Source organism: Schistocerca nitens, chromosome 5, assembly GCF_023898315.1.
Source record: "Schistocerca nitens isolate TAMUIC-IGC-003100 chromosome 5, iqSchNite1.1, whole genome shotgun sequence".
NCBI lineage: Eukaryota > Metazoa > Arthropoda > Insecta > Orthoptera > Acrididae > Schistocerca > Schistocerca nitens.
Window position 1 is genome coordinate 456501632 of NC_064618.1, and position 72089 is coordinate 456573720.

At 44.5% G+C, this 72089-nt stretch overlaps 1 protein-coding gene across 1 annotated transcript; it reads right to left on the reverse strand.

Moving 5' to 3' along the window:
• Window positions 1-4205: 4205 nt before the first annotated feature.
• On the reverse strand, window positions 4206-60438 carry LOC126259649 (uncharacterized). Its single transcript, XM_049956581.1, has 5 exons — window positions 60367-60438; window positions 17774-17876; window positions 17491-17685; window positions 7915-8120; window positions 4206-4460 (listed from the first exon to the last, which is right to left on the reverse strand). Exons 2-5 carry the CDS (start codon window positions 17865-17867, stop codon window positions 4302-4304), a joined length of 654 nt encoding a protein of 217 aa, XP_049812538.1. The 5' UTR covers window positions 17868-17876; window positions 60367-60438; the 3' UTR covers window positions 4206-4301.
• Window positions 60439-72089: the final 11651 nt, after the last annotated feature.

The following is a 72089-nucleotide window of genomic DNA, read 5'->3' on the forward strand; positions in this document are numbered from 1 at the left end:
CAAGTCTTCCCTCGACTGAAAATTTTACTTTCTTTATTTTCGCAAAGTTATGATCTGTCCGTTCGTTCATTGACGTCTCTGTTCACTGTAACACTTCAGACAGTTCACACTGTCTGTGTTTTGCGACCGCACCGCAAAACCGTGCGATTAGTAGACGAAAGGACGTGCCTCTCCATTCGGAACTGAAAACATTTGATCGCAAGGTCATAGGTCAACCGATTCCTCCACAGGAAAACACGTCTGATATATTCTATACGACACTGGTGACCGCATGTGCGTCACATGACAGGAATATGTTGTAGACCCACCTAACTTGTACACTTAGTGAATGGGTAAAAAGATTCTTCTACATTGCCCGATTTAGATTTTCTTGTGGATGTGATAATCACTCCCAAAAAAGTGATGAAGACATAAGAGTTTGTCACATAAACTGAAAAAAAAAATTATACCTCTCACTCGAGGGGAGACTCGAACCCACGACCTCTCGTTCCGAAGCTGCTCTCGCTAACCACGGGACCACGGCGCTCCCCAAGTCCCACTGTCCTTGATGTTGCCTATGTTGGCATGGACTACTCAGTTTGTATATTTTACTTATTTTTTTCATAGTTCCACACAATTTCTTCTTGTTTTCTCGATTGATCTGTGTTCAGTTTTTCAAGGCCTATCCACTGTGCCAACTTATAACTAAATCTGAGGGGGGTGCGATGAGGAGGTTCCCTTGTTAGAGCCATTTGAACCGTTTTGCTGCACTGTGTTGTCACGCTTGATAGTTCTGTTGTGTCGGCTGCACGGAATCAGGCGGAATTCCTCAGAATGAAGACCTCGAATTACAGCACGCACTTTACACTTGGCCGGAGACAGCACCGTTCTAGGCATCTTTACGTGCTCACTGTACACTCAGAAGTGCAAAGTGCGGCGTGGCGTGATCGACTGACATACTAGAGACGCTGCGCAACGTATCTGCGCAAAACTTCATCGGATTTCCACTGTGGTTTTAATTTCACGACCGACTGGACACTGAAAAAAGAAAAAAAAGAAGCTCTCTTATTACTCTGACGGCTAATTCATTTCGTACTTATTTCTGACATATTTATGCTTTCTGAATACATTTTCCTAAAAGCAGGAACGAGCTCCCACCGTTATTTTCTTTGTGTGATTTTATGTAGTCTTTTCCTCTGGAATGCTTACTTGTGGCAGCGGAATCTAGAAATGTAGATTCATGGCTTTCCCCATACTATGAATGGGCCTCGCCTTTTCTCATGTGTCTGAGATCACTGAATCGTGCGCGGCTCATGTTCGTGCCATTGCTTGACACCTTGTTTTTGCGGTACTGCCGTCCCGTTTCTTATTGGATTTACTGGCTTCACTAAGTTTCTGGCTTGCCTGCCCGTGAGTGGCAGTAGCAGCGCTTATCGATGAGAGCACTGTCGTACTATCTTTGGAGCGACCGCTAGTATTTCCGGGTCGTCTTGTGTCGGGGTTTATTGGGGGACGGAGCATCAGTGAGGTCCAGACAGCCGTGACTCCCCCGACTGTAGCCGGCACACATGACATCAGAGAGGACGACCTTTGTTGGTCATTCGGTCGGTCGTCTCATCGTGCGACGTGTATTTGGTCGCCGACCGTTTTCATGTTCTCTGTGTGCGTCGACTTCTGATTCCTCCTGCTTGTTCCACAGTGACTGGTTTAGTATTGTCTCAGTTGTTTATGGAAGTGTTTTCGCATAAACATGTGTAGCTTGTGTGGGTTTTGACTGAGCAGTTATTTCAGTGCTGTCTGCGTGCTGGATTGGGTCAGTCGTTTGGGATGGAGCAGCGAGGAAGTCTCCATGGCACGAGGCCAGGCCGGGACCGCTGGCAGCATGCACGCGCTGTCGGATCGTGAGGCGCTAGCTGCGAGAGTGACAAAGTTCGTGGCACACCGAACCTGGACGCTGGAGTTGAGTGATCAGTTAGCCTGTTATGAAACCTCAACTATTGTGACGTCTCTTTGTTCATTTCCAGGTTGTTGCTCCCTGGACCATTCGGGCTAGCAGCAACGTATGATGTGTTGGAGTCGGCGAGACCTTGCAGCCGTCTTCCTATAGTGTGATTAATTATTAAATTGACTGTTACTTGCCAGTGAAGTACACCAGCGGTATTTTCTGCCTCGTGACCGTTAACGCCCCAGTTACCAGCCCTGGTGATTAGCGTAGTTTTACGGCAGTGTGCCTTTCCTCGTCTTAGTGATGCTGTCAGGCATGGCGTGTGGTTCAACAGTCTTTTAAGTTGTTTGGTTCATATTTTGCTTAGAGTGGTTATTGTTACCTTGGCTGCCGGCCGGAGTGGCCGAGCGGGTCTAGGCGCTTCAGTCCGGAACCGTGCGACCGCTACGGTCGCAGGTTCGAATCCTGCCGTGGGCATGGATGTGTGTGATGTCCATAGGTTAGTTAGGTTTAAGTAGTTCTAAGTTCTAGGAGACTGATGACCTCAGTAGTTAAGTCCCATAGTGCTCAGAGCCATTTGCACCATTTGTTACCTTGGCTGTTTTTAGACGCCAATTTCTGAAGACGTAGTGCTGTTCGTATCCTCGCCCTTGGCCGATATTTTTCATCGTTGTGCCGTTGGTTGGACAGAAGGGAATTGGTTAAATTGTTGGTCGGTCCTTGGGCTGTCCCTAGTTTGGGTTGCCATCCGATTATTTATCTTCAACTCTTGGCTGCCTGTCTCACCTCACATCTGAGCTACGTTCTCAGGCCGACCCTTGGATCACTTCTAAGCACCATTTGTTCTGTTTGTTTTAGATTGTGATTTTCATGTTAGTTTGAATAATTTTGCGAGGCCTTCGGTCATGTGTTAATTAAGTTGTTTAAAATTTTACATAAAGGCCTTCAGCCGTGTTAAATTAAAATTTTGAAAATTGATTTTATGTAAAAAAAAAAGAAAAAATTACTTAATATTGGTTCTATCTGAAATTGTTTGTAATCCAGACCCTAAGCCGTTAGTTGTTCGATGTGTTATGTGTGGCCTTCAGCCGAGAATTTATGTGAACCCGTTTTAATAAGGCCTTCAGCCGTGTGTATTCTTTAAAGGAAAATTTTTTATAAGAAGGAAGGGATTTATTTGTCTGACTTGTTGTTCAGGCCTTCAGCCGTTGTTTCAAATTTGTTTGTGATCTTCAGCCGTGCAATAAAATGGCTCTGAGCACTATGGGACTCAACTGCTGAGGTCATTAGTCCCCTAGAACTTAGAACTACTTAAACCTAACTAACCTAAGGACATCACAAAAATCCATGCCCGAGGCAGGAGTCGAACCTGCGACCGTAGCGGTCTTGCGGTTCCAGACTGCAGCGCCTTTAACCGCACGGCCACTTCGGCCGGCAGCCGTGCAATAAGATAATATTTCTTTAATTAGGCTTTCGGCCGTTCTGTTGTAAGTTTAAAAGGAAATTTCTTGGTTAGTAAAATTGTTTATTAATGTGTTTTAATTATACTTGTCCTTCAGACGTGTAGTGTAGGCCTCCAGTCGCTAATTGTTTCAATTGCATTTCATTTTTAAAAAGTTTACCTTCTATTTTTAATTGCTTTTGATTTGTAAGCCAGGCCTTCGGCCTTTCTTGTTTTTGGTGTGGTTTTCGGTCTTCATCCCAGAAAGCATCTCAAGTTTTCTTTAACTAGGCTTTCAGCCATATTGTTAATTGTGATCCTTAAAGCAATGTGTAAATAAGTGGTTCTTAGAAAAATAGTGTGTTTGTTTGCGCAACTCACAGTAACTGTTTACGGCCCCATCCACAACCGTAACCTCATCATGTGCGCTCTCTGAGTACCTACCAACCAGGTTTCAATCACTGTACGAATTTTAGTAGCGCTACTGTTCGTCGGTAGTGTTTCCCATGTCCCTAGCACTCAAACACGCCACTGTTGAAACTCCTGCTGTAGCTTGCGAGATACGACGCTGAGCGGTCAGAGATACAGTTAGATCTTTCAGGTAAACCCTAATTTACTTCATAAAGTGCAGGAAGAAATGACAGAGTTGTAGGTAGGTGTGTGGTCATCGACAAGAATCATCGATTCTCTTTCCACATGATTGAGAGTTATCACACGAACAATGGTACCCTGCCTTTTTAATTCATTAATTTCGTCACGAGTGTGACGAAGCAAAGCCACAAGTCTCTCCAGGGCTCCCCAGACATGGAACATAGCAAGTGAGGGTTGCAAGACACTGTGTTAATATATTAAAAATAGTTTATTGTGTATTTAAATAATATAGACAAATAATACAAAAGAAGGAGGGAGAGAGAGAGAGAGAGAGCACGGATCAGATCAGAGGCGGATGCCGGGGTTGCGGGAGCGCACGAAGTTGAGCAGCTCGTCGCTGTCCTCGCAGACGAACGGCTTGACGTGGTGGCAGGCGACGTCGTGCCACTTGACGCCGTCGTTGTAGAAGTTGTTCAGGATCGACAGGCACGACTCGTCGTTGCCCTGCAACACAGCACACCCTCTCAGCTCAGCGCGCTGCCGCAGTCGGCCGGTTAGCAAGTCTCATATTCCGTAGGTGATTTTGCACGATAAATCGCTATGATGCGGAACGAGCCATTTTACAACTATACGACAAATTAATTTGTTGCTATGTTTACATGCTGAACACTGCTAACCTTTTTCCCTTTTCTTTTTCTTTATACAGGGTGAGTCACCTAACATTACCGCTGGGTATATTTCGTAAACCACATCAAATACTGACGAATCGATTCCACAGACCGAACGTGAGGAGAGGGGCTAGTGTAATTGTTTAATACAAACCATAAAAAAATGCACGGAAGTAGTTTTTTAACACAAACCTAAGTTTTTTTCAAATGGAACCCCGTTAGTTTCGTTGGCACATCTGAACATATAAACAAATACGTAATCAGTGCCGTTTGTTGCATTGTAAAATGTTAATTACATCCGGAGATGTTGTAACCCAAAGTTGACGCTTGAGTACCACTCCTCCGCTGTTCGATCGTGTGTATCGGAGAGCACCGAATTACGTAGGGATCCAAAGAGAACGGTGATGGACCTCAGGTACAGAAGAGACTGGAACAGCACGTTACGTCCACATGCTAACACTTTTTTATTGGTCTTTTTCACTGACGCACATGTACATTACCATGAGGGGTGAGGTATACGTACACACGTGGTTTCCGTTTTCAATTACGGAGTGGAATATAGTGTGTCCCGACATGTCAGGCCAATAGATGTTCAATGTGGTGGCCATCATTTGCTGCACACAATTGCAATCTCTGGCGTAATGAATGTACGCCGCAGTACATCTGGTGTAATGTCGCCGCAGGCTGCCACAATATGTTGTTTCATATCGTCTGGGATTGTAGGCACATCACGGTACACATTCTTCTTTAACGTACCCCACAGAAAGAAGTCCAGAGGTGTAATATCAGGAGAACGGGCTGGCCAATTTATGCGTCCTCCACGTCCTATGAAACGCCCGTCGAACATCCTGTCAAGGGTCAGCCTAGTGTTAATAGCGGAATGTGCAGGTGCACCATCATGCTGATACCACATACGTCAACGCGTTTCCAGTGGGACATTTTCGAGCAACGTTGGCAGATCATTCTGTAGAAACGCGATGTATGTTGCAACACGCAACTGAACGTCGGAGGTTTCAAGCTTCAACTTTAGGTTACAATATCTCCGGATGTAATTAACATTTTACAGTGCAACAAACGGCACTGATTACGTATTTGTTCATATGCTCAGATGTGCTAACAAAACTAACGTGGTTCCATTAAAAAAAACGTAGGTTTGTGTTAAAAAACATACTTCCGTGCATTTTTGTATGGTTTGTATTAAACAATTACACTAGCCCCTCTCCTCACGTTCGGTCTGTGGAATCTGTTCGTCAGTATTTGATGTGGTTTACGAAATATATCCAGCGGTAACGTTAGGTGACTCACCCTGTATATACAGCTGTAAGTAATCCCTGCCCAACACCTTTTACATATTACAATAATAGAAATTTTTCTATGGGATAAAAGGAGTTGTCAAGGATAAACTTTTTCAGTTTGTTTTCTGATTTTACTTTGCTGCCTGTCAGACATTTTACATCACTGGATAAGTGATCCAAAATTTTATTGCAGAATTGTGAGCCCCTTTTTGTGCTAAAAATAACCTTAATGTGGAGTAATGAATGTCATTTTTCTTTATGGTATTGTAATGATGAACATCATTCTTCCTTTTGAACTGTAGTGGATTATTTACAACAGATTTAAGCAACGAAAGCTTTCTTTCTTAAAGATTAGTTTTCCTAGATCATTATCCCACGCGACATTATTGAATGAAAATATGCAAAATGTCTGAACTTACTGATTTGTCTCTCCCAAAGACTTGCAATGATTCTAGGTGCAAATTTGGCTCAACAAAGTTGTTTTACGAGTTCCAAAATGTGCTTTTTCCATTTTAAATTCTCATTAATATGGACACCTAAGAAGTTTGAAGTTTCCACCATATTTACACCATGTGTTGCACTTATCATTAGTGTAGTACCGCTGGATATGCAGAACTGAATATGTCATATCTTTTTAAAATGAGGGTTAAGCCATTCGCATAAAACCGGTCAATGATACTTTTGAGAACACTGTTTGGACCTAAGATTGAGCCTGAGAGAAACCTATAAGTGATTTCTCCCAAGTCAGAATTACGTCCTTGGACTATATTGGTTAGATATGACATTACCGATTGACTGGGTATACCATCAATCTCATAAAACTTGAATTTATCTAGGACAGTAGTGTGCTCATAAAGTCAAATGTCTTACATAGTTGTGAGAAAACACTAACCGACGCTATTTTATTATTTAACACGTGTAAAATTTGGTGAGTGACTGTGAAAATGGCATTCTCAATAGAGCACGTCTTCTGAAACCCAACCTGTAATTTGCTCAGGATATTGTTGTGGCTAAGGGTGGATACTATTCTAGAATTAACCATCTCCTCTAAAATATTCGAAAATGATGACAGCAGCGAAACATGCCGGTAGTTATTGGCATCTCTCTTATCATCTTTCGTAAAGAGAGGTTTAACAGCTACACATTGACTGAAATCCTGCAAGCAAGGTGCATGTGTCGTTACTTGAATGCTGTCGGTGATGAACGCGTCGTTCCTTGACCAATTAAAATATATGTGTTTATTTATAACGACATTTCGGCTACTGCCACTACCATATCTATATCAAAGATTAAAGAAATAGAAGAATTAGAGAAAAAAGTGATCGTCTGATACGACACATCCCAAGGGATCAACGAATCCTCAATTTGGAAGTGGACGGTAGTGTCGCAGGTTAATATTTTACAGGGTGATCAAGTCTTCACTGTTGCAAGTAGGGTGAAATGGATGTAGGTTACAGTGGTTATGCAGAGATGAGGAGCTTTCCACAGGGTAGACTAACTCCGAGAGTCACATCAAACCAGTGTGCTGAATGAAGAACACTTCAACAACAAACACAACAATAACAACGGCAACATCAACAACGACAATAACAGCAACTGATACTACTACTACAAGACTGAGAACTGTTACTTTACGTGTCCAGACGACGAAAAATAAAAATTAAAAACATTGAAAAAGCTACTTGCTGAAACTTATAACGTGTAAAACAACTTTCAGTATCAGTCGGAGTGAAACCTATGCCTAAGCGGGGCGTGAACCGTCAAAGTTTACAGAAATAAAAGCCACCTCTCGGCTAGCACTTGTATTTCTCCAAACTTTTGAGAGCAGTTGGCAACACTTCTAAGTGTTGCACGAGATATGTAAACTTTTTAGTAACACTTGCGACGTTATATGAACGTAATATTCATACGTAGCGTGTCTGGTTAGATGTAAGAGGGGCCCCTGCTCTTGCCAGAATTAGTAAGTGAGAGTGAGTGACGGAGTGGGTAGCTCACCTGGGCGGCCTCGCGGTTGTCGGGCTGCGCCTGTCCGAAGCCGCCGGTGTAGCTCCAGTCGCCGGTGTTGCGCTGGTTGGTGGGGCCGATCTTGGCGCCAGAGCCGGACCAGAACCAGCCGTTGATGTTGGCCGGCTGCAGGTCGGCCCTGTCGCAGCCAGCGAAGTTGCACTTGCGGCCCGACGTCCAGATGTACCGCACGTTACCTGCCGGCAACGAAAAAACTCAGTCCAGCAGTATGGGCACGTCTCATATGCGACCTAGGGAATTGATCTGTGACATGTACAGGGTGGTCCATTGATAGTGACCGGGCCAAATATCTCACGAAATAAGCGTCAAATGAAAAAAACTACAAAGAACGAAATTCGTCTAGCTTGAAGGGAGGAACCAGATGGCGCTATGGTTAGAACACTAGATGGCGCTGCCATAGGTCAAACGGATATCAACTGCGTTTTTTTTTAAATAGGAACCTCAATTTTTTATTACATATTCGTGTATTACGTAAATAAATATGAATGCTTTAGTTGGACCACTTTTTTCTCTTTGTGATAGATGGCGCTGTAATAGTCACAAACGTATAAGTACGTGTTATCACGTAACATTCCGTCAGTGCGGACGGTATTTGCTTTGTGATACATCACCCGTGTTAAAATGGACCGTTTACCAATTACGGAAAAGGTCGATATCGTGTTGATGTATGGCTATTGTGATCAAAATGCCCAACGGGCGTGTGCTATGTATGCTGCTCGGTATCCTGGACGACATCATCCAAGTGTCCGGACCATTCGCCGGATAGTCACGTTATTTAAGAAAACAGGAAGTGTTCAGCCAAACATGTGAAACGTCAACCACCACCTGCAACAAATGATGATGCCCAAGTAGGTGTTTTAGCTGCTGTCGGGGCTAATCCGCACATCAGTAGCAGACAAAAAATGGTTCAAATGGCTCTGAGCACTATGGGACTTAACAGCTATGGTCATCAGTCCCCTAGAACTTAGAACTACTTAAACCTAACTAACCTAAGGACATCACACAACACCCAGACATCACGAGGTAGAGAAAATCCCTGACCCCGCCGGGAATCGAACCCGGGAACCCGGGCGTGGGAAGCGAGAACGCTACCGCACGACCACGAGATGCGGGCAGTAGCAGACAAATTGAGCGAGAATCGGGAATCTCAAAAACGTCGGTGTTGAGAATGCTACATCAACATCGATTGCACCCGTACCATATTTCTATGCACCAGGAATTGCATGGCGACGACTTTGAACGTCGTGTACAAATGGCTCTGAGCACTATGGGACTCAACTGCTGAGGTTATAAGTCCCCTAGAACTTAGAACTACTTAAACCTAACTAACCTAAGGACAACACACACATCCATGTCCGAGGCAGGATTCGAACCTGCGACCGTAGCGGTCGCGCGGTTCCAGACTGTAGCGCCAGAACCGCTCGGCCACCAGCGGCCGGCAACGTCGTGTACAGTTCTGCCACTGGGCACAAGAGAAATTACGGCACGGTGACAGATTTTTTGCACGCGTTCTATTTAGCGACGAAGCGTCATTCACCAACAGCGGTAACGTAAACCGGCATAATATGCACTCTTGGGCAACGGAAAATCCACGATGGCTGCGACAAGTGGAACGTCAGCGACCTTGGCTGGTTAATGTATGGTGCGGAATTATGGGAGGAAGGATAATTGGCCCCCATTTTATCGATGGCAATCTAAATGGTGCAATGTATGCTGATTTCCTACGTAATGGTCTACCGATGTTACTGCAAGATGTTTCACTGCATGACAGAATGGCGATGTACTTCCAACATGATGGATGTCCGGCACATAGCTCGCGTGCGGTTGAAGTGGTACTGAACAGCATATTTCATGTCAGGTGGATTGGTCGTCGAAGCACCATACCATGGCTCGCACGTTCACCGGATCTGGCGTCCCCGGATTTCTTTCTGTGGGGAAAGTTGAAGGATATTTGCTGTCGTGATCCACCGACAACGCCTGACAACATGCGTCAGCGCATTGTCAATGCATGGGAGAACATTACGGAAGGCGAACTACTCGCTGTTGAGAGGAATGTCGTTACTCGTATTGCCAAATGCATTGAGGTTGACGGACATTATTCTGAGCATTTATTGCATTAATGTGGTATTTACAGGTAATCACGCTGTAACAACATGTGTTCTCAGAAATGATAAGTTCAAAAAGGTACGTGTATCACATTGGAACAACCGAAATAAAATGTTGAAACATACCTACGTTCTGTATGTTAATTTAAAAAACCTACCTGTTACCAACTGTTCGTCTAAAATTGTGAGCCATATGTTTGTGACTATTGCAGCGCCATCCATCACAAAGCGAAAAACGTGTTCCAACTAAAACATTCATATTTCTTTACGTACTACACGAATATGTAATAAAAATTGGGGGTTTCTGTTTAAAAAAACGCAGTTGATATCCGTTTGACCTATGGCAGCGCCATCTATCGGGCCAACAATAGCGCCATCTGGTTTTCCCCTTCAAGCTAGACAAGTTTCGTTCTTTGTAGTATTTTAGTTTGACGCTTATTTCGTGAGATATTTGGCCCGGTCACTATCAATGGGCCACCTTGTATACACTAGTGAAATCCTACTGTCACTTCAGTCAGTCCATCTCTGAAGAATCACATATGGTAACACGTTTCAGTAGATTAACTACCTAATCTGATATGAAACAATGAGAAATCCAGGGTTGAATAATGACAATACTGTGGAAAGGATAGATTTCTCCTCACTATATACTGAGGATATTGAGTCGCGGACAGGCACAACAGAAAGATTGCTAAACTAGTGAGATTTCGGCCAAAAGGCCTTCTTCTAAAGTAAACAACACACAAACATTCAGGCAAACCAAACTCGCACACACACACACGACACCTATCTCTGGCTTCTGCGCCGTAGTCGAAACAACTTTGGCAACATGTGGCCGCCCACATAGTCGTAAACAGACGTAGAAGAGTGGGTGTAGTTCGAATGCAGTGCGTCCCAGTTCCGTTGGGACCATGAGTGTGAAATTCCAAACTTCGTTCTATCTCGTGGCGAGTTACAGCGTTATTGTCATTGAAGGTTCACAAACAGCTGTGTAGCATGTCATTGTTGCAATAGGCATCTTGGCCGCGAATGTAACAGGACGTGTCTCACACTCGTCGGAAAGTGGCTGTGGAGCAGTGAGGTGGTACAATGGTTTTTGAGTGCTCTAATGTTTCTGGTCTCGAATACGACCCGAATACCAAGAGGCAGGTTCCTGTTTGCCACTACATGACGACACCTCAGCCTTCAAAGCAAAGACTGTTAACACGTTTTTGGTCAGAAAATGGATCACAGTCCTGGACCACACACCGTATACGCCGGGTTTGACCCCAGCAGACTTCTGGCTGTTCCCCAAATTGATGATGGCAGTGAATGGACACCGTTATGACGCAAGTAGGGGCATCCAACAAAATTGAACTGCAGTGATAAGTGGAATTCCAAAAAAGAACTACAGTGATTGATTGCTTCAAAAACTTTTAAAACGATTTCATATGAGTTTCGATTCAGGGGGAACAATTGCCATGATCAATATGGGGAACAACCAGAAATCGGATGGGGCCAAATTCGGCGTTCACGGTGGGTGATCCAGGACTGAATAAGAACAGTGATTTTGTGAACATAATCTACGACTATTATTTTTCATAGCCACAGTTCTAACTGAAATGGAACCCATTGTATACGGGATTGGTGAACAGTCGCAACCCCCAAGTGCTTTGGATTATTTGGTGGGGCCATTTAAGGCAGAATGAAAACTGACATACAGCCGGGAGAGCGGTGTGTTGACCACATGCCCCTCCATATCAGCATCCAGTGACGCCTATGGCTGAGGATGACACGACGGCCGGTCGGTACCATTGCGCCTTCATGGCCTGTTCGGGCGTTGTTTAGTTTTTATTTAAGACAGAATGCCCACATAAAATTCACAATGTGAGACTGATTAGAAAATTTCCAAGAAAGTATAGTTTACGCAGGAAAGTGGTTCCTTATAAATCCCTCGTTCGGCCAATTCTTCAATAACTGCCGAAAGCTTGGGACCTTCAGCAAGTCGTATCAACAGAGGAGACTCAGAGAGAGAGAAAGTAGAGGTGTTTTTCGAGAGACGTTCGTTTATATTACGGTACAAGCAAGTAGTTGAATATAGCGGAAAGCTTTTCTGACAAAATTCCGAAAGTCCACATTCTTAAACAAGTCTAGCAATATATTAGATTGTGTTATGGTCACGATGATAAAATCACACAAATTCAGATTTGTTCAAAACGATTGCCGTGCCCGTCAGAAGATACTGTACACAACCGTACACAGAAAGGGCGCTACAAGGGAAGGCCAGGCATCAGAGAGATGCAACATTATTGTGGTCAGACGCCGTAGAGGGAGCACACAACACTCTTAAGTCACTGAAATAATTCCCAAGTGAGTATCCATCCGCCAAAAGTGGATATAAGTGGACGCAGGGCTCCACTTAGAGGGTATAACAAAAGTTAGCTCGAAAGTATCAACAGCATACCTCAAGACAGCTTCAGCGCTTACCAGTGGTAGCCATCCAGAAAAACCCAAGTGGACATTCTACGATTTATAGAAATCATCTCTCACTGGATTTAGGGTTAGACCAGTGTTCAAAGATTGTTCAGTGCAACTGAATATTTAGCTACGTTGCCACGCACCATCTTCCATGTCAAGTTAAGGTAATGTATAATTTATATTAAAATTATTATAAACTAAACTAAAACTAAACTCCGCCCGAACAGGCCGTGAAGGCCCAACGGTACTGACCGGCCGCCGTGTGATCCTCAGCTCATAGGCGTCACTGGATGCGGATTGGAGGGGCGTGTGGTCAGCACACCGCTCTCCCGGCCGTATGTCAGTTTTCGAGACCGAAAATTATTATAAATTGTTACTAATTTATACTGCCATAATTTTTGCCGTAGTTTGCCTTAAACAATTTGACCTGTAGTGAAGCTGTGTAGCTGCTGTGTGGAAGCAAGACACTTAATAACTATTTCGATGGGGGTGGGGGGGGGAGAGGGGAGGGGGGGGGAGGCTTCTCTTCCAAGGCAAGTGTATCTGGTGAATATAGTATGGCTACTGACCGTCATTTGTAATAAACTGGATCATTTCTGGTTGTAGCATATAATAGACAAATTCACATTGTTTCTACAGTGACAATTCCCTCACTTAAATTACAGAACAATAATTTTAATTGCGAGAATGGCATGATTAATAAGATTAATACTAATTTATATTCTTCTTCTTTTAAAAACAGAAAGGAAAGGGAATTTTGTTTCCGTCTCGGACTGTATTTTTTTTTTACTGTTTACATTTATGTAGACAAAATCTACAAGTTAGTATTGTTCTTATCAAGCAAATGTTTGGGATAAGTAATATTATTCTTTAATATGAAGCAGTCTGTTGAGCAGTGAATATCGACTGAGTGTAAACAGAAGAAAAATAATAGTAATGAGGAGTAGCAGAAATGAGATTAGCGATAAACTTAACATTAAAATAGGAACTACGAAAGAGGTTAATGAATTGCACATAACGAACAAAACAAGGAGGACATAAAAAGCAGTCTAGTACAGATTAACGGGTCATTCAGTGCCAAAAAGAAGTTTACTAGCATCAAATACGGCCGAAATTTGGGTAAGAAATTTCTGACACTGCATTTGGCGCACAGCATACTACGGAAGTGAATCATGCACTGGGGGCAGATGGAAAATAAGGTAAAAAATGACGAGATTCCCCACAGAGCAGGCTGATAGGATATATGTTAAGTATCAGGGAACATGTAGAGGGTAAAAATTGTGTTAGGAAGATAGAGATTGGAATATATGGGGTGATTCAGCTGTCCCTACCGATGTAATTTTGTGCAAACCGGAATGTTATACCTGGTCTTCAAAAACCACGTACGAGATTTTCATATTCTCTCGGTCGTTGCGTGCAAACCACATATTAGTAGCGCAAAAAAAAAAAACTCAGGACCTTTTTGTAGTAAATTTAATATAGTTAAATCCTATATTGGGATACGTTTTCGTTGGAGGCCACAGTTTGGGCTCTATTCACGAAAAACGTACAAACGTGACCTTGAAACTCACCTGCACCCTCACAATCGTCCCTCACCAGTCAATATTTCTAGTATGTTTTTTGTAGCACTCCCTTCTAACACTGTACAAACATTTCCGACTACTCGAACTATGACCGATATTCGTTCATTTTTGTTTCTATTGATTACGCCAGCAGTATTGTCGGCTGTTTCGTTGACATTAGTTTAAAAGTGCGCATGAAGCTACGAAAAAAAATCACTTTTGTACACGTTACACCAAAACTAAGTACGTTGACAATTCAATCGAAATTTGACTCTTACAAGCACAGTAGTCTCATAGCCTGAAGGCCTGACGAATACAACGATGTAATTGTTTGTTTTATGCTGTTATAAAATCACAAAACCATTAGGCAGAATTTACACAAACGTCAGTTTTGAGTTTTGTATGTGCTCAACTAAGCCTGTGGCGTAGTAAGGCCAGTCAGTGAAGATGAAAAAAGGTCGAATGTGAGAAATAATTTGTGCAACCGCAAATTTTTGTGCAGTGATAGAAAGGAGTGCCATGAACGACATTCTATAAATCGTGATCTGTGGGGGCTGAGTGTTGGAGTGGGGATGCGTTTGTACGTTTTTCTGGAATAACTCGAAAACTACGGCCTCTGGCGGAAACATATTCCAGTACAAAAGTTAACTACATTAAATTTCCTACAAAAAGATCCTGTTTATTTTTTGTGTGGAACTAATAGTTTTCTCGTAGCGACCGAGAGAATATGAAAATCTCACGCGTGGGTTTTGAGAGCCAGATATATCATTGCGGGTTGCATAAAACGACGTCGGTAGGGGTAGCTGTATCACCCTTAAAGGGGACCACACCCTGCCTGTATAACCCATGTTAATTTAGGCAAGTATTTGACCCATTTCTGAAAAAAAACTATTTGATGCAGGACCTTAATATTTTTACTGTATGTTACATGATGCTAATAGAGTCAACTGTACTAAAAGCTGCTTTATCCATTTTATAGTTTTTAAGAAATACTTTTTTAAATTTATTAACAAAAATATTAAGTTTTTCTGCAGAAAATATTTTTTGCGAACTTCCTAATGGGGGAATATTAATGAATGTATAACAGAGGTGGTTTTTTTTTACTATTCAGAGTCTCTGAAAATTTCATTCATTTATCTATGATAGTTTCTGATATAATGGGGCATATGTACTGAAAATTTTAGTTTGTGGGAAACTGACTTTAAAGAAAAAACTTTTGAAATTTGTTATTTACAGTTAATTAAAACTGTCCTGCTGCATATTATGGCCCTTTTTTGGCCTCTAGCAGGTCTTCCAGCTTCTTTTTCACCTTCCTGGATGTTTGTCTTGCTTTCTTGGCCAAATTAGATGCGGACCTGTCTGCGTCAGCTATTCTCATTTTATCGCAATGTTGCAGCCCAGTGATCATATTTTCACAAGGATTAATTCCCAGCTTTTTCAGTATCCAACACTTTCCAATATTACCACAACTGAATGTAATAACAGCATCATGAACTCCTAGTTTCATTGTATGCATGCCTACAAATACAGTTTTAGGAAGGCTGTTTCAAATTATGCTGTTGAAACATTCATTTGGGTTCTGTGTCTGCCCATGCAGACATTTCCTTGGAACGTCAGGATGAGCCAAGTCTCTGAAAGTAAGTTTAATTGCTGTAGTAACAGCAGCAGGAAGAGAATGCTGGTGAGAATAAGATTCTCCAGTTGCCTGAGCCCTATTGTACTTGCACCACGAATTTTCTCCTGTTGGACACAATCCATGGCATGGCTTATCGTCAGTAGAGGACTTATGGAAGAATATGGCCCAAACATCTCTCTTCATTGCCTCCAGATTTTCTTTATTTCTCCTAATTGCCTGCCCATAGTACACCTGCAAGTTTTCTATGACAACTAGTCGCAATCAGACTTGAACAAAACTAACCGCGTGTTTGGAAGCGTGTTGTTTACAAAAGCAGAAAGGAAATAATACCGACCGTTGCATTCCAAGGGTAGCCAACACACTCAGGAGTACAAAAAAAAACCCTAACGTGCAATATGGGGGATATAAAGATCTGAAATATATGCAGAAAAGTGGGTGACAGAAAAGTGGGCGTGGCACATAAACACACGTGATAGGAAAATGCTCCTTAAATGCTCGAAAAATTTTTTTTGAGCAAAATCCGTTTCAGAGTACAGGGTGATCAAAAAGTCAGTATAAATTTGAAAACTCAATAAACCACGGAATAATGTAGATAGAGAGGTAAAAATTGACACACATGCTTGGAATGACATGTGATTTTATTAGAACCAAAAATAAACGAAGTTCGCAAAATGTCCGACAGATGGCGCTGGACAGCAAAACTGCTACCGTGACGGGTGAGAGGTACGCCGATATGTTACAGAATCGCATCATCCCCAGCCTGGCTGATAAACACCTGGTGGAACGTACAATGTTTATGCAGGATGGCGCTCCATCCCATATTGCTAGACGCGTGAAAGTTCTCTTGCGCGCGTCGTTTGATGATGATCGTGTGCTCAGCCGCCACTTTCGTCATGCTTGGCCTCCCAGGTCCCCAGGCCTCAGTCCGTGCGATTATTGGCTTTGGGGTTACCTGAAGTCGCAAGTGTATCGTGATCGACCGACATCTCTAAGGATACTGAAAGACAACATCCGACGCCAATGCCTCACCATAACTCCGGACATGCTTTACAGTCCTGTTCGCAAGATTATTCCTCGACTACAGCTATTGTTTAGGAATGATGGTGGACATATTGAGCATTTCCTGTAAAGAACATCTTCTTTGCTTTGTCCTACTTTGTTATGCTAATTATTGCTATTCTGATCAGATGAAGCGCCATCTGTTGGACATTTTTTGAATTTTTGTATTTTTTTTTTTGGTTCTAATAAAACCCCATGTCATTCCAAGCATGTGTGTCAATTTGTACCTCTCTATCTACATTATTCCGTGGTTTATTAAGTTTTCAAATTTATACTGACTTTTTGATCACCCGGTACTTAAATAAAAGCTTAATCTATCGAAATATGATGAAAACCGAAAATCTATTTTTTCAACCTGAACCGTGGTGTGGTCCCCTTAATACAAATAACAGAGGATGGGCCAACCAGTGTCAGAAGGCTGATGAAAAAAATAAGAACATTTTCGCTGTAGGAGCAGTTTGAATGTGTCTGCCAGGATATATGTACAAAAATAATGATGAACCTGCACAAAGGATATTTGAGAAAAATGTGAAAATTCTTCTGACAGCACCTGATAGTTAGTTATTGGCCCATTAGATTTTTTTTCCTGCTTATCGTCTTCGAACGGGAGGATGTAGGATCTTCTACCGTCTGTACAATTTTGAGCCTATGGATTTGGGACCTCCTGTAATTGAATACAAATAAATTCCGTGCTGGGGATTGCTGCTTCCACAGCTAGTAGCGTTACCTCTGGCGATGCGCTGCTTGATGAACTCGTTCTCCTGAGGCGTCTCTAGGGAGACGGCGTCCATGCAGTGCCTGCGGCAGATGTTCCTGGCGTCGAGCCAGTCCACCTCGAGGCTGCGCGTGGGCCCGTGCTCCCAGCTGAAGAAGTAGGCGTGGGCCACGCCGCGCGCGTCGCGGTACGTGGAGTGCCGGACGCCTGTCACACAGGGAGCACACGAGATGCTTAGTGGCGCCGCGGCCGTCAGCGAGGGGGCGTGCAGGCTAGGCGTGGCTGGGGTACTCACGGTTGGCGCAGCTGCGCGGGTCGGGCAGGGCGAGTCTGCGCTGGGCGGCTCCCATCGCCGCCATCAGCACCAGCAGCAGCAGCCGGCGGACCATCGTGGGCACCTGCAACAGGCGGCTGACGTCACTGCCGAGCTACGGGCTCACGTCACACATCCGCACAGCACACTCCACACTGCGCTATCTAATCGAAAGTCTCCAGACACTCCTCTGCAATGTGGAATTGACCGCTAGACGTTACGAGAGGCGGACTCGCCGATACAGAAGCAGGAGGGTCAGTAGAGAGGCAGTAACAGCACAGTGGGTCGGTTAGGAGACGTCAGTGACTTCAAACTTGGACTAGTCATTGAATTTCAACTGAGTAACAACCAGGAACATTTCAACCCTTCTAAAGACGCCCAGGTCGACTGTTGGTGATGTGATTGTGGAAATGCGAAGAAACAATCACAGCTAAACCGAAACCAGGCAGACCTCGTATATTGAAGGGCAGAGAGCGTCGAGAATTGCCGAGGGACGTTGTAAAACATCCGATCAAACCTAAACTACACTACTCGCCATTAAAATTGCTACACCAAGAAGAAATGCAGATGATAACCGGGTATTCATTGGACAAATATATTATACTAGAACTGACATCTGGTTACATTTTCACGCAATTTGGGTGCACAACTCCTGAGAAATCAGTACCGAGAACAACCACTTCTGGCCGTAATAACGGCCTTGATACGCCTGGGCATTGAGTCAAACAGAGCTTGCATGGCGTGTACAGGTACAGCTGCCCATGCAGCTTCAACACGATACCACAGTTTATCAAGAGTAGTGACTGGCGTATTGTGACGAGTCAGTTGCTCGGCCACCATTGACCAGACTTTTTAAGTTGGTGAGAGATCTGGAGAATGTGCTGGCCAACAAGAGGTGACAAGACGTGTAACCAATGTCACCCCATACCATCACGCTGGGTGATACGCCAGTATGGCGATGACGAATACACGCTTCCAATGTGCGTTCACTGCGATGTCGCCAAACACGGATGCGACCATCATGATGCTGTAAACAGAACCTGGGTTCATCCGAAAAAATGACGTTTTGTCACTCGTGCACCCAGGTTCGTCGTTGAGTACACCATCGCAGGCGCTCCTGTCTGTGATGCAGCGTCAAGGGTAACCGCAGCCGTGGTCTCCGAGCTGATAGTCCATGCTGCTGCAAACGTCGTCGAACTGTTCGTGCAGATGGTTGTTGTCTTGCAAATGTCCCCATCTGCTGTCTCAGGGATGGAGACGTGGTTGCACGATCCGTTACAACCATGCGGATAAGATGCCTGTCATCTCGACTGCTAGTAATAGGAGGCCGTTGGGATCCAACACGGCGTTCCGTATTACCCTCCTGAACCCATCGATTCCATATTCTGCTAACAGTCATTGGATCTCGACCAACGCGAGCAGCAATGTCCCGGTACGATAAACCGCAGTCGCGATACGGTACAATCCGACCTTTGTCAAAGTCTGAAACATGATGGTACGCATTTCTCTTCCTTACACGAGGCATCACAACAACGTTTCACCAGGCAATACCGGTCAACTGCTGTTTGTATAAGAGAAATCGGTTGGAAACTTTCCTCATGTCAGCACGTTGTAGGCGTCGCCACCGGCGCCAACCTTGTGTGAATGCTCTGAAAAGCTAATCATTTGCATATCACAGCATCTTCTTCCTGTCGGTTAAATTTCGCGTCTGTAGCACGTCATCTTCGTGGTGTAGCAATTTTAATGGCCAGTAGTGTATTTCCTATCGAGTGAGGCAGAATAGTGGATAAGAGACTCGTCGCCCTGATGCCTACTTAAACCTAACTAATCTAAGGACATCACACACATCCATGCCTGAGGCAGGATTCGAACCTGCGACCGTAGCAGTCGCGCGGTTCCGGACTGAAGCGCCTAGAACCACTCGGCCACACCGGCCGGCCTACCCTGTTGTGTTTTACTTCAAAGTAAGTAGTATTTATAGCAAAATTGAAACTGTTAATGTTTAATTCAGGTTTTATTCGAAAACTGTTGATTTGTAAAGTAAAACAGAGGGATATTGTAGTAAAAATAAAGAAAAACAATACAGATGTATCGTATAGCACCAAATAACTCAATTTACTCAACAAAAAGTAAAATTAAGAAAACCTGCAATAACAAAAATATATCATACATTGCATCAGTACTTCGTCGAACTTATATAAAACATGTTTCTATTATACATAAACAGCTTTTGCATGTCCAGTAATAACAAGAAACTCTTGCCTTTGATCATGATGAAGAACGTTTTATTGAGTTCAAAATAACAACAATAATTATATATATATATCTTTTGTGCTTGTGAGTGTAAACTGTACTTGCATCAAAAGTCATTGGTTTGGTTACATAAAAGCGGAGAAGTTACGGGATCAACAAATTTTTATTACTTATAAAACACAGTTTATACTCTGTAAGGACAGAAAATACAGTGATTTAACACTGAATGATGTGCTGTTCTAATTGTGTTCAAAAAAAAAGTCAAACAAGCAAAATAACAAAGAGAAGTAGTCGGCTCCCAGTTTCTCTCTTACACACTCATTTACGAGGCGTACTGGGAAAGTAAGGTCCAATTAGGTGCGAAACGGAAACCACTGTTAAAATCCGCAGTGTCTGTAGTGTGCCTGTCCATTGCTTCACGTCGCTCTTTTCATTTGAGGGCGCAAGGTGATTACGTAGAAATGCCTAAAACAATAGTCTCTCCCGCCATGTATGTGGCTCTGGTGAGAGATTTCGCCTGAAGGTATGCAGCCCACATAACATAATTGTCAAGCGTTTCTTTCTTCAAGACAAGTGTCAGCCGCTTTTTTGCAGGGGCAATGAAGACACTCCTGCAGAGTTTTCGACGGAAATGTTTGATCTCCCACAATACAACCCTTAATTGGCTCCCTCCGATGTTCATCTCCACTCACATAAACCGCTGGCTACGAAGACAACATTTTGGCACAAACAACGGAAGGCAGGCCAGCGTAGAGAATTGGTGGAATGCACAGGTGGCTGCTTTCTGTGACGAGGATACTGGAAAGTTTGTACAACGCCACGACAAATGCCTAAGTCGGAGCGGCGACTATTTAGAAAGGGAGCTGGAAGGCGTGGCTAACTGTAGCGAATAAAATTTTTTTGATTTTCGCTGTGGTTTCCATTTCGAGACCGATCGGAACTTTCCTTCGGAACAGCCCTCGCATGTTTCTTTCCCTGCCAATGATATCATCACTACCGGTAATCCTATCATTTACTGCGTCATTTATGTACCATAACGACCAACCCGTAATTTTGGTAGAGCGCAACACTAGGTAACAACTAGCGTGGAGGAATACATATCTCTGTGTTACCTACGTGTTACACTTACGATGAGCAGATTGTAACAGATTATTACCTCATTGCTTCACTATGCAACACGCCACAAAGGAGTGCTGAGCGGGACACGGACACAGATTGTGCAGGCGTATGTTGGCGGGGAGCGTGTTGGTGAAGAGTTCCTGCTCGTATCTGTCAGGGAGATGTCACGAAAAACACGAATGCAGTCAGCGTCCTCACATTGCGTAAGGGGTAACTAATATGGTGTGCAGCACATCGGATCCACGTAACTCCCAGACGAATTGAAAAGGCACTTGCGCCGCCTGTTTTCATTAGCAACGTCTATGTCAACGGAATATTTAATTAAGTTTTACGCGAAAGCTGCCGACAAGAAGAAGAGGAAGCGGAAAGAGTGTCCGTGCCTGTAGACAATGGAGACGGCGCCATTGCGCCAGACGCTCGCCGCCGACCCGGAACACTCTCGTGTGGGCAGGAACTGGCGTGTTAGCTCTTGGGAAAAACGACTCCTGCATTAACAGAGAATGCAGCGAGATAGCGCGCCGCTGATGTCCCTCTCTATCTCTCCCTCAGAAAGAGAGAGAGAGAGACAGAGAGAGAGAGAGAGAAAAGGCGTGCACTCTGCGTGTGCTCGTTCCCTCCGCAACATTCCCACATTCCCTGCGCACTCGCCGCCGCTTTCACCCCAGACACTTCGCGTATTGCATCTGTGATGACGCCACAGTTTCATCCCTGTGCTGTGAGCTAAAGCATACGACTGTAACGATTCATCTGACGTAATACGCCCTCATTACTTTCTTTCTCGTTAAGGATGAGCGACTGTGACTCCTACGGTATTGCGCCATCTGCTGTATGGTAAATTATGAAACGACGATGATTTTCTGCAATTTAGCGACTCTACTGCTTGAATCCATTAGCAGCGTTTAATAAGTTTTTACTCGTAATTAACGAGCTTTCTCCGGTAGTGGTGAGGGTACGGAAATAAAATGCAAAGAGGGCGGCAATATAGTGCGGTTTTGAAATTTGAGAATACTGTGTGCAACTGAGTTCCATCTCCGTTGGCCTAAAATTTACCCTCTTTCCACTGGACAGTTAACGTCAACTGAAAAAATTTCCATCCGAAATATTTCACTTGAAGAACCTTCTACGAATAAGATTTTGTAAGATGGTGATTTGGGGAGAGGGAAGGTGAGACTGGAGGAGACGTAAGTATACTCTGGAAACAACGGATATATTATTTTCCGTACCGATCTAAGACATTCTGTGGTGTTTTTCCATAATGTTATCAGAAAATTATTTATTTAATTAATTATTTGTGTTGAGAACAAGGAATAATGTATGAAGAAAGAATATATATGATGTCCTAGGCTGGAGTATAATCTTTGTACTTGTTGTTGTTGTTGTGGTCTTCACTCCTGAGACTGGTTTGATGCAGCTCTCCATGCTACTCTATCCTGTGCAAGCTTCTTCATTTCCCAGTACCTACTGCAACCTACATCCTTCTAAATCTGCTTCATGTATTCATATCTTGGTCTCCCTCTGCGATTTTTACGCTCCACGCTGCCCTCCAATACTAAATTGATGATCCATTGATGCCTCAGAATATGCTCTACCAACCGACCCCTTCTTCTAGTCAAGTTGTGCCACAAATTTCTCTTCTCTCCAATTCTATTCAGTACTTCCTCATTAGATATGTGACCTACCCATCTAATTTTCAGCATTCTTCTGTAGCACCACATTTTGAAAGCTTCTATTCTCTTCTTGTCTAAACTATTTATCGTCCACGTTTCACTTCCATACATGGCTACACTCCATACAAATACTTTCAGAAACGACTTCCTGACACTTAAATCTATACTCGATGTTAACAAATTTCTCTTCTTCAGAAACGCTTTCCTTGCCATTGCCTCTCTACTTCGACCATCACCAGATATTTTTCTCCCCATGTAGCAATACTCATTTACTACTTTAAGTGTCTCATTTCCTAATCTAATTCCCGCAGCATCACCAAATTTAATTCGACTACATTCCATTATTCTCGTTTTGCTTTTGTTGATGTTCATCTTATATCCTGCTTTCAAGACCATGTCCATTCCGTTCAGCTGCTCTTCCAGGTCCTTTGCTGTCTTTCTTAGTATAAAGATAATAGAGATAGTATTCTCTCTCTCTCTTCCCTTGTGACCGCTATTCCACGAACAGCTCTGTACTCAGGTCCTGTGTTAAAGTACTAATATTTCATTTTGTCAGGTTCAGAACATTTATTATTATTGTTAAATGATAGTACAGCCTATCATTTGTAAGATTAGCGCTCCCTGTGTCAAATCCTTTAAGATTTCAGCTTTTAGCGATACGAAGAAGAAAAACCACCTCGACGCGCTTCCGTGGCTAACGACCGCAATACGCGCACTTAAGTTTACAGATTTTCTTTCACAGCGTCACATTGCAGAGGAGCGCCGCAACATTAATTTATTTCATTTCAGCTGAAGTGCAGTCCTGGCAGAAAGCAGCGTATCTCAAGTAGGTACATAACAGTAATTTAATCTTAGCTGGACTGACTGCCCCATCTGCTTACGCAGCATGCAAATAATTTGAATTACAAACGTGCTTGAGGCATGCTAAGAAAGTTTATTAATGATAACAACGTTTGTGTCTGAGTTTTTCCAAGCCATAAGATTATCTCGAAAGAGATAGTTGGATTATTTGTGGACTTACAGAATACGATTAAATACGGAAGCTCAGATAACTGTAGTTTATCTCATAAAGAACACCTAAGCACGAGCGGTCCGAAGCTAAATTCTACTAAATAGGCCTCAACCATTTAACAATAAAAGCATTAATAACCAAATTTAAATCAATTAAAACCTCGTTGGAACATTAAAATTCTAGGTAGTAGTCTTTCGTCTGTGAACAATAACCGGTCGCCTCTGTGAGAGGAAAGAGTATCGGTCTTATATCTTTACCTGATATATTTGGTGTATCCCTGTCTGGTCTTATTTATAAAAGTGCTGAACTGCCGCTAACTGAAGTCGTTCCACACTGAATAGCGTATTGAAAAACTGCTGATTTTTCGAAATTGCAAAATTTCTTATGGTTAACTAGGAACCTGATAAATTAGATATGTTGAAAAGAGAATGGCCATACTTGTGATCTTATAAGGAACGTGCTGTATGAAACCATCAAATATTCTTTCACAGCGTTGCAAGCACAGAGCAAAACTGTCTCGCTTCTGTAGAGAATTAACGCTCTGACAACAGAGAGATAATTAATTGTGAGACCTATATGAGATGTACGGACTTGCGGTAGTGGTAATATAGCTTCCCTTTAGATCACCGAAGTTAAGCGCTGTCGCGCTCGGCTTGCATTTGAATGCCTCTCTGTCCGGTCTGCCGAACGCTGTTGGCAAGCGCGATGCACTCAGTCCTCTTGAGACCAATCGAGGGGCTACTTGATGAGAAATAGCGGCTCGATCACGAAAACTGGCAACGATCGGGAGAGCGGTGTGCTGACTACATACTCCTCCACATCCGCATCCGGTGACGCCTATCGGCTGGGGATGACATGGCGGCCGGTTGGTACCGTTGGGCCTTCCGAGGCCTTTCCGGACGGAGCGATATATAGAAAGAAATCGTTCATCGCTGGAAATAAAAATGCAAGGACGTTATGAAATCTCGTCTTTGAATACAAATTTCAAAAACTCAGAGACAGGGATCCTCTAAGTCTTATTGTTGTTTGTTAACTAGTCCAGGTAGAAAAGATTGATGTAAACTATTGATTAGCATATAAAAGAGAAACCACTAATCATTCCATCCCACGATAGGTTTTTACACTTATAATGAATATACGAAGAGTAGCATATTAACTAATGACCATGGAGCTAAACGTCCACATCCAATTACAACAACACAAAAAAAGTTTCCAGAAACTATGGAGAAACGTCGTGTGGAGTGGATAATAACATTACACGTTATAGAAGTCCGTCAATATCCCAGGCGAAATAGGTTATGACTTATTTAACGGAATACGTAGTCCTCATTTAATGATCTGACAGAGAAAGAATCGTAATTATATCAGAGTTTCTTAGTACACTGATTTTATTTTCTGAAAGCATAAATATCGAAAAATATCGTGTAGTATTTGATAATAGTCATTCTCAAACTACAGTAACGATTCGAGAGGGTGTCAGTCAATATTGCTGTCGCACCATCCTGATTTAGGTTTTCCGTGTGTTTCCTAAATCGCTTAAGGCAAATGATATGGTTGTTCCTCTGGAAGGGACAATGCCGATTTTTTACCCCGTCGTTTATAGAACCGAGTTTGTGCATCTTGTCTAATGACCTCATCGCCGAAGGGATGTTAAACTTTATTTTATTGTTTTGTTCTTCAGAACACCGACAAACTGTCAGAGGTTGTAGCATGGACCAAAAAAAGAAAAAAATGTACTGTCACCATGGGCTCTAAAATGCGTACCTTAAAAGCTAGGAACGCTTGTTTAATATAAGAAATATGTTCCACAGTCCTGAAGATGAGCAAGTGCTCGGTTCTTAATTTATCTACTTTTTTCCTTGTTTTGGTTCATACTACCAACTCTGATAGCTTGTCAGTGGAGATCTGGTTCACCCTGTATTTCGCACAGGGGTCATTTTGAGCCATGTACCGAGGCATACAGCCATTTCTCCATTGTCCGTACAGCTGCAAAATGGGAGACAGAGCAGGTAATGTGGTGCAACAGTGCCCCTCGACATGCAATATGTGATATATAGTGTGTAACAAAAACATACCGGCGAACTCTGTCACAAATGTTAGCGGTCTTTGCAGTATTGTGGCAGCAGTGAACTCGTTAGGAGCCACCTAACGTCCTGAATATTGTCAGGTCGTGCTGGTTGCCACGTACAAACTCACGTATACTCCGAGGAGGTAGCCTAGTGCCAGAGTTTCTGGTTATAACATCGACGCCCTGCAGCCTAATTGGTTGACCTAGGTTCCTCTCCTCAAAACGCTCCTGAAGACGTCCTCTCGAAACGCGCCTACATGTTTTTGCTATAAACTATATACGTGTTTCCACCCTTTAACCGAGGCGATGTAGATGGATGCCATGCGGAGGGTACCGGTCCGATTTCCAGTACAGCGAGGGACTTTTTCTTTGTGAGGGAACTGGAATGGGATCCGCTCAGCCTCGTGATGCCCACTGAGGAGGCTGGGCTGTCTGTGGCCAGAACGGCGCAGCATTTTATACAGAACCGAACCGACATAAATTCGGGGGATTTTTAGAGATATTTATGAATATCGTGGTATAAGAGAACAGTCTCCAATGGCTCGCTACAGAGGAATAATGTCATTTATTATTTAGTCGAAGTGTTATTCAAAATATCTCTGTTTCACTGAAAATACTTTTACAACATTGATAAACCCTTAATATCCGATCATAAAAATGTGCAACACAGGAAACAGACTAGTGCAACAACTCTCAGATAAAACCGGTACAACGTTATCACAGTTTGTTAAATCCGTTTTTTCAGTACCCAGCACCCAGCAGGTATTGTTTCAAATGTCGACCACCATTATCGCGGCAGTGTGTAGTGACTCACCGTCGGCATTCTTGTAGGCTCAAGAATCCCAGAATTTAGTCGCAGTACTTCCACATCTGCGACAAACCTAACAACGAAGGCCACGTCAGTACCGATGTGAGTCTTGTAAACTAGGCTCTTCCCTTTCCCCCAGAAGAATAGTCTGGCGACTGAGCTGGCCATGGAACTGGATCACCGTGATCATTCCACTATTGTTCAAACGAAACGCAATTACTCTATGACGAGCCACCAGAGACCACGGGTCTTACACACAAAATATCCTTGTATTTGAGGGTAATATTGTGGCATTAGTGTCATCTGGCAGCGAAAATAGAAAGCAGGACTACCACAAGAAGACGCACAAATGTTGCAGAGCTTGCATAGCGGAATAAGGTAAGGGACTGAAAAGAAATTTAGAAAGGATGTTGTACGGTGTGAACAGCAGTGAGTCGTGGTTTATGCATTTTCGCAGATGCTAACTATCCTGCAAGTGTCTATCACAGTTTGCGACTTATATTGATGGTTCAAATGGCTCTGAGCACTATGGGACTCAACTGCTGTGGTCATAAGTCCCCTAGAACTTAGAACTACTTAAACCTAACTAACCTAAGGACATCACACACATCCATGCCCGAGGCAGGATTCGAACCTGCGACCGTAGTGGTCGTGCGGTTCCAGACTGTAGCGCCTTTAACCGCTCGGCCACTCCGGCCGGCACTTATATTGATACCAGAGTCAGTAACAGGCGATAGTAATAATTCCGTGTTGCTCATGCCGAAACCTCCAGATGTCAGATACTCAGATCGGTAGCAAATGTTGTACGTCAATAGAGTATCAACCAAAACTCCGATTTAGTTCGTAATATTTGCTGTAGTCCATCAGAACGGACATAAACGTTAATTAAAAGCAACACCAGATGTACGGAACACAACAAAAGCTTAACTGTCTGGACCTCATACATTTAGCATGCGTGGTAGAGCGGTAGAACCCTGTACCAAACGTCCGTGGTTCAATCCCGACTGGCAGCAATTTTTTTTTACTGTATTATGCGTGAAAGTGTTATATGGGATGACGTGTTTATGGCTTGTAAAAGCGCTGTTTGTAGCTTACAGCAATGTTCTCTTGGCAGTCTCTTTTCGCTTCAGATGGTTCAGATGGCTCTGAGCACTATGGGACTTAACATCTGAGGTCATCAGTCCCCTAGAACTTAGCACTACTTAAACCTAACTAACTTAAGGAAATCACACACATCCATGCCCGAGGCAGGATTCGAACCTGCGACCGTAGCGGTCGCGCGGTTTCACACTGAAGCGTCTAGAACCGGTCGGTTTTCGCTTCGTTACTTTAAAAGTAGTGCACGTATACAGTACATTTGTAGTTTCACAGAATATACAATCAGAAGAGTAAAATATAGAAACAATTGCCGATTGGGGCAGCCGCGTGGTCTGAGGCGCCTTGTCGCAGTCCGCGTGGCTCCTCCCGTCGGAAGTTCGAATCCTCCCTCGGGCATCGGTATGTGTGTTGTCCTTAGGGTAAGTTAGTTTAAGTTAGATTAAGCGGTGTGTAAGCTTACGGGCCGATGACCTCAGCGGTTTGGTCCCATGGAATCACAAATTTCCACAATAAGAAACAATTGCATCACACATGGGAAAGCAATGGTAACAATAATAATTAATAATAAACAAAATAATGAAATCAATAATAAGTACATGACGTTCAAATAACGAAGCGAAAGCAGGGTGCCAAAAGAACATTGCTGCAAACTCCGAAACGTCCTTTTACATGTCAGGAAAATGTTCTTCCATACAAAAGTTTCATGCGTAAACAGTTAAAAAATTACAGTCAGTGGGATTCGAACGCGGGATTTTTGGTACGACGACCGAACGCTCTACCTTTTCACCCACGCGAGATCTAAAGAACAGTAACACATAGATATGCTTTTCGTGTGCTCCTTAGCTCTGGTGCTCCTTTTAATTACCGTTTACGTATCTTCCACTCGACGAAAGTCACAGCACGAACTAAATCGGTTCAAAAATGGCTCTGAGCACTATGGGACTTAACTTCTGAGGTCATCTGTCCCCTAGAACTTAGAACTACTTAAACCTAATTAACCTAAGGACATCACATACATCCATGCCCGAGGCAGGATTCGAACTTGCGACCGTACCGTTCGCGCAGTTCCAGACTGTAGCGCCTAGAACCGCTCGGCCACCCCGGCCGGCAACTAAATCCGTGTTTTGATTCATACCCAATCGACATACAACGTTTGATACCGTCTGGAGATCGGGTTGCAGCAGTACGGTGCAAGTCTTTGAAATGGACGCCCCTTCGGCGACTTGCGTGTTTGTAATCTACCCCAGCAAACGAGCTAGGGAAAGGGGATCCACAGCTTAACGTGGAATCCGACCCACGTGTCGTTCTTGGCGAATCTTCACTTTACTGAGAGATGACTGAAATATTCCGTGGCCCGAACGGGATTCGATCGTACGACCTTCCGGTTTGGAGACGCGCGCTTTACCATTTGACCACTAGACCCTACAGTTACAGTATAAATACACTACTAGCAGAGAACATCCGGCTGCTCGTGTAGTTGTTTCACTGTTTGCATCAGTGTGAACTTGCTTCTCGTTCGAGCTCGGCACGCGCAGTGCGAGCAGGTGAGGCGGTGCAGAGAGAACCGGGGCAGCAGCCGGCCAATAATTCAGACCGGCGGTCGGACTCGGCCTGGAGCGGGCAGCTGCACGCTCCGCTTGGCCGTGTTTTTTCCGGCCGTGGCCATCCCGACGGCGCAGCCAGCGGCCGCGGGCCGGCCGAGCCACTTCCGCGTCGATGTGTGCCACTGGGCCGGCCGTACGGTACCGCAGCCGGCGGCGGCCCAGCACTGCCGCCCGCACGTAGCGCCGCTCCTATTCACTACAACACCTGCCGCAGGTCAGCACCAGTCGACGATAGCCTGGACGCTACAGTAAATCTCGCACTGACTGCGAACCAGTGGCTGCCGCCTTCCTCGTCAGTGACAAAGTGCTGGCACGTGTCATAGCTGCAGAGACTTTGTCTGACATTTAGGACGTCCAGCAGGGAAACAAAAACAAATATTGTCTAGCTACCTGAGGGACATGAACCGGTAATGACAGCCTTTAGCCGGCCGCGGTGGTCTCGCGGTTCTAGGCGCTCAGTCCGGAACCGCGCGACTGCTATGGTCGCAGGTTCGAATCCTGCATTGGGCATGGACGTGTGTGATATCCTTAGGTTAGTTAGGTTTAAGTAGTTCTAAGTTCTAGGGGACTGATGACTGCAGATGTTAAGTCACATAGTGCTCAGAGCCATTTGAACCATTTTTGACAGCCTTTCTTGTAACTTTGTTCGTCACCAGTATACTTTCCATCAAAGCTATGTGAAGAGTCGCCAAGAACGACACGTGCGTCGGATTCCACGTTAATCTGTGGATCTACTTTCGCCACCAGGTTCACTGGGGTAGGTTAGAAAAACAACTGTTGAGTCACACGGAGTTATTATTATCGCCTGTAGCTGACTCTCGTATCCATATGTGTCGCCAACGGCGATAGACTCCTACAGAATAGTGAGCCTCTGCGAAAATGCTTCGAACGTGACTCACGGCTCTTCACAACGTACAACAACCTACAACACCATTTCTAAATTGCTTTTCAGTACCTTATCTTATTGAGCTATGCAAGCTCCGCAATACACTATGTGAGCAAAAGTATCCGGACACCCCCAAAAATATACGTTTTTCATATTAAGTGCATTGTGCTGCCATCTACTGCCAGGTACTCCATATCAGCTACCTCAGTAGTCATTAGATATCGTGTGATAGCAGAATGCGACGCTCTGCGGAACTCAAGGACTCTGAACGTGGTCAGGTGATTGGGTGTCACTTGTGTCATACGTCTGTATGCGAGATTTACACACTCCTAAACATCTCTAGGGTGCCTGTTTCCGATCTGATAGTAAAGTGGAAACGTGAAGAGAGACGTACAGCTCAAAAGCGTACAGGCCGACTTCGTCTCTTGACTGACAGAGACCGCCAACAGTTGAAGAGGGTCGTAATGTGTAATAGGCAGACATCTATCCAGACCATGTCACAGGAATCCCAAACTGCATCAGGATGCACTGCAAATACTATGACAGTTAGGCAGCAGGTGAGAAAACTTGGATTTCATGGTCGAGCGGCTGCTCATAAGCCACACATCTCGCCGGTAAATGCCAAACGACGCCTTTCTTGGCGTAACGCACGTAAACATTGGACGACTGAACAGTGGAAAAACGTTACGTGGAGGGACGAATTACGGTACACAATCTGGCAATCCGATGGCAGGGTTTGGGTACGGCGAATGCCCGGTTAACGTCATCTGCCAGCGTGTGTCGTGCCAACAGTAAAATTCGGAGGCGATGGTGTTATACTGTAATCGTGTTTTTCATGCAGGGGGCTTGCACCCTTTGTTGTTCTGCCTGGCACTATCACAGCACAGGACTACATTGATGTTTTAAGCATGTTCTTGCTTCTCGCTGTTGAAGAGCAATTCGGGGATGGCGATTGCATCTTTCAACGAGATCGAGCACTTGTTCATAATGGACGGCCTGTGGCGGAGTGGCTACAAGAGAATAACATTCCTGTAATGGAATGGCCTGCACAGAGACCTGACCTGAATCCTATAGAACACTTTTGGGATGTTTTGGAACACCGACTTCGTGCCAGGCCTCACCGACCGACATCGATACCTCACCTTAGTGCAGCATTAAATGAAGAATGGGCTGCCATTCCCCAAGAAACCTTCCAGGACCTGATTGAACGTATGCCTGCCAGAGTGGAAGCTATCATCAAGGCTAAGGATGAGCCAGCACCATATTGAATTACAGCTTTACCGATGGAGGGCGCCACGAATTTGTAAGTAGTTTTCAGCCAGGTGTCCAGATACTTTTGATCACATTGTGTATTTGTCTGTCTTCTAGTGATAGTCCTGCTTTCTATTTTCGTGGCCAGGTGACACTAATGCCCCAACATTACCCTCAAATACAGGGTATTCTGTGTGTATTTTGGTACGAACAGTAACTGGATTTCGTTTGAACGACAGTGGAATGCTCACGGTGATCCAGTTCCATGGCCAGCTTAGTCGCCAGACTATTCTTCTGGTGCCACGAGAAGAGCGTAGTATACTAGACTTCGGTCGTCTCTGACATGGCCTTCGTTGTTAGGATGGCCTTCGTTGTTAGGATTGTCGCAGATGTGGAAATACTGCGACTAATTTCTGGGATTCTGGAGCCTGCAAGCCAGCCAACGGTACGTCTGCACACTCTGCCGTTGTAATGGCGCTCGAGATTGTAAACAATACCTGCAGGGAACAGGTCTGCACTTGTTAGTATAGTACTGGGCACTGACAAAGCAGAGCTAACAAACTGTTATAACAGTGTACCGGTTTTGTCTGAGAGTTGTTGCGCTCTTGTACTGTGTTTTACACATTTTTGTGATCGCAAATTGAGGGTCTAGGGGTGATCACGTCATAACGAACAACTTTTGTATGAGAAAAAATATTCGCTCATGCTTCCTGGCGACGCTAAGATTCTATTTATCGAATGCCCCTGTCCTGTGATGACGAGATTTCACCGAACTAGAGCGGTCTACTGACCAGATGTGCCGCATCTACATACTACCCCCCCCCCACCCTCCACCCCAGTAAATTAACAGCGATTTCAACAGGAAAACCTTAGGAATGAGTGTCTCTAAGGGAAGAAAGATATTCTAGATGCGAATCAGGAACTTTAATTGGGCCTAAGCTGTAGGAGGCAGTGAGATGAAAACCGAACCCCGGTCACTACAGGGCCATGAAATAGTTCCATTCAAAAGTAATTACCTCAATCGCTAAGGCTCTTATCCCAAGGGAAAATGGGACGATCAATTCCTGTTTTGTAGAACGCGGTCGGCCACTGCCGGATCCACGACGCGGCACCCACTCCTGCACTTCCTCGTTCGACTGAGATCAACGCCCACGCATGCCGTTCCTCAGGTCGCAAAAGTTATGAAACAATATATAGGATGTCGCAGTGTTTCCCAACCAAATCGCCGAAGCTGAGCCTTCGTCCAATTGTCAGTGTGGGGGCGGGCGTTATCGTGCAACAGCATACTTCCTCCGCCCGTCCAGTTCTCCGAGCGTGGAACCACAAGCAATGCGCTGTGCTACGAAATCACTTCGCAGAAACTGTGACGCGCCATAAAGTCAGGGCGCCAAGGAATGTTGTCGGACGGAATTCTCAGTTCACATCTTTGACGTGCGTGAACGTCGCTTTCAGTCGGACGAGGAATTACAAGAGTGGGTGCGGTTGTGGATCCGTCAGCAGCCAATTGCTTTCTGTTAAACAGGAATTGATCGTCTCGTTTCCCGGTGAGCTAAATGGCGTAAGGCGTGTGCAAATGATGCAAATGGCTCTGAGCACCATGGGACTTAACTTCTGAGGTCATCAGTCCCCTAGAACTTAGAACTACTTAAACCTAACTAACCTAAGGACATCACACACATTCATGGCCGAGGCAGAATTCGAACCTGCGACCGTAGCGGTCGCGCGGTTCCAGACTGTAGCTCCTAGAACCTCTCGGCCACCCCGGCCGGTTAAGGCGTGTGATAATTATTGCTGAATGGAACCATTCCATGGTCCCGTTGTGGCAGGTGTTCATTTTCCATTTGACTGGCTCTCATGTTTCATGCCGAGCAGGTGACTGAATTATAGGCAACAAACATGGCATACATACGCCGCAGAATGCCTACTCCTTGCCGCCTCACAGGGGCATAACCTATAATAAAAGACGTCTAGCGTGGCTGAGAAGCGTCAGTAACCATGTTGTCTCTAAAAAAAGCTGTTCCCCATGATGTGATCTACCACCCCTAGACGTTTGATGCAAAGACTTTGAAACATCATACACAAACAGCACTACATTTTTTAAAAAATAGCACTCCATATTTTTAATTCGGTAATTCACTTCTTCTCCTCAAGACCAGTTCAAAAACGTATCACAGTGTACCAATCACGTAAGCATGACGTCAGCAGACACATAACACAAACTTGATTTCGATTCTCCCGTCTTAGCTCACAATGTAAGTAGCCGGCCTCACATAGCTCGTCCACTTGCTGGATCTGACAATAAAAAAGTGGAAACTCAGGGGAAATGCACACCATTCAGTCAAGCGTTTTCAGTTTAGGATTTTTGTGATTACAATGCACACTAACGAAGATATGGTTTTTTACTGGGCGACCATTTTGTATCCAGTGACAATGATGGTTTCCGATCTTGTTTGAAGCAAAATATTCACAACAGCATAAGATTCATATTGTCGTTGTGTGTAAAAGAATCACCAGTGTCTCGCCGAGAATATTTAATTATTGTTGACTTCTTTACTACATTACGTTCCTGGCAAAGAGTCATTTAAAATCAGTTTTTACTTCACATTACTATATAACCGCCGAAATGGTACCCAGCTACCACGCTTCGACAAGGAATACGAAAAGTATAACCTATGAAAGTTCTGTAACTTACTAACTTTAACACAACTCTTTCTAATTCTCTGAACGAAGATAGCTTTCATGTTTAAAGAGGTATGTTTAGGTATTATTGCAACTTCTTATCTCTGATAAATATCCTGTAACATGTGAAAAGCAACCAGATCATCAGTTAAGATGTTGCATTCAATACAATGCCTATTCCGAGGATTATATGCTCATCAGCACACTTTGTCTGCGGAAACGAAAGTACATTGAGCACCGCCACTTTGTTCGGGGCTTTATAGCTGAATTGTTGTGGCTCTCACCACGAGTGATTTTGAGAAACCGTGAAAAATCTTAATGTGCAGAATCAGACGAACTTCCAGCCGCGCAGCTCTCAAATACTAAGTTAATTTGGAACGTCAATGAACCTTGACTGTGGTTGCAGTCTCCAGTCTGTGCGCCACATTTTATCGAATGTATGCTGCTTTATGCCAGTACTCATTTCGACTATCTTCACTCTTATTATTGCACAGTCCCTGAGAAGAGGACATAATAAAGGTGCATGCAAGTAAAGGTCTCATCAGTCCGAAGACAGTTTTGAACAAGAACAGTGCCTTACTAGGCATGGTCCTGTTGGAGGTGGTATTCCGTGCCTTCCTTCGACCTCAGACCTGAATTATCCACCGAGTTACAGGAGGACCCACGGTTGTTTAAGGTGGATTTAGAACTACGGTACATCTCGGCATTTTCTCACATCAGATATTACCAGGGTGAAAGAGGAGAGGATATAAATTTTTGGACTGACCGGGAATTGCACCTAAGACGTTTGGATTTGTAAGATGACACTTTATCACGAATCCATCGAGCTACACCAAGAGGTGTGTAGTGTCGAGAAATCAAGTAATAAACTCTCAGAGCGCCCCTGACGTGTTTTATGGGCGCTTGAATAAAATTTTGATAGGATCTTTCAGCATTTTAAGTGTTTTTAAACGTACATCGACAATGTCGAATACCATACTTCAACCGCGTCCTTAGCCGAGGTCGGTAACTCGCGCCTGTGCAGTATCGCTCGACTGGGAGGCGGCCGGTTCGAATTCTACTGGTGGAAGGAAGTTTCATCATTGTTATATCGCTGGTAACGCTGCACTTACAAGAGGCTCCCAAAATTCTTGATTCCCAAGACCGCTTCGGGTTGTTCACCTAACACTGAAATATCGATTCTGGAAATGCGATTCTAGCTATCCGATTTCCACATCCAAAATCGATTTTCACCCCCATGTAAACGCACAGCCTTTACTGGGACCTGATTTCGTTGTCAGACAGTGTCTTCTTTTTAAAAAGTTTCCGCTAATCTGGACGGGTGACATTTTGTGCAGTGGAGGAAAAGTAAAAAACTTAGACTGAACCTGTAACATAATTGGAGAGGCAGCCGTTGTGTTGGTTACATCAGAAACCTGAACAGCTGATTTCCGAACACTGTTTGTTTAAAACAACTGACGATCGGGAAACCGGTATTTGACCTGTCTAGCAAAAGCGCTTCATGCCTAAAGATGTAAACACGATAGCAGAAAATCGTTTCCGAAATTCGATCTTCGTCATCTGGAAGATGTGTCGCTAGTAAGCACGGCGTTAAGAAGAGGAGAGGCGGCGTGCAGTAATGACTCACGAGACTAAACGCCAATGCCCGTACTAAATTAGAAACATCTGCCGCCGCGCGGGATTAGCCGAGCGGTCTTAGGCGCTGCAGTCATGGACTGTGCGGCTTGTCCCGGCGGAGGTTCGAGTCCTCCCTCGGACATGGGTGTGTGTGTGTGTGTTTGTCCTTTGGATGATTTAGGTTAAATACTGTGTAAGCTTAGGGACTGAAAACCTTAGCAATTAAGTCCCATAAGATTTCACACACATTTAAATATTTTTGAGACATCTGCCCTGTGTCTCACTGAGTAATTGCACTGATACTAAACATGGTGATTCACCCTGCAGTTGGGGATGTTCGGCTCGGCAACCACCTGGTGCTACTCCAGGGGAGTAAGCTATGTGCGGGCACCGTCATTCAACAAAAACATGACACCGTGCTATATATACTACAGTGAGCTGCAGCCACTTAAAACTGTTATACACTGTGAAGAAACGTTACTTTCCCCGGAGGAAGAAATCCCTTTCTGATTAGGCGGCTTCATCTACCACTCGGGGTTCTTCCAACTATGTAATACGACTCACCTTAGATTTCTTTCGCTCGCATTACTATTCTGTTTCTGCAGCCTCCAGTTTCAGCGAATTTTGGAAACAACCACATCCCCGTAAGGAGAGTAGGAGGAAGGTACTAGCAAAATTAAAGCCGCAAATGCTGCATTTGTATCTTACTCTTGTCACTTAGCAGATAAGAGCGTCGTCCGCGAAAAGTCTCAGAAAATTTTATGTCTACGATACAGTACACACTTTGTTTACTGAAATCCTGTTCGACTTTGTGTTTTCTTAATCTGCATTTCTAAACGACTAACCCAGTGCATGTTCCCGTCGCTGGATGCCTACCTAAAGGCTGCCAGAGGCAACAAAATTTTGATTTTCAATATTTCATAGAGTTATTGATAAAATTTTAAAAATTAAAATCCTGTGAGAAACTACTCATTAAAAGCTATAAGCTTATGACAACGGTTTAACACAATAAGTCAAGTATTATATTTACAGACTGTGTGGATGTCTTGAGGCAGCGTGCTTACGCCGTGCGTATTATGCAGCCAATATTCATCAAGTATTTGAGAATGAGAGCACTTAATGACCTGCAACGAAGTTTGCAAATAATTTCAAACATTTGCGAAACTTTTTGGTCGCTGAAATCCCGTCCTCCATCCCACCTCCCTTTCCCCACAAAATGACGGAATGAAACAAGTTTCTCGCTTACCGCATTTTAGCTGTTCATGTAGTAAAACTGCAGCATCAGGTACGACGTTTTTATTTATCATTTCTTTACTACTAATTCTATTTGAAACACATTTAACAAACAGCATGCACTTATAACACTGAATTATATCGATGTAAGACATTCAGTTTGGAAGATATGACGTTTCATACATGGGCGTTCGATGCTTTATAGAGTCAGACGTTGGAGTTCACTGGTTACAACGTTATTTGATATCATTGATCTTCGTCCAGTCTTCACAAATCACATTAAGTAACTCAATTAACGGAAATCCATGACTAATGCCTTTCCCGGTAATTAAGCAATTTTGGCAGAAACAGCTGTGTAAATGCCTCGTTATCGAGGGTAATTAACTGCTAACGCAAGAAGCAATTCCCTGTTCAAGAGTCTTACTTGTTTTTTTCCCCTTAATAATACGTGTCAGACGGTCAGAATGGGGAAGTTGTAAAACTAAACAGCTAACATGGCACGAAACCTATAATGGAACAAGTGTGTTAAATCTGCTTAGAAGGGAAAGCGAACAGAGTTCGGCGATAGCGGCGAATGTTGCCTCCCTGACTGGCATGAGGTCAGAGAAAGAGAATGAGGGAGAAAGCCCGCCCATAAGCGATCCGGGCGCAGCTCCGTAATTTCAGGGCTGCCAACGGTGTCAGCGGGTCAGGTGGCCGCAGGGCGCCCCGTCCCGGAATGCCTGGAGAAACCGACGCGCCGGCCGCTCACATCCTGCTCGGGCTGGTCAGCCTCTCACCCCCTTCCACCTGACAGTTTTCCCCTTTATCTGCCACGTGGGGTTGATAAAGCCTCGAAGTGGCTGTTCGTGTACTCCGGGTTTCTAACCTCAGTGGCATACCACATTAGTCACGGATCCCGGTTGCCTGCGTGATCTCTCATGCAAGCATTACGGTATATGCCGTCTTGATACCGCCCTTGGAGCTAGAATCGGATGATGTCTGCGAAAAAAAGTGAAATCCACACAAATACATTTTCATACACAGTACATTAGTAAGCTTCCTGCGCAAATTATTAACAGTACCCTTAAATAAGCACACTGGTCGCTTTCCGGCGCTGTAAATGGTGTAGAACCTAGCAATCACGAGACCATCCACCACTGACGTAAGTGAAGTCAGTAAATTGGTGCATATGCGCCAACTGGTTGTGTGGAACCACCGAATGAAAATGGGTCGACTGGGAGACTTGACAAAAAGACGTAAAGGAGTGAACGTCCTTGGACGTGCTCATCGCCACACCGCACATGAAATGAAATAATGGTGTTGCATTGAAGGCCGGGAGACCCATCTTTTTTTTTTTTTTTGTTAATCTCATTTTGTTCGTTGCGGACGTCTCATGACAGCTGTTCAAGTTCGCCGTTGACACATTCACCCAGTTTTTTTTTTTTTTTTTTTTATTGCAGAGGATAGCTAACCCTCTGACCGAACACGCTGAGCTACCGTGCCGGCCATAAATGACATCCACTACACCAACCTCACAGCACCAACCGGGGAAGTTCGGTCGCCGGGTTGCAATCTTATTTCAGGTGACGCCACAATGGGCGACTTGCACGTCGGTGATAAATGATGAGGAGGACAACACAACATCCAATCCACGAACAGAACAAATCGCCAACCCGGTCGGGAATCGAACCCGGGCCAGCTGCATGGTAGCCAAAAAGGTTACCACTCAGCTAAGCGGGCGGACTCACCGTAAATGAAATTAGGCTATCCTGTTTAGCGCTGAAACAAGGCGAACTGTTCAATGTGCCTATAAGGAATGATACGCTACAGGCAGCCTGCAACAACGCGTAAAAAACAGTGGTTCGTTTGGAACCTGGATGAGGTGGACCTGCATTCCATGATAGCAGCAATTTCTGTCGTGTTTGGAACAGATTCCCATTGACATAGTGTGACACTCATCTATGTTCCGTGTCGGTTGGGGTCTTTAAACGACGACATTTGAAGACGAATATTGGAGGTAGGGGTTGCTGAGGAAACGAACGACCTTACATATAGAGCGGTAACTGTGCCTCCTGACTGAATACAACCCACGAAGTTCTCTATGGGAAGGACAAATCTGAGCAAAGGGTGATGTTACGGTATGTTGATAATTTCTATTTTAGGACCGTCTAATTACAACTGAATGAAACACGTGTCGCCTTTATTCTTTTTAAGCCATCTTCATTGGCAGATTTCATGGATATTGGTTTACGTGATGTGTTTTTGTTTGTCTGTTATCGTTGCTCCGCTCTTTATAAGTGCCATCTGAAATTTTGTTTTCGGTTATAAAACACTACGAACTGATCACTCGTACTGATGTTTTGTTTTGGTTGTCATTAGACGGTCCCAGAATAAACGTTATCAACATACGGTAATAATATATGCAACTACGGATGAAAAAGGATGATGTATTTGTTATATCTCAAATAGGAGTTTATGACGAGATGAATATGTCGGTATTTGGATATTGCGGGCTGTCAGAGCTAGGAAAAGGTATCGATACGTCTTGAAAAAAAAATACCGTACTTTCTACCTAATACTTTTCAACCTCGTAATTTTCCCCATGTCAGTACTTTATAGGTGGTATCTTATCGAATGAACCTAGTAATGATTTATTACAATTATATTATTTACCCAAATTTTTGGCCACGAGAGTCAGTTCCAACATATTTAACATTTTATATTTCTGATTAGGCGGCTTCGTCTACCACTCGGTTGGTTCAAATGGTTCAAATGGCTCTGAGCACTATGGGACTCAACTGCTGAGGTCATTAGTCCCCTAGAACTTAGAACTAGTTAAACCTAACGAACCTAAGGACATCACAAACATCCATGCCCGAGGCAGGATTCGAACCTGCGACGGTAGCGGTCTTGCGGTTCCAGACTGCAGCGCCTTTAACCGCACGGCCACTTCGGCCGGCTAGTCTACCACTCGGGGTTCTTCCAACAACGTCATAGGACTCACCTTAGATTTCTTTAGCTCGCATTTCTCTTCTGTTTTTGCAGCCTTCAGTTTCAGCTGTAAATGGTGTAGAACCTAGCAATCACGTGACCATCCACCACCGACGAAAGTGAAGACAGTAAATTGGTGCATATCCGCCACCTGATTGTATGGAACCACTGAATGAAAATGGGTCAACTGGGAGACTTGACGAAATGACGGAGGGGGGAATAGGAAGTTTAGGTATAATTTATTTACATTTGGGTACTATTCAACTGCTTTATGATAATCTGTTCCGCCGTTCTGTAATTTCATACTTCAAGTTCAAAATTTTCAAAAATAGTAATCTGTAAAGAAAATAAAAACATTGCATGATTTAACGGATATTTTATTGTATTTGAATAACTTATGAAAATCTACTATCTTTGTCGATTATAGGTAGCTTTTAGAAACAGAGATGGTAAGATGGATGCCGATAGAGAGTACCTCTCTAGTCTTTTTATCAGAAATAATGATCGGAACCTCAGGGTACCGATAATGTTCATTCGATATTTTTATGAGTACTATATATTTGCTACGATACTACGCATGAGTAAAGTAATCAATGATACAGCGAGGACACGTATCGTCTGCAGGGGAAATAGCGACCCTAAGAAATAAAATTCTGGTGCAGTCACATATCACATACTACACTCCTGGAAATTGAAATAAGAACACCGTGAATTCATTGTCCCAGGAAGGGGAAACTTTATTGACACATTCCTGGGGTCAGATACATCACATGATCACACTGACAGAACCACAGGCACATAGACACAGGCAACAGAGCATGCACAATGTCGGCACTAGTACAGTGTATATCCACCTTTCGCAGCAATGCAGGCTGCTATTCTCCCATGGAGACGATCGTAGAGATGCTGGATGTAGTCCTGTGGAACGGCTTGCCATGCCATTTCCACCTGGCGCCTCAGTTGGACTAGCGTTCGTGCTGGACGTGCAGACCGCGTGAGACGACGCTTCATCCAGTCCCAAACATGCTCAATGGGGGACAGATCCGGAGATCGTGCTGGCCAGGGTAGTTGACTTACACCTTCTAGAGCACGTTGGGTGGCACGGGATACATGCGGACGTGCATTGTCCTGTTGGAACAGCAAGTTCCCTTGCCGGTCTAGGAATGGTATAACGATGGGTTCGATGACGGTTTGGATGTACCGTGCACTATTCAGTGTCCCCTCGACGATCACCAGTGGTGTACGGCCAGTGTAGGAGATCGCTCCCCACACCATGATGCCGGGTGTTGGCCCTGTGTGCCTCGGTCGTATGCAGTCCTGATTGTGGCGCTCACCTGCACGGCGCGAAACACGCATACGACCATCATTGGCACCAAGGCAGAAGCGACTCTCATCGCTGAAGACGACACGTCTCCATTCGTCCCTCCATTCACGCCTGTCGCGGCACCACTGGAGGCGGGCTGCACGATGTTGGGGCGTGAGCGGAAGACGGCCTAACGGTGTGCGGGACCGTAGCCCAGCTTCATGGAGACGGTTGCGAATGGTCCTCGCCGATACCCCAGGAGCAACAGTGTCCCTAATTTGCTGGGAAGTGGCGGTGCGGTCCCCTACGGCACTGCGTAGGATCCTACGGTCTTGGCGTGCATCCGTGCGTCGCTGCGGTCCGGTCCCAGGTCGACGGGCACGTGCACCTTCCGCCGACCACTGGCGACAACATCGATGTACTGTGGAGACCTCACGCCCCACGTGTTGAGCAATTCGGCGGTACGTCCACCCGGCCTCCCGCATGCCCACTATACGCCCTCGCTCAAAGTCCGTCAACTGCACATACGGTTCACGTCCACGCTGTCGCGGCATGCTACCAGTGTTAAAGACTGCGATGGAGCTCCGTATGCCACGGCAAACTGGCTGACACTGACGGCGGCGGTGCACAAATGCTGCGCAGCTAGCGCCATTCGACGGCCAACACCGCGGTTCCTGGTGTGTCCGCTGTGCCGTGCGTGTGATCATTGCTTGTACAGTGTTCTTTTTTCCATTTCCAGGAGTGTATTTCCTTTATTACCGGTTTCGCTCTTCAAACCTGGGCATCTTCGGAAACTTTTAGCAGCCACCGCTTATACGTTGAAATGAAATGTCGTGTGGCTAGGGCCTCCCGTCGGTTAGAACGGCCACCTGGAGCAAGTCTTTTGAGTTGACGCCACTTCGGCGACTTGCACGTCGATGGGGATGAGATGATGAAGGCAACAAAACACCCAGACCCTGAGCGGAGAAAAATCACCGACCCAGCCGGGAATCAAACCCGGGCCCCTTAACAAGGCATTCCGTCACACTGACCACTCAGCTCTCGAGGCGGACGCTTATACGTTACGGGGGGTAGGTCGTCAAACGGGCCGACTTGGAGCAGGAGAGGCATCACAGGACATTTTAATTTGCACTGTCTATACTTTTACAAATAAATTCATAAAACTTTGTCAGCATGACCAGGAAGGATTCAGAATTTCCACTCACAGCAGTGGAAGTTCGAAAACATATCAAAATAATTTTTTTTTACATGTGAAATTTCATCATGTTTTTCACTTACTAATGGCAGCATTTGTTGCTATAGGTACACTTTTCTTCATAAGTAAGAAAGATTCTTCAATGAATTTTGAACAGCATACAAACCATACTCAAAGGTGAATGAAACTCTAGAATTTTACAAATCTATTAAAAACTGTGATAAAAATTGAGGTAATTAACTAGAAAATTTGTGTTTTTCCTAAACATGAAGTTTAAAATATAACAGCTCATTCGTTTTTTCATAAATTAAATAAATTCTAGAGTTCCATACACCTGTAAGTATGGTTTGTATGCTGTGCAAAATTCGTCGAAGAATCTCTCTAACTTATGAAGAAAAGTGTACCTATAGCAACAAATGCAGCCATTAGTAAGTGAAAAAATGATGAAATTTCGCACGTAAAAATAATTGTTTTGTTATGTTTTCGAACTTCCATTGCAATGGGTGTGAATCCTGAATCCTTCCTGGTGATACTGAAAAAGTTTTATGAATTTATTTGTAAAAGTATAGACACTGGAAATTAAAATGTCGTGTGATGCCTCTCCTGCTCCAAGTCAGCCCGTTTGACGTCCTACCCCCCTTAAATGTATCTGGCTCTGTACAGAGCCAAAGTCATACATTTTTTTTATGAATGACGTTGGCATTGAACACAACCAGATATATTTACCGTGTGGCCAGTGACTACTAAAAGTTTCCAAAGATGTTTGACGAGCGAAACAATTAGTAAAGGAGGTTATATGCTCCACAATTTTGTTTGAAATACTGATACTTTTCCGCTCAGTCCTGTGTCCCTAGCCACAGCTGTCGAACAAGGGCAGCGCGGGGAACTGGTGTCGTGTTTAAGTTTTCGTGCCTCCGGAGGGAGACCTCGTGCGCGGCCGGAACAGTGACCGGTTCGTGCCAGACAGCCGGCAGAGTTTGTAGCGGTGCGCTATGGCCGTATGTCGGTACCAAGAAGAGGAGGCGGCCGCAAGAAGCGGGGTCGCCCGCCGTCCGCCACTCGCCACTCGCGGTCCCGTGGTAACGGCTCGTAACGGAGACCCGCCGAGCGACTAATAGGCCGGCACCGCCTACTTGTCCACACTCTGCGGACCTCTCTGCTACCTCACTGCCCAGCAGTTGCTGCGGTGCACGTCAAAGCGCTCACGGACGAAATTTCAGAGGTTGTTCAGGAATATTTTCAGAATACTTTCGTGTCAAGGACTCTTGGCCTCCAGTGGCTCGTTACAGAGTACTAAAGTGATACAGCGAACTTCACATTATTAGGGCTCGGATCATCCGTTTTGCGGATTAGTCGCACATACTTCTGCGATTTTTGAAGAAAAAAGAAAAGAATGAAACGAGGCCTGAAGTATTTTATTACACTGTCCAGTCACATTAATGTGAGCCCTTGTTAAAAGCCTGAACAACCACCTTCCGCAACACGGATCGTTGTCAGACGTGCAGCAAGAGAGACAATGAGATTATGGAAGGCGCCGACAGGGATGTGGAGCCACGCAGACTCCAGTGTCTTGGCTACCTGTACTCGGTTTCTCGTCTGAGGATCCATGGGGCGAACAGCCCGATTGAGGTGTTCGCACAGATTGTCAGCTGGATTTAAATCCGAGTAGTGTGGTGACTTGGGGAGTACGGTAGATGCCATCGTTCCGAGAAAAAAAAAACTGCATCTAGTGGTGGACATGCTACCCTAGGATAGATGCATGCTGGTGTTGATTCACGGTATCTTCCAGAAACACGGGATCACACCGGAGAGGCCACAAAAGTATACCCTATACCATAACGCTCTCTCCTCCGGCCAGGATCCTTCCGATGACTGTTGCGGGGTGTTTGCTTTCAAACTTATAAGCTAACGACCATGTAACGTTAGAGCACATAGCATGAAAAGGCCACCTGTCGCTACTCAGTGGACATACAGTTCCAGGTATTGGCGTGCAAATTCCAGCCTACGTCGCCGATGAACATTCAGCATGGGTGCATGAACCAGGCACCCGCTGCGGTGGTCCATAGGTAGCAACATTCGCTGAACCGTCGTTGAGGAGACACTGTTGAAACGAAGAGGGCGGTGGGTTGTTCAACAGCTGGATGTCTATTCGCCAGTGCATGGATCCACAGAAGTCTACATCTACATCTACATTTATACTCCGCAAGCCACCCAACGGTGTGTGGCGAAGGGCACTTTACGTGCCACTGTCATTACCTCCCTTTCCTGTTCCAGTCGCGTATGGTTCGCGGGAAGAACGACTGTCTGAAAGCCTTCGTGCGCGCTCTAATCTCTCTAATTTTACATTCGTGATCTCCTCGGGAGGTGTAAGTAGGGGGAAGCAATATATTCGATACCTCATCCAGAAACGCACCCTCTCGAAACCTGGCGAGCAAGCTACACCGCGATGCAGAGCGCCTCTCTTGCAGAGTCTGCCACTTGAGTGTATTAAACATCTCCGTAACGCTATCACGGTTACCAAATAACCCTGTGACGAAACGCGCCGCTCTTCTTTGGATCTTCTCTATCTCCTCCGTCAACCCGATCTGGTACGGATCCCACACTGATGAGCAATACTCAAGTATAGGTCGAACGAGTGTTCACCCTTTCATCTGTGGCCCACGGTGCACCACAGTTGCTTCGGCGCCAGTTTTGGACAGCGCCGCTTTGCCATGCACGGCATACTTTAACGACGGCCTCATGCGAATATTTTACAAACTTAGCCGTTTCTGAAATGCTTCCACTCTTTGCCCGAAGGCCAATGATCATGTCCTTTTGCACGTCAAATGAATTGCTCCATTTCCGCATTATGACAACAGCTGAATTGTTTTCTACACGCTTCAAATACCCTCCAGTACTAGTGCCGCCATCTGCTGTTTGTGAGTAGTTATTGCACATCGACGTCGAACATTGATTATTCCTGGCGAACGCGAGACCGCATTAAAAATAAAATCCGTCTCCTGTCTTTTCTATAGCGTTTTTACAATGCCAGTGTACATTTAGAAGTCACGGTTTGATCTCCAGGGCTTCAGATGTAAGGAGCTTTACTGGAATGTTAGAACACCAGAAACACGTGTCTCGAAATTTTGTTTCTTTCTTGCATGTGATAACACAAGTCCCACCCACATGTTCTTAGTAACACTGTTTGTGAGGGAGAGACTTCATTGTGTTGTGACATACAACGGAAAGCAATAACATTTGCAGACACGCGTTTCTAGCGTGTTGACACCAGAATGAATGTCCTGATACAAGAACTGAAGCCCTGATGATGAAGCTGTGACGTAGACATGTTCATTGCTGTAGTAAAAACGCTATTGAAAAGGCAGAAGACGTCTTTTATTTAAAACTACATTATTTTTATGTTGTAATAATACGACTCGATCGGCTAACCGCACGAGTTAACATAGCTCTTCCAGGATTCAGAGAGGCGTGCCGGTCCCGAACCGAATCCGTCTCTCGGGTTAACGAGGAGAGCTTGTGTGCCGGACAGCCGGTATGGGCCTTTTAGGCTGTTTCCCACACCGCACCAGGTGAGTACCGGTCTGGTACCTACATCCCGACTCAGATATGCGATTAACAAATATTTAGAAAATGTTCGCAGTCTTTCGCATGGGATGATACTAGACTGACAGTTGGGGGGCAGGGGGGTGGGGAAGGAACGGGGAGGGGGAGGCAAGGATGACGACAGGAAGGACGTCCGGCCACCCTCTATCGATAACATCGCCAACTCCGAAAATTAACATGCTGGCCACGTGAAGGTAAGGGGTAAGGCCCAGGGCAAAGAGGAAAAGATTATTACATTATACACTGAAGCGCTAAAGAAACTGGTATCGGCATGCCTATTCAAATACAGAGATATGTGAAAGACAACAAGGGTCTGGCGCAGTTGTTAGATCGGTTACCGCTGTTACAGTGGCAGTTTATCAAGATTTAAGTGAGTTTGAACGTGGTGTTATAGTCGGCGCACGAGCGATGGGACACAGCATCTCCGAGGTAGCGATGAAGCGGGCATTTTCCCTTACCACCATTTCACGAGTGTACCGTGAATATCAGAAATTTCGTAAAACATCAAATCCCCCACACCGCTACGGCCGGAAAAAGATCCTGCAAGAACGGCAACAAAGGCGACTGAAGAGAATCGTTCAGTATGACAGAAGTGCAATCCTTCCGCAAATTGCTGCAGATTTCAATGCTATGACATCAAGTGTCAGCGTGCAAACCATTCAACGAAAAATCATCGATATGGGCTTTCGAATTCGAAGGCCCACTTGTGTACCTTCGATGACTGCACGATACAAAGCTTTACTCCTCGCCTGGGCCCGTCAACACCGAAATTGGACTGTTGATGACTGGAAACATGTTGTCTGGTCGGACGAGTCTCGTTTGAAAGTGCATCGAGCGGATGGACGTATACGGGTATGGAGACAACCTCATGAATCCATGGACCCTGCATATCACCAGGGGAGTGCTTTCCGACGGACTTGGGCAATTCCAGGAGGACAATACAATACCCCAAACGTCTAGAATTGCTACAGAGTGGCTCTAGGAACACTCTTCTGAGTTTAGACACTTCCGATGGCCACCAAACTCCCCGGGAATGAACATTATTGTGCATATTTTGGATAGCCTTTCTACGCGCTGTTCAGAAGAGATCTCCACCCCCTCTACTCTTACGGATTTATGGACAGCCCTGCAGGACTAATGGTGTCCATTCCCTCCAGCACTACTTCGGACATTAGTTGAGTCCATGCCACGTTGTGTTGCGGCACTTCTGCGTACTCTCGGGGGCCCTACACGATATTAGGCAGGTGTACCAGTTTCTTTGGCTCTTCAGTGTGCATAGCTCGCTCGTGGAAGAAAACTACAATACCCTCCTCTGAAAGTGTTATAGTCGAGACGAATTTATACTACTTTCTTTTGAGTCATCAATCTTCTCACTGGTTTGATGCGGCCCACCACGAATTCCTTTTGTCGCACAAGAAAGTTTGACAGATGTGAATGGACCGATGACCTCAGCAGTTTCGTCCCCTAGTAATTCACACACACTCATACACGTTTTCACGTCAATGTTGCTGAAAAACTTCAGGAATTTTGTCGGTGGGGATGGTGCAGAGCTCATACAGTCGCCAACTGCCACTAGGCAGGTAAGTCGTGCTGCTTGTAGTCTGCAGAGGCAGCTATAAACAGCGGGAGACGAGGGGAAAGTCGGTTGCAGGGCGGACGGCCCGCGGGGACGCTCTGGGGAAGAGAAGCCCGTATATGCCATGTGGGGCGCTCTTGCTCAACTCTCGTGGGACGCTTTCCACCACAGCGTTCGCAGATAAGCTACCCGCGTTCTCACCAGTCTGAAACCTGTGGCGTCGCAACCTCTTCAGTACGAAAACTTCGTGATTTCAGTTTGCCAGTGTTGCGACTAGGCGTAGTTATTTTGGGTTCTTCAGAGTAGGCTGAAGTTCAAGACATTAGTCAGGAAGAATCAATACGCAAAGAAGTGGGATACGGAAGTACTAAGGAATGACGAGATACGTTTGAAGTTCTCTAACGCTATAGATACAGCAATAAGGAATAGCGCAGTAGGCAGTACAGTTGAAGAGGAATGGACATCTCTAAAAAGGGCCATCACAGAAGTTGGGAAGGAAAACATAGGTACAAAGAAGGTAGCTGCGAAGAAACCATGGGTAAAGAAGAAATACTTCAGTTGATTGATGAAAGGAGGAAGTACAAACATGTTTCGGGAAAATCAGGAATACAGAAATACAAGTCGCTGAGGAATGAAATAAATAGGAAGTGCAGGGAAGCTAAGACGAAATGGCTGCATGAAAAATGTGAAGACATCGAAAAAGATATGATTGTCGGAAGGACAGACTCAGCATACAGGAAAGTCAAAACAACCTTTGGTGACATTAAAAGTAACGGTGGTAACATTAAGAGTGCAACGGGAATTCCACTGTTAAATGCAGAGAAGAGGGCAGATAGGTGGAAAGAATACATTGAAAGCCTCTATGAGGGTGAAGATTTGTCTGATGTGATAGAAGAAGAAACAGGAGTCGATTTAGAAGAGATAGGGGATCCAGTATTAGAATCGGAATTTAAAAGAGCTTTGGAAGACTTACGGTCAAATAAGGCAGAAGGGATGGATAACATTCCATCAGAATTTCTAAAATCATTGGGGGAAGTGGCAACAAAACGACTATCCATGTTGGTGTGTAGAATATATGAGTCTGGCGACATACCATCTGACTTTCGGAAAAGCATCATCCACACAATTCTGAAGACGGCAAGAACTGACAAGTGCGAGAATTATCGCACAATCAGATTAACAGCTCATGCATCGAAGCTGCTTACAAGAATAATATACAGAAGAATGGAAAAGAAAATTGAGAATGCGGTAGGTGACGATCAGTTTGGCTTTAGGAAAAGTAAAGGGACGTGAGAGGCAATTCTGACGTTACGGCTAATAATGGAAGCAAGGCTAAAGAAAAATCAAGACACTTTCATAGGATTTGTCGACCTGGAAAAAGCGTTCGACAATATAAAATGGTGCAAGCTGTTCGAGATTCTGAAAAAAGTAGGGGTAAGCTATAGGGAGAGACGGGTCATATACAATATGTACAACAACCAAGAGGGAATAATAAGAGTGGTCGATCAAGAACGAAGTGCTCGTATTAAGAAGGGTGTAAGACAAGGCTGTAGCCTTTCGCCCCTACTCTTCAATCTGTACGTCGAGGAAGCAATGATGTAAATAAAAGAAAGGTTCCGGAGTGGTATTAAAATACAAGGTGAAAGGATATCAATGATACGATTCGCTGATGACATTGCTATCCTGAGTGAAAGTGAAGAAGAATTAAATGATCTGCTGAACGGAATGAACAGTCTAATGAGTACACAGTATGGATTGAGAGTAAATCGGAGAAAGACGAAGGTAATGAGAAGTAGTAGAAATGAGAACAGCGAGAAACTTAACATCAGGATTGATGGTCACGAAGCCAATGAAGTTAAGGAATTCTGCTACCTAGGCAGTAAAATAACCAATGACGGACGGAGCAAGGAGGACATCAAAAGCAGACTCGCTATGGCAAAAAAGGCATTTCTGCCCAAGAGAAGTCTACTAATATCAAATACTGGCCTTAATTTGAGGAAGAAATTTCTGAGGATGTACGTCTGGAGTACAGCATTGTATGGTAGTGAAACATGGACTGTGGGAAAACCGGAACAGAAGAGAATCGAAGCATTTGAGATGTGGTGCTATAGACGAATGTTGAAAATTAGGCGGATTGATTAGGTAAGGAATGAGGAGGTCCTACGCAGAATCGGAGAGGAAAAGAATATGTGGAAAACACTGATAAGGAGAAGGGACAGGATGATAGGACATCTGCTAGGACATGAGGGAATGACTTCCATGGTACTAGAGGGAGCTGTAGAGGGCAAAAACTCTAGAGGAGGACAGAGATTGGAATACGTCAAGCAAATAATTGAGGACGTCGGTTGCAAGTGCTAATTTGAGATGAAGAGGTTAGCACAGGAAAGGAATTCGTGGCGGGCCGCATCAAACCAGTCAGTAGACGGATGACAAAAAAAAAAAAAAAAAATGCTCTGGGAGAAGGCTCATCACACTAGAACACATCAATATTTATGTAAGTCTGCAGGCTTTCGTGGCCGTTGTCACTGAAGTTAAAATCTTCGGGGTTATTAGGCCACATCATGTTTCTTCTAAAATGATCGACGTTTCTACCCCTCTGCTGGGATCTTCCTCAGGATCTTCTGGTGTCCACTACTGCTATAGCAGAGTGTCTCAGACTTCGACTGAAAACCGATATCAGCTGTAAGTGATTTAAATGCCCCCCTCGCTAAACATGTCCTCATCTTAAACAGTATACTTCCCTTTGAGAAAAATTTCTCTCAGTCTCAAAGTACAAATGTACCCATGATGTGTTTCAACTATATGGATTGTAAAAGATAGCGGTACGACACTGATGTAGGGGAAGTCGAGAGGAACAGTCTGAGACAGGACATTTGTGGTCCATCAAGCGGGGAAACAACATCAAATTAGCTTACTTAAGACACTAAAAGTACAGCGCATGCGCATCACACGCGATTTCCAATGTTCTCTCGCTTTCTTACGCCATCGGTTTAATCGGGTATTCCGCAAAAACTATTAATTTAAAGTGTCCCGTGAGGGTGATTAAAGAAAAAAAGACTTTTTCCAAACGTTAATGCAAAACCTAATTACTTTTGCAATTCGATACAAACTTAATGCTTACAAGCCTAGCAGTTTCGTAGCAAGAAGGAGAGACAAAAAAATTTAGTTATTAATTTTATGCTGTTGAAATCCACAATATTTTGAGGTAAAATTTACACAAACGTCAGTTTTACACTTTTTAAGGGGTTTTTAATATCCAAGGAGGATTTGCGCCAGACCCGTCAGGGGCGCATGCGCTGTGGCTCAGGGGGCTTTTGTAGGCAAATTTGAAGCTGTTTTCCGATTTGATAGACCGAAAGTGTCCTATGCCAAATTATTTGTCTCGAATTCACTTACACCACTGTGGTTCGTTGTAAACAGCTATCGTTACACCTCGACTTACATACACAATTCGACGGGACTTTAAACCTTAATTGTCTTTTCTCCATTTTCGACTTGTAGAGTGGAAAAAGTGTTGTTGACCCCGTCAGCGGCTGTGTACATTGAGGGACAACTTCTCTACCGAAAGCTTAGCATTTGGAAGGCGAGCATGTGGGAATCAGCTAGCCATTGATTTCGCGAAGATCACTGGCGGCCCTTGGGAACTAGCGACATCGTGGGAGGTTGAAGCAGTGAACATTGCATGGAAAAAATCTGGCACAACTCTTACCACTCTCTTTGGACAGCATAGCATACTGTCTGCTACACTCTGTTTTTTGTCTCTGTTCTGACGTATTAGAACAGTGTCGTATGAGTTGGCGATCCAGTTTTCAACGCTTCCGTGTCCCCAGAACTCTAGTAACAGTGTCTGAAATTAAACTTGTAAACTACTACTTCTAGTCGGAGTGTTATCTGGAAGAAATCAGAATTTGAAAAGTTGCTCTTGGTCAAGTTCTTAAAAATCAAAAATTGGTAGGAATGTACGAAAAGGAGACGAAAAACTTATTGTGAGATCTTTGGAACGCAATACTCTAGCACGGCACAGTAACGATAAAAAGTCGTAGTACATATAATAACAAGTTTCGAAGGTCGAAGCATGATATAGTCGTATGTTAATTCGGACCCTAGCGTTGCCCAGTAAGGACATGAACCATTATAATCTCGCATTGGTGTATGAGAGTATTGGTTATCCATAAGAAAACTGTTACCTGGTTTTTTCATTCCTATGTAAACGCTGTCACTTTCGGCAGGAGAATAAAAACCAAAAGCTGACCGCTTATATGATACATCAAATACTAACAGATGAACAAGAGGCTAGCGATCGGAAATAAAATTTTCGTGCTGTAAATGCTAGTAGAACAGAAATTTGTATCAAGGGAAGGAAATGCAACCTGAAGCCTAGTTCTGAGTGAAAGTGACGTCCTTCAGGTACAATGTGCCTCTTCAAGAAACAGCAGGTGGGTAGACGCCGCTTTAACTGAGTAATTCCTGAAGAGGAAGCGTCAGATTACAACTCAGGACGGTTTGTTTTTGCTGGTGTCACGATTATTTCGCGCCAGAGAAGTGAGTGTATCTGGAAGTGAAAGCTGAAATTGCGTCTCGATTAACCCATTGCAGGTAGGCAGGGAGTAAAAAGACAGAGCTCCTACACCGTATCTTCACTCATCTGCAAGTAGGCACTGCATCCTGTTACAAACATTAAACGCGCAGTTGGATGTCGTAACTTTCTGTTCTTTGGGTATAGGATGACAAGTGGGATTTCCGATGAGGTCCTGAGCTAATGGAACATTAAATTTCAGCTCAAAATCACATAGTTACTGATAAATTGCGTGTAATTTATCATTAATTACACGTGGTTGAATTAATATTTAATATTCGACTAACTAGATAACAATGACATCCTCGCAATTGTTATAAAGACCCAAAACTGAAATACTGAGCATCCGTTGATACAATGGACCCGAGAAATTACAGGAGAATCACTAGAACCAAATATATAAGAAAAGAATCACATTCAGCTGGTTACACTCTACTTCTATTTTTGGATGTCACGATCCATCTTCAACTTCCGTAGAGGATTGTCGATATTGCTATGATTTCGTAAAGTTTTATTCCTGATCTCCATAGCCTTATTGCTCAGTGTTATCCTCATTATTCACCAGATATAATTAAACCTATCAATTTTGAGCTGTGTCTACTTCATTTAGGTGTTACATACGGCACCTTGGTTCAATAGTTTTACCTTCTACTGTAAAGCTGCAGCTAACAGCTTAGTTCCTTTTTTTTTTGATAGAGATGAGCGCATTGTAATTCTTGATGTTCTTATGTTTTCCGCCAAGTACATGCGAATATTGCTAGGATATATATAATTACTCTGCAGTTCACAATTAAGTGTCTGGCAGAGGGTCATCTAACCACCATCAAGCTATTTCTCTATCGCTCCACTCTCGAACAGCGCGTTGGAAAAACGAACACTTAAATATTTCTGTGCATTGCGGTGATTTCTCTTATTTTATTATGATGATAATTCCTTCCTATGTAGGTGGGCACTGACAAAATATTTTCACACTGTGCACGGATAGCCGAAGTGTTTAAGATGACAGCTTGTTTAAAGTGCCAACTGTATTGTCCGGTCCTGGCCGACACAAATTTTCCTTGTCGCCATTCCAATATACAGCCTGATTATGATTCATGTTCGCTATTGCGAATACTTTCCTGTGCCGTAAATTGCTTAGAGGAAGGAAAAGAAAGAGTTATTGTTAGTCCCGAAGTGGGAAATGATCCGAAAGGTATATCCCAGTGGTTAACAACGAGACAGAGAGAGAGAGAGAGAGAGAGAGAGAGAGAGAGAGAGAGAGAGCTGGCGATGTAGGTGTTTGCCAGCCTGCGCGTGTCGCATAGTTGCGTAGCACACGGGGAACGCGGATTCTGTGGCGTCTGCAGGCCGGTTCTTTGACCTCCGCCTCCAGCGTTTCCGCGAGTCTGGACAGGGCATTGCCTCCACTAGCCACGGCCAGGTGCTAAACGCGCAGCGGCCTCCTCCACTGCGAAGAGATTGCCGGTCTCGCTTTCCGACACGGTAGCGGATCCAGCTTCCAGCTCCTGTCCCATGATATCGGGTGCTATCAGGCCGTGCATTTCTGTTATTCATGTACTGCAATTTGGCATTCTGACCGGCTCCAAAGCTGACTATGGATACAGGGAATTGAGTCCCACGCAAATCGAAACCTCGCGTCGGACCAATGGCCGCCGGTCTAGCAAATTAGTCGGTCTGGCTGTGGATTTTCGGCGTTTTTCCGTATTTCTAGTGGTAAATTCCGGGCTAGTTCCCCGTCTACGACACAGAAACATGTGGCACAAAAATTAAAAATGTGAGTATACAAGGAAAAAATTGGTTTACTCGTAGAAAAGTGGCGTAGACCTCTTCCATATAGCGACGCAATTTCGTGTTACCAGGAATGACTTCCAGCAGCGGAATTAATCGTGGACGGAGAATTACTTATCATTAACGAGTCAAGGGCTGAAAGGAAAGAAGAAAATTTGAAATCCTATCATGTCATCTCTAACGAGGAGTTCATAGTGGGGGACGGCGCAGATTTTGCATCTTTCACGGAGAGAAAACTCTACATGCGCACCCGTGCTCTCCAAGCTGCTGTACGGGGTTAGGCGGACAGTATCAGTTTCACAGTTACGATTTTTGTACGATGAGATACATGTGTGAAAGAGATTTGCTTCTTGAGTCTCGTTGAGACGTCTGCTCCAAGAAATTTAGGAATAAGCACTTCCGTCGTGCACGACGCGTGAAGTTTCAGACAGCGGAATTCTATTAATATTTCCACGAAAACGCACTGTTTGAACACATTCATTACGAATCGCATAGCTTTCCTTCGAATCTTCTTAATCTCACCAGTTAGCCAATATTGCCAAAGGTCTCTCGAGTATAGGTCACACGCGAGTTTTGGAAGTGGCTTCCTTCGTGCACGAATTACAATTTCACAGTATTCTTTCAGTCAATCTGTCTGACATTCTCCTTCCCACTCCTAGACTTCTGTAGGCGCTCCCCATTTTGCAATTATGAATTAAATACGGCATTACTTTTTTACTACACAGTTGGCAATTAATAGCTGGAAGCATTCATATTTATAAACTATCTATGAATAAGTTTCCAGAGTGATTAAATATTAGAACGATGGCATAGAACAAATTGTAGGCGAGGCATATGCCAAGTTGAGATTCATTGAAGAAGGAAATGTGACTGACACAGGAAAATGAACGCTTATAATCCATCGTCCAACCGATTTTTGTGCATTGCTGGTCAATCTGGTATGTCTCAGAGAGAGAGAGAGAGAGAGAGAGAGAGAGAGAGAGAGAGAGAGAGAGAGAGAGAAAGATAGAGAGAGAGAACGAGATGAGCCGCTGAAGACCACACGATGTCGACCGACTGCCCTGTGTTCCTCTGCCGTGCTTCAGAGAGAGTAGTGCTGTTAAAATTGCGTGAGTAAACAGTCCAAGAAGAGGCAAACAATATGAAAAATTTAAGCTCATACGGAATTTGAATGATATTCACCCACTAACGGAAAAGGTGCGAGAGGGACATATAATAGTAGTACACGATGCATCCTCGGCTACACGCCAGCAGCCTACTGGAGTGTAAATACAGATGTAGGTGTTGAGCCCTAAACATCTACATCTATATTTATACTCCGCTAGTCATTGCATTAACCGTCGATGACCTGCATTTCTAACTAAATATTGCAAGAGATCCAATAGTTGTTCGTGGGCAGTATCAGAAAGGTGTCGATGTTGTTGGCCTTGTCAGTTACATCTATTGTGAACAACAAATGTCCTACCATTCTTTTAGGACGTTCTGCCGAAACTACATTAGCTTCTGATGGCGTCTTCACTGTGAAGACTTCATACTGAGCTCTGTTGATAAAGGAATCTCCGGCCGCAAGTTCGTACCAGGCCTGACGATACTCGGACAGCTCGTTTCTGATTGCGTGGGTAGCAGTGGGCATATTGTGTCTGTGCGAAGCACAACTGACGTTGGGGTTGCATATCGTTCAGGCGAGGCAAACACAGTTCTGTGCGATCTGCGAAGTTGCAGTTTATGCCGTTGCTTAACGTAGACAGTCAGTGTGGCAGGGAAATGTAGACGTTTTATCTGGATAAGCTTCTTTATTAAGCAATTTTTTGTTGTACAGGTTCACGACGTAAAAACTTTTTGCCCGAATTTCCACATTCAGACGACTACTGAATTTGGCGTTATTTCTTAAATTTGGAAATTTTTAAAATTTATTTGTTTTGCAATATAGTTGAAGAGAGTAATGTACATCATTTTTTCCCTCTGCTCATAGGTACACGCATTTAACAGAATAATCTACCAAGCCAAATAATCGTACTACGAACGTCCAGTTCACTAAACCAGGGGATTAGCTCTTCTCCAACAAGGCTGGAATGTTCTCGTTCCTTAATGAGTGGAAACTAATAACCTTTCAGTTTCAATAACGTTATTATTGATTAAGACCAACTTATAAAATTATTATCATGCATTTAGCTTGTCAGTTTTTTGACGTGTAACTTCTTACTGTCTGCACTTCATATCACACCAAGACCTATCGAACAACTTTTCCTTTCTTTCATCATGTGATGTCTGAAGACCTGAAATGCGATATTTCTGTCGGCTAGATGTGTCGCAAATAATATTTTGCACTGATTTTCAGTGGGTCTTTGAACTGCTTTTCCAATAACCCACTTGTTATTCAGAAAACAGTGTGTACAAACTCGTGAAAGATTGTTTTATTACCATGAAGAACAAAAAAAGAATTTTATTCTCCGCAATCTTTAAAGGACAGCAAGTTTTCGGCAACTAAGCTGAAACATTGCACATTTAATGATACTGCCAAGCACAAGAGTTCGGAGAACTGTCAACGTGTTTATGTCTGCAGCGATTAAATTCATTGTCGGATGAAAGCGAGAAAGACGGAAATCGACAGCGCGCACTCCAACTAAAATACGATAGTTCTTTCATGGATCAAGCAGTCATTTTCTAACGAATCTCATACAGTAGCCAAACAATGAGCTCCAGGGATTATGTATAGAAAATGAGGAAATCTAAACTGTGTACGCCCTTCTGTCTCTGTATATTCCAAAAAAAAAAAAAAAAAAAAATTCTCGAGAATATAAGAACTTGATGTCAGTACAAGTGTAACAGAAAAATCATTAATATTTAGCTATTTTCTTCTATACAAAACTCCTACCGAAGCTTCTTGCTAAACGATATTTTACAGTTGTATGAAAATTTATAGCACCGAAAAACCTGCCGCATGAGAACGAATGCTGAAGAAGCCATTCTGATAGAATTCTACAACAGGGTGACAGCTCCCAAGTCATTCTGATTTCATAAACGAAATTTTACAGTGAAGCTGTTCAGTACCATAAGTCATGAATGAAAAAAAAAACCTTTGAAACAGACATTAAATAAAAGTACTTGAGCTACTCAACAAGGAAGAAACTCTTCTGGACTAATCATAATCCTTGCACATCATTTTTTCTGTTGTTCCAACCGATTCTAAAATTCCCAGTTAATGACGCTCCTGCTGGTGAACCGAGCCTGAATGTTTCAGACAAACGTTCATCAGCGCAGTATTTGCAACAGTGTATCCTGTCCCCAGATAAGCGATCGATTAGTTGGTTCTTGCTTGCAGCTTGACGATCACGTCTGGCAGTAGGGTGAGAATGTGGTCTAGCGAGAAATGCAGTGCTCGATAAATAGAAATCGTAATCCGTAGGAGCACTGCTCAGATCCTCGTCCGCAATTCTGAATAATGTTTTTTTGAAATTACCTCAACGGGGCGCTGATACAGTTTCCTCGATAAGAACACAGACGATCCTTTTCCTAATTTTTCTCCAACTGAGTTAGGCTTCTTTCACTAACAGGCCCAGTGACGACTGGATCTTAAAATATAGTTTTTCCCCTTCCTTTTTGTGAATGAGGAAAGTGCCAGGTTGCGCCGTAGTTGGGTTTCCATGGCAACTGAGCACTTCTAGCTTTCGTGAACTCGAGGTAGCTTCACTACCGTGTTAATTAGAAACTGAGGGTTCGAATCCACCTCACACATCGTCATTTGTATTGAATGTGCCACCTCTCTGCGTGCAAGTTGGATGAATAATCTCGTGACGATACAAAAAAAACTGAAAACTTCCTCGAAATAAGTTGGATTTAGACTTTATGTACAGAGGCTGGACAAATGGATAAACATCCTAGGACCTCATTTTAAATAAAAAAAAGGAAGAAACTATACGTCTCACGCCGTGTGGTAGCAAGGTGTCCTCTTGTCATACGAAGGAAGGAATATTAGATTTAAAGTCCTGTCGATGGCATGATCATCGCCGATGGAGCACGAGCTGGGATAGGAGAAGGATGAAGTGGAAAATATCCCTTGTTGGCTCCTACGATTTCACTGTATTGGTTTTGTCATTCTGTTGAATATTATTGATTTCGGTACACTGTGTCCTATCAAATGTGGTTGTAAAATCAAGTTAATCGAAATAAAATATATCTGCTGTGGAAATCTGTGTATAGATCTTCTGGCCACGCACAGGTGGCATCAGACACAGAGTGTAGCCTTCCGCAATGCCACGCTGCCGGCCAAACTCCACCACCTCGCACTACGAGGCTGTTGCTAACGAATCGTCAATGCCGTGGCATTGCATGGGTTTCAGTTTGCGTCTCATGCGGACACTGAATGGCGACGAGATCTATAGACGGTTTCTCACAGGGAACATATTTTAATTGGACTGATGTACTACAGTTTCCAGGAACACTTGGTGGTGGGACACAATGTACCGAAATTGATGTGGGTAAATCAAATAATAAATTAGCTCAGTGAAGTCTGAGGAGTCAGTTACAGATCTGCAGCTATACTCTTCAACGCACTGCGAAGCGCATGTCCGAGGATACTAAGATTTCTTACAGTTCCATTCAAGTGCAGAGCACGGGGAAAAGGACTGCTTAAATGCCTCCGTGCGTCGGGTTCCTACGCGAGCGGTACATCAGGGGCTATTCGAGACTCGCTGAAATGAATTAACCGGTTCAGTACAAACGAGTGGTTAGATGCGAACTGTATTTAGTATTGTAAGTGAATACACATAACATTTTCAATCTGAAGACAATTTTGCGGATGTATATCCTAGAATGCATAGGTGATAAAGGTCGAATTTTACCTTGCTATATTTGTCAAACCTTTCAATTTGTGATGGCTAAAACGTTTATGTCTTTATGCTAGAATCTAACAATGAATTTAAAAAGTGCTGGTACTTGAAACTTTGTAAGTAGGCTCTTGCCGTATAGTTTCCATGTATCTTCAAGTATGTGCCAGTTCAGTTTCTTTAGGATATCCGTGACGTTCTCCCGTGGGTCTAACAAACCAGTGACTGCTTGTGCTGTCCTTCTTTGTATGTTTCAAAATCCACTATTAGTCCTATGTGCAGAGGGTACCAAATACTTTAGAAATATTGTAGAGCAGAAAACGTATAATTATGGCTGCATACGCCTGAGAAACATGGGGAACGACAGAAATTGTTGAAATCGTCCGTGAACTATTCAATAAAACCATCCCAGCATTGTTCAAAATCTATTTAGAGAAACCACAGAAATTTGAGCCCCGCTACTGATGAGTACGAGATGCGTTCCATAAGCGCTACGACAGCTCCCTCGGCCAAGTGGCGAGAATGTTGAGAGCTTACCTCCTGTGCTAGGACTATACGTAGTAAATGTTGATGTAACTAAATATTGTGTATTGCTTTACTCTTTCCTGGTATAAAATCAATAGGAAGTACGTCGCACTCGAGTATTTGTCAGTGAGCAAAAAGTCGATTTTATATGATAGTGTACGAGTGCTATTCGGAATGTAATGTCCGATTGGTTGCGGAATGGAAACCACAGTGGAAATCAAAATGTTTTATTTGCAACAGTTTGCTACATCTTCCAGCTACTCCTTTGCTTTCTCGCCTCTCCGTCGCAGATATTTGTCGTAGTGTTGTACCAACTTCCCAAGACCCTCGTCATAGAAGGCAGCTGCTTGAGTTTTCTGCCACTTCTCCAAGCTTGTCTGAAATTCGTTGTCTTCGTTGATAGCGGTTCATTTGAGCAGAGATGAACATTAGAGGGAGCCAGGTCCCGGGTGTATGGTAGATGATCAAACACTTTCTGTCGAAAACGCTGCAGTGTGCGACCGAGCACTGTCATGAAGAAGAAAATGCGTGACAGATACGTTATGTAGGGTTGCATAAAATCGGGCGAAATCTCGCGGCGGGCACCCATACTAGGCTGAAGACTCTGCTGTTCTAGGAGTCTTTACGTGGTCACCGTGTGCTCAGAACTGAGCAGAGCGACGTGACGCGATCGGCAGGCACACTAGAGACATTGCCCAACACGTTCGTGCAAAACTTTATCGGATTTTCACTGCTGTTTCCATTGCACGACCTATCGGGCCTTACTTTCCGACTAGCCCTCGTAATACTATTGAGTGCGATTTGTAGCGGGATCCCGCGGGTAGGTCAGCAATGGGCCGCAGTAGCGACTGGCGCGTAGCGATCAGCTGATGCTTCCCGCACACGGGCCACAGCGCAGAGAACGCCGGGACTTACCTGTGGAGTGTGGAGAGAGAGCAGTTGCTGTGGACGCGACCGCTGTCGGGAGTCGACTGAAGTGCGCGCTGGTGGCGGCGTGCGCGTATATAGCCGGCCTACATCCTCACCTAACCTACATCTGGCGCACCCCTTCCACCGGCCCCTCTCCCGCGCGGCGCGAGGCTCCGCCCCCTCCGCCTGCAACCCCCGGCGTGGCGAGCCGCGGCTACTCGGAAGAAGCGAGCGCGTCGGCGCGTCGGCGCGTCCGCCGAGGAGTCGCCGTGTCAAGGGCTCCGCCGGCTGCAGGTGGCGCCGCCGCACTTTCGCGCCACTTTCATCTTCCTCGCCGGGGCGACCCCTGCCACGGCTCCTCGAAAGCGAAGATGAGCTCAGGTCTCCTGCGGCAGGGCTACTGTATCTACAACTGCATCTACGTCTACATCCATACTCCGCAGTCCACCTTACGGCGCGTGGCGGACGGTAGCCCATACTGTCATTATCCCTCCTGTTCCATTCGCAAAGAGAACAGGGGAAAAAGGCTGTTAGTATGCCTCAGTATGAGCCCAAATTTCTCGTATCTTCGAGGTCCTTACGCGTAATGCATATTGGGGGCAACAGAACTGTTCTGTAGTCAGCTTCATATACCGGGTCCGCAGCTCGTGGTCTCGCTGTAGCGTTCTCGCTTCCCGGCCATGAGGTTCCGGGTTCGATTCCCGGAGGGGTCAGGGATTTTCACTTGCCCTGAGATGACTGTGTGTTATTGTGTCGTCATCATCATTCATCCCCATTACGGTCGGTGGAAGGCAATGGCAAACCACCTTCGCTAGGAGCTTGCCTAGTACGGCGGTGGGGGTTTCCCGCATCGTCCCCTACGCACCTCGGAATATGGGACATCATTATCATATACCGGTCTCTAAATTTTCTCGATAGTGTTCCTCGAAAATTACTTTGCCTTCTCTACAGCGATACCCGTTTGATTTCCCGACGCATCCCTGTAATACTTAAGTGTTATTCAAACCTATCGGTAATAAATCTAGCAGCCCGCCTCTGAATTGCTTATACGTCTTTCTTCCATCCGACCTGCTACGGATCCCAAACATTTGAGCAGTACTCAGGAACAGATCGCAGTAGCGCCCCATTTGCGGTCGCAATAAAACGAAGTCGACCATTCACCTTTCCTACCACAATCCTGACATGGTCGTTCCATTTCATATCGCTTTGCAACGTTACGCGCACATATTTAAACGACGTGACTGTGTGAAGCAGGACAGTATTAATACTGTATTCGAACATTACTGGTTTGTTTTTCCTACTCATCCGTATAACTTACATTTCTCTACATTCATCACACTAACATCTTGTTGTATCCTCCTACAGTCACTCAACTTCGACACTTTACCATACGCCACAGCATCATCAGCAACCAACCGCAGATTACTGCCCACCCTATCCCTGTATGTATGTATACAGCGAACAACACTTCCCTACGGCCTTCCTGACGATACCCTTGTATCTGATGAACACTCGTCGTCGTGGACAACATATTGGGTCCTATTATTTAAGATATCTTGGATTCATTCACATGTCTGTGAACTTATTCCATATACTCATACCTTCGTTAACAGCCTGCAATGGGGCATTGTGTCAAACGCTTTCCCGAAATCTGGAAATATGGAATTTGCCTGTTAGCGTTCATTCACGGTTCGCTGTATATCATGAGAAAAAAGGGCAAGCTGCGTTTCGCACGAACGATGCTTTCTAAAACCATCTTGTTCTTGGACATAAGCTTCTCGGTCCCAAGAAAATTTATTATATTCAAACTAACAAGATGTTCGGTGATTCTGCAGCAAACCGAATTTAGGGATAATGGTCTGTAATTTTCCGTTATTTTGCCCTTCTTATACACAGGAACCACCTGCGCTTTTTCCAGTCACTTGGCACTTTGCGCTGGGCTAGAGATTCAATATAAATGCAAGCTAAGTAAAGGGTCAATGTCGTACACAGCTCTTTGAAAAACCAAACTGGGGTTCCATCCTGACCTGGTCACTTATTTGTTTCTCTGGGCCAGGGATGTTACTATGTCTTCCATAAGGTATGTTTGCACGATTCTCCTACGTGAATAATTTCTTAATGGTGGGATTTAAAACTTCGACTTTCATTTTGCTATCTTCAACTGTCACGCCAGTCTGGTCTACAAGCGACTGGATGGAAGCCTTAGACCCACTTAGCTATTTTACGTAGGTCCAGAATTTTATCGGATTCTCTGCCATATCTTTTGCTATGGTATGTCGGTGGTAGTAATCTTATGCTTCACGCATAGATCTTTTCACAACCGCACAACTATCTATTAACCTTTACTTCACCTCATTCGAGCGTTCTCTTTTGAACACAGAGTCCAACAGCCCCTGCTTCCCCAGCATTTTCCGAGTCTCGTTATTAAACCTTTATCCACTTAGTATGCACATAATTACCCATACCACGGTTTACAATCTGCTTGAACTTTGCCCACAATTCCTCTACATCCATCCTACTGGAACTAAGTGATGTCATTTCACACTCTAAGTGAGGTGCTAATAACTGCTTATCTGCTCTTTTTAACAGTAACACTGTCCTATCCTTCTTAACTGAGCTATTAACTTCCGTAGCCATAGTTACTATAATGACATCATCATTGGTAATCCCAGCTTCTATACTGACGTTGTCGATAAGATCTAGTCTGTTTATAGCTACAAGGCTTAAAATATTTTCACTGCGCGTGGGCTGTCGAACTAGTTGTTCAAGAATGTTTTCAGTAAACACGTTCAAAAGTGAGACTTTCACTCTGCAGCGCAGTGTGCACTGATATGAAAGTTCCTGGCAGATTAAAACTGTGTGCCGGACCGAGACTCGAACTCGGGACCTCTGCCTTTCGCGGGCAAGTGCTCTACCAACTGAGCTACCCAAGCACGACTCACACCCCGTCCTCACAGATTTACTTCTGCCAGTACCTCGTCTCCCATTTTCCAAACTTAACAGAAGCTCTCCTGCGAACCTTTCAGAGCTAGCACTCCTGAAAGAAAGGATATTGCGGAGACATGGCTTAGCCAGAGCCTGGGGGATGTTTCCAGAATGAGAAGGTAGGAGACGAGGTACTGGCAGAAGTAAAGCTGTCAGGACGGGGCGTGAGTCGTGCTTGGGTAGCTCAGTTGGTAGAGCACTTGCCAGCGAAAGGCAAAGGTCCCGAGTTCGAGTCTCGGTCCGGCACACAGTTTTAATCTGCCAGGAAATTTCATGTTCAAAAGTACTTCACATGGCTAACTGTCTGTACCCCTGCAATGAATCTATAGACATCCCAGTCTATACTCAGTCAGAGTCACCTCCAACTGGTAATGGATGATTTGGGGATTTACGCACTAGTGACCGTAAACTTTCTTTGAATGACTCTAGAACTGTTAATAGAGAATCGGGTGGCCGGTAAACACATCCAACAATTAACTCGGTTTCACCTACACCTGTTACGCGTGACCAGGTAACTTTACTGTCCCACTCAACTTCGACCTCAGTAGAGACAATATTTTTGTCAACTGCACTGAGCCCCTCCCCCCCCCCCCCCCTCTATAGCCTCTAATCTGTCTTTCCGACATGCGTTGCACGACTCGCTAAATATGGCAGAGCTTTCCACTTGGAGTTTCAGCGAGCTCTCGGTCCCAAGAATAATCTGAGCACGAGAACTTTCCTCGAGGGCAGTAAATTTTGGAACTTTGACGAATATATAGACAAATTAACTGATGGAATGTTTACAGTCGAAGAGTCTTTACTCTGAACGCGGTCTGACTTACTTTGATGTGTATCAGCTACCGAATGTTCATCAGACTTCATCTAGAGAAACAAATAAACGACAGCGCCTTTACGTTAACTCCAGATGTGAATGTGCAGCTCTGGGTACCTCCGCGTCCTATTTGAGTTTGTCAGTCATATTCCTGAGTGTAGCAGAAACAAAACTTCCTAAAAACCATACAATGCACTTTTATTCGAAATTTCATAGAGTGAAAAATTGACAAACGGGCTATCAAACTGGTCCATTTTTCCAAAGCCAAATAATTTTAGCGCTTAAAAGTGATCGTGATGATTCAGAAAAACTTAGTGGTTTGAGGGTCAGTTTTTTCCGAATTTTCATTGCCAAATGAAGAACGGGAAACTGACAAGTAGGGTATCAAATCGAGTAGCACACAAACAAATATTTCATAGAAATTTATTCCTGAAATTCAACTTAACTGTAATATGCATAGCTGTACTACCTGTTAGTGACATGAAAATTTGTGCCTGACAGGGACTCGAAGCAGGTTTCGCACTTGACTAAGCATGATGTATTTACACCAGACGCGGAACACAGCGCTAGACATCTGAGGGCTCCACATATAATACGGTCCGTCGCCTGCTAGATGGCGCACATATCTGGAACTGATTTATTCTTCCCCTATAAAACATTGAAATACACTCTCAGACAAGAAAAACAACATACCACGAAGGGGACGAAAATCGATGGATGTGACGTACATGTACAGACAAACAAATAATTATAATTTCAGGAAAAATGTATGATTTATTCAAGAGGAAGAAATTCACAAACAGAGCAAGTCAATAACGCGTTGGTCCTCCTCGCCCCTCACGCAAGGAATTATTCGGCTTGGCGTTGATTGATAGAGTTGCTGGATGTCCTCCTGCGGGATGTCGTGCCAAGTTCTGTCCAACTGGCGCGTTAGAAGGTCAAAATCACTAGACGGTTGGAAGGCGATGCCTATAATGCTCCAAACGTTCTGAACTGGTAGACACCCGGCGACCGTGCTGGTCAAGGTAGGGTTTGGCAAGCACGAAGGCAAGCAGCAGAAACACTCGCTGTGTGCGGCCAGACGTTATCTTGCTGAAATGTAAGCACTGGATGTTTTGCCATGAAGGGTAATAAAACGAATCGTAGAGTATCGGCGTGCCGCTGTGCTGTAAGGGCGCCACAGTATGGTACCGCAGTTCGGGCCATCTATGGGCACGTCTTCGGCCTTGAATCTCATTAGCTGAAGTAGAATTGTCCTCAGTGATGAGTCCGTCTTCGAACTAAGCCCTCATGACCATCGAAGATGTGTATGGACACACATCAGATAGCGGTGCTAGTATGGACCAAAATAAGAACAATGTGACGAGTGGACATGGACTCTAAAGCGCATACCTTATGTGCTAGAGCACTTGTTCACCTTTGCTACTGTTAAACCCGTCTGTGCCACTGAACAAGTGCTCGTAGCTCTTAAGGTATGCATTTTTGTGTCGATGTTTACTAGAATTTTTTTGCGTCAAATGATCGGTCCTGTCACATACCTGTATACTGACCACTCTTTCTGCGACACCCTGTTTTTGATGTGCATTTTTTTAAAATTATGTAATTGTCCTTGCTTTTTATGTGTTGACGCATTTATTCTGACTCAGATATATTGCCCTGTGGCAGGACCGTGTTACCAGAGTGCTAGAAGGTCACTTTCCTATAGCCACGGAACTCCCTAGTTGGAAGTTCGCCTCCTGCTACCTTTATGTTGTGCACCTAAGTTATTGGCTGATACAACAAAAAGTAAGAAATAAAATAAACTAGAGACGCATTTGAAGCGTCTTTTAATGATGCTCGAAATCATGCACAGCAAATATCCTCTTGTTGTTTTTAAAACTCTAAGATTATAAGTAAAACATTGACCTTCAAATTCTCAGTCTGCACCTCATTTGCTGTAAAATGTGCCTCTTCCGTCCAAAGAATATTCTCTGGCCACATGCCATCCATTTCCCTGTGTGCCAAAAAAGAGGAGCAAAGTCACGTCGTTGTAGCCTATTTTGGGACATCATTCGGTTGACATTCTGAGTCTTGTAGGGGATACCAGAGTAAAATGCGCCGTAAAATCTTTTGAACTGTTGACCGGGGGGAGAGACAATTCTCGTGTCACAGCTCGAGTAGTGGCTGCAGCATTTGAGGCATGTTCCGCACGGTCAACTACAGCTGCAGCAACTTCATCAATAATTATCATGGGAATGGGCCGTCTCCTTCTCCCTGATACACCATCTAATTCACCTGTTTCTTCAGATTTCTTGATCATATTATTTAGTCCATTTGCTGATATGGAGCCTCTTCGCCGATATTTTGTCGGCGATATTTCCGCAATGCAGCGCTGCTATTGCTGCGGTTCTGATAAACGTGAGGACTGGGTGTTTATGTTGTCCTCATCATTTCATCCTCATTATCATCATTCGTGACAGTGGCTAGATTGGACAGTGTAAAAACTGGACTGTGTAAAAATTGGGACTTCGTACAGACACTGGTGACCGTGCAGTTGAGCGCCCCACAAACCAATCATCATCGTCATCACCGTACTGATAAAGCAACTTTACCAACACTGCGCGCTTATTCTTCTCAATAGCCATTGCATTTTGTACCGAAAACGTTATCTTTCTTAACCCTTTAAAATAACAGTCACTTCAGAAAAGAAGTCAACAGGTGTTGACGAGCGACAAATAGCATACTGACATAAAAACATGATACGTTTCACATTCTGACTGCTTACAGTGCCATATTGTTTCCTGGCGGCAGAAAGTGGAACTATTATTTTTTTCAGCGTACTCCGCGAGCGCAGCGAGTAATGAACATACCTATGATGTGTCGGCGTCCTGCGAAGTATACAACCCGCACAGCAGTACTCTGAAGACATTCGATTTTATTATAACCATCTGGTACATGACTTGAAAAAGTAACTAGACGTAGTATCGGCTTATCCCAGTGGTTTTTTTTAACAATTTATTTCCTGACACACTACCACATTTTTACATTTTTTATGCGCTGCCCTGGTCCAGATATTGGTCGGTCTAACGCAACTGAAGCGCGCTGTTGACATGATTAGGTCAGTCTAAAAGTAGGCCTTGGAACGCTATAAATGACGCAGAATTGGTATCAGGCTTTCATAACACCCTCCACCGCCGCCACGAGTCGTGGCAGACAAGTTATGTGCACATGCCAGTCGGTTGTATGGCATCAGTGCAGTAAGATGGGTCGACATGGAATGGAAGAAAGGAGCTATTTTATTTCGTCGTGCCCATGATCACACCGTAAATGAAGTCGACCCTTACGAAGGTTTGGAGCGCACCTCGCTCAGCCTGTCAACAACGAATGCCGAACCCCACGCAGCCACATAAGAAGCGTAGGAAGATTGGTCTTAACCGACAGGGACCGGAGGTGAATGTCACGCCTTTTCAAAGGCAGCCGATTTCGAAACCGAGAGGCACTTGCTACTGTCAGTGAATGCAGGTCCAACTCGAACAATTTTCGGGCAAACATCGCGAAGTGCACTACCTCTAATGGACTCTTGGAATCGATTACCTCGCAAAAGGACCCTTTTCACAGCGGCACGTAAGGCTGCTCGTCATCAATGGGCAGAACAGCACATAAACTGGGTAATAGCTAACTGGAGGCTTGTACTGTGGTCCGACGAGTTGCGATTTCTCACGATTTCAAACGATGTGTGAAAGAGGTGCCGGGTAGCGAGAAATAATATTGTGGGATTTCTAGGACAGGTTACATTCAGTAGGTGGTGTTGCTCAACCAAAAAGGGATATGACATGTTACGTGAAAGATAGAATACCTGCCTAAGATGACAGTAATAACTTTACCTCACCATAACTCTTTTAACAACGCACTCTCTTTCACCGCATTAAGTTTCGGCTTAGTGCCGTCTAACGAGACACATTAATTTTCTGTGAATTAAAGAATGATAAGTAATTAATCTCTATATAAGGCTGTCGCACGTGCAGTGGTCGTGCCGGATCGGAGAAAACCTTAAACCCTCTCATGAATCTAATTCATCAAACTTTTTGTTATTTTCTTTATAGGCAATATGGAATTCTAAACAATTGCTTTGCACATTGTCATACGTTAACTATATCTTGAGGGTGTGGGTGGCATAATCATTATAAAGGAGATTTCTTAGGCAAACATCAAGTTTATTACACATAGCATCTTACTTTTGAATATAAAAGACAAGAATGACAACTTCCTGGAATTCACTCTGTCGTCTCCCAGTTTAATCTGATCTAATTGGCTTGACGCACATCTCAACAGTGGCACCTATCTCGATAAGGAATAACTTACAATGATGAGACAGGAAAAGGAGAGTATATGTGGGAGCTTGAGAGTTGCAGAAAATTACGACAGTGCTTGCAAAGATCTGGGAATAATAAGCGTACAAACTACATCGATAGTAGAACTCGTTACAGGACGCTTAAAAGAACAAAGTGGCCTCCCGTCTGCATCTTTACGTAACTTTAGCGCAATTCTCAAATGGCTCTGAGGGCTATGGACGTCTGAGGTCATCAGTCCCCTAGAACGTAGAACTACTTAAACCTAACTAACCTAAGGACATCACACACATCCATGCCCGAGGCAGGATTCGAACCTGCGATCGTAGCGTTCCATACTGAAGCGCCTAGAAACGCTCGGCCACAGCGGCCGGCCAATTCTTGAATTATCTGAAAGCATAGTTATTACTATTAACGTTAACACGAATATTTATTGGTCAACTGCGCTGTACCGACGCATTATCCATTCACCACGAGGTCTCAAGTTCGTGCACAAAGCAACAAGATTGACCACTGATTTACTTCAAACTTTGTACGCCTTTAGTGGGCCATTAAAACAACGTACTGTGCAAGTAGTAAGGTGCACTACTCTGGCAATTCCGAGAAAATCGCAAGTGAAGTTTTAGGCGTCTGCTATGCAACTGATGTGTCTGCGTGTAGTTGACAGATGTTAGAGTTCGTAGTGGTCAAGTGGTTAGCGTTCGAGCTTCGTAGGACGAATGTATATGAGACGACGGTTAGACTCCCGCTCAAACCTTATTTTAGGAACGTCTCAGCGCTGATCAGGTTAACTGCCAAATGGGGATTGCCTCTGTGTCTGAAGTTCGAAGCGTCGAGGTGCAAAGTACTCCTGGATACCTTACCAGATTGCATGTACAAGGGATTTCGCAAATCACGACAGGCATATATTTTCAGGAAAAGTTTATGCATTTATCCATTTATTTGTCGATGGTTATAAATATGTTTGTTCTAATAATTAAATTTAATTAAAAATGGTAAATAGTCAAATAATTCAGGTGTTTCTTAATTATATTACTTCTCAAATGTCATATAAATTAAATAATATGAATAGCGATGAAAAAACATATACACTCCTGCAAATGGAAAAAAGAACACATTGACACCGGTGTGTCAGACCCACCATACTTGCTCCGGACACTGCGAGAGGGCTGTACAAGCAATGATCACACGCACGGCACAGCGGACACACCAGGAACCGCGGTGTTGGCCGTCGAATGGCGCTAGCTGCGCAGCATTTGTGCACCGCCGCCGTCATTGTCAGGCAGTTTGCCGTGGCATACGGGGCTCCATCGCAGTCTTTAACACTGGTAGCATGCCGCGACAGCGTGGACGTGAACCGTATGTGCAGTTGACGGACTTTGAGCGAGGGCGTATAGTGGGCATGCGGGAGGCCGGCTGGACGTACCGCCGAATTGCTCAACACGTGGGGCGTGAGGTCTCCACAGTACATCGATGTTGTCGCCAGTGGTCGGCGGAAGGTGCACGTGCCCGTCGACCTGGGACCGGACCGCAGCGACGCACGGATGCACGCCAAGACCGTAGGATCCTACGCAGTGCCGTAGGGGACCGCACCGCCACTTCCCAGCAAATTAGGGACACTGTTGCTCCTGGGGTATCGGCGAGGACCATTCGCAACCGTCTCCATGAAGCTGGGCTACGGTCCCGCACACCGTTAGGCCGTCTTCCGCTCACGCCCCAACATCGTGCAGCCCGCCTCCAGTGGTGTCGCGACAGGCGTGAATGGAGGGACGAATGGAGACGTGTCGTCTTCAGCGATGAGAGTCGCTTCTGCCTTGGTGCCAATGATGGTCGTATGCGTGTTTCGCGCCGTGCAGGTGAGCGCCACAATCAGGACTGCATACGACCGAGGCACACAGGGCCAACACCCGGCATCATGGTGTGGGGAGCGATCTCCTACACTGGCCGTACACCACTGGTGATCGTCGAGGGGACACTGAATAGTGCACGGTACATCCAAACCGTCATCGAACCCATCGTTCTACCATTCCTAGACCGGCAAGGGAACTTGCTGTTCCAACAGGACAATGCACGTCCGCATGTATCCCGTGCCACCCAACGTGCTCTAGAAGGTGTAAGTCAACTACCCTGGCCAGCAAGATCTCCGGATCTGTCCCCCATTGAGCATGTTTGGGACTGGATGAAGCGTCGTCTCACGCGGTCTGCACGTCCAGCACAAACGCTGGTCCAACTGAGGCGCCAGGTGGAAATGGCATGGCAAGTCGTTCCACAGGACTACATCCAGCATCTCTACGATCGTCTCCATGGGAGAATAGCAGCCTGCATTGCTGCGAAAGGTGGATATACACTGTACTAGTGCCGACATTGTGCATGCTCTGTTGCCTGTGTCTATGTGCCTGTGGTTCTGTCAGTGTGATCATGTGATGTATCTGACCCCAGGAATGTGTCAATAAAGCTTCCCCTTCCTGGGACAATGAATTCACGGTGTTCTTATTTCAATTTCCAGGAGTGTATTAAAAATGATGTCTGAGAAGGAGTCGAACGGTCGCCTCGTATACGTTCGTCTTACGTAGCTCGAACGCTAGCCGCTTGTCCACCAAGAACTCCCATCTACAGCACCTACGCAGACATATCAGATAAATAATAGACGCGTCAAACTTCTCAAGATTTTCTCGGAATTGCCAGAGTAATGCACCTTACTACTCGCACAGTATGTTGTTTTAATTGTCTTCTAAAGTTGTACAAAATTTGAAGTAAATCTGTGATCCCATCGTCTTGGCATCTCCTTGTAAGTGAATTTCACGCGCAATATGTAAGAAAATACGAATAGAATTTACAGGTGAACAAGAAAGCTCTGATGATTTCAAGTTTACAGATTTCCTAACTCAAACACATCGCGACTTAATCTAATTTCGTGTTCACTAGGAGTAAACATCTTACCGACCGAGGGCTGTAACACGAATCTACCAACACGAAGTCAACCTCTGTCCCTTGTGCAGAACAAAGACCGAATTTTTTAGGAGAGGGAGGTGGCACCGGCTCCGTTAGCCAATGAGGATTTGCAGAAAACCCACTAGAGCTACTTTCTGTTTTCGCACAGAACTCTAACGAGGCAAGATGGCGTGCGATTCGCTAAAGCTGGTTCAGGGACACCATTTGCGACACCAGAAGAACTCTGTAGGTTGGCACTGCTACTTGGGAGTGTAAGTAAACGGACTTCTTCGGCTTCTAAAAAACATTTAAATCACTCAGCCGTGCTTTCAAAATAAACGGTCAAGGTGGGGAAGATAAACCATTATTGCTACATGAGAGAGTCTGCTGCACTTAAGCAAAAATAAAACAAGATACCTTGCTCCCATCCTCCCTCAAGTATTAGAGTGATTTTGATGCAGAAAATTAACAGCAAGAATATCATACAATAGCAAGATCAAAAGTGTAGCAAAATTTGAAAGGCCTGAGAAACAAGAGCACGTCTTTCATTTGCACCGTCAGCCTGGCCCAATGAGCCGTTTTAGCCGCACTCTATGGAAGGTGCAGTTCAGGATGTCGGTCGTTCTGTGATGTTTTTGGCCGCACGGAGTGGCTGCGCGGTTTGAGAGGCCATG

What these genes read in the sequence shown, in the direction of transcription:
- LOC126259649 (XM_049956581.1), bottom strand. Translation starts at nt 17,867, where the DNA reads ATGGTCCGCCGGCTGCTGCTGCTGGTGCTGATGGCGGCGATGGGAGCC. An exon ending in CCCGCGCAGCTGCGCCAACC is followed by an intron (nt 17,686 to 17,773) that starts GTGAGTACCCCA and finishes CCTGTGTGACAG; the next exon opens with GCGTCCGGCACTCCACGTAC. An exon ending in CAAGCAGCGCATCGCCAGAG is followed by an intron (nt 8,121 to 17,490) that starts GTAACGCTACTA and finishes CGTTGCCGGCAG; the next exon opens with GTAACGTGCGGTACATCTGG.